At 32.4% G+C, this 70,212-nt stretch overlaps 8 protein-coding genes and 1 long non-coding RNA gene across 17 annotated transcripts in view; 5 read left to right on the plus strand and 4 right to left on the minus strand.

The window, feature by feature from the left end:
- Nucleotides 1-3,290: 3,290 nt before the first annotated feature.
- On the minus strand, nt 3,291-11,824 carry LOC105769254 (CLP protease regulatory subunit CLPX2, mitochondrial). Of its 2 annotated transcripts, XM_052631705.1 has the most exons (15): nt 11,181-11,824; nt 10,444-10,505; nt 10,165-10,259; nt 9,984-10,067; nt 8,562-8,608; nt 7,998-8,072; nt 7,838-7,915; nt 7,184-7,246; nt 6,340-6,410; nt 6,160-6,259; nt 5,898-6,002; nt 5,320-5,382; nt 5,036-5,158; nt 4,576-4,736; nt 3,291-3,570 (listed from the first exon to the last, which is right to left on the minus strand). In XM_052631705.1, exons 1-14 carry the CDS (start codon nt 11,670-11,672, stop codon nt 4,587-4,589), a joined length of 1,608 nt encoding a protein of 535 aa, XP_052487665.1. In that variant the 5' UTR covers nt 11,673-11,824; the 3' UTR covers nt 3,291-3,570; nt 4,576-4,586. The 2 variants fall into 2 exon arrangements, 1 of the variants encoding a protein (XP_052487665.1); XR_008196341.1 differs by lacking the exon at nt 3,291-3,570 and having other exon boundaries at nt 4,588-4,736; nt 5,036-5,166.
- A 162-nt stretch (nt 11,825-11,986) lies between these two features.
- LOC105769255 (uncharacterized) lies at nt 11,987-12,948 on the plus strand. The gene has a single exon (XM_012589765.2). It carries the CDS (start codon nt 12,246-12,248, stop codon nt 12,753-12,755), a length of 510 nt encoding a protein of 169 aa, XP_012445219.1. The 5' UTR covers nt 11,987-12,245; the 3' UTR covers nt 12,756-12,948.
- Nucleotides 12,949-14,823: 1,875 nt separating this feature from the next.
- LOC105769858 (uncharacterized) lies at nt 14,824-23,211 on the minus strand. Its single transcript, XM_012590794.2, has 11 exons — nt 22,964-23,211; nt 22,679-22,709; nt 22,564-22,577; nt 22,303-22,353; nt 21,934-22,003; nt 21,713-21,779; nt 21,513-21,580; nt 19,995-20,118; nt 18,529-18,568; nt 16,124-16,191; nt 14,824-15,081 (listed from the first exon to the last, which is right to left on the minus strand). Exons 1-11 carry the CDS (start codon nt 23,108-23,110, stop codon nt 15,072-15,074), a joined length of 690 nt encoding a protein of 229 aa, XP_012446248.1. The 5' UTR covers nt 23,111-23,211; the 3' UTR covers nt 14,824-15,071.
- A 2,911-nt stretch (nt 23,212-26,122) lies between these two features.
- LOC105767976 (uncharacterized) lies at nt 26,123-30,901 on the plus strand. Of its 7 annotated transcripts, none has more exons than XM_012587610.2 (5): nt 26,123-26,404; nt 27,142-27,246; nt 27,506-27,555; nt 28,105-28,490; nt 28,705-30,901. In XM_012587610.2, exons 3-5 carry the CDS (start codon nt 27,511-27,513, stop codon nt 30,593-30,595), a joined length of 2,322 nt encoding a protein of 773 aa, XP_012443064.1. In that variant the 5' UTR covers nt 26,123-26,404; nt 27,142-27,246; nt 27,506-27,510; the 3' UTR covers nt 30,596-30,901. The 7 variants fall into 7 exon arrangements, with proteins under 7 accessions (XP_012443064.1, XP_012443074.1, XP_012443077.1 ...); XM_012587620.2 differs by having other exon boundaries at nt 28,110-28,490; XM_012587613.2 differs by lacking the exon at nt 26,123-26,404 and adding an exon at nt 26,419-27,048.
- A 1,526-nt stretch (nt 30,902-32,427) lies between these two features.
- On the plus strand, nt 32,428-45,722 carry LOC105767977 (uncharacterized). 2 transcript variants are annotated; one of them, XM_012587625.2, is made up of 19 exons: nt 32,428-32,728; nt 33,533-33,636; nt 35,402-35,488; nt 35,579-35,654; nt 35,746-35,820; nt 35,967-36,020; nt 37,153-37,212; nt 37,466-37,582; nt 38,992-39,086; nt 39,198-39,397; nt 39,646-39,743; nt 39,952-40,055; nt 40,137-40,302; nt 40,467-40,589; nt 41,716-41,798; nt 43,439-43,580; nt 44,145-44,174; nt 44,510-44,580; nt 44,714-45,722. In XM_012587625.2, the coding sequence occupies exons 1-19, from the start codon at nt 32,690-32,692 to the stop codon at nt 45,306-45,308; spliced, it is 2,319 nt and encodes a 772-aa protein (XP_012443079.1). In that variant the 5' UTR covers nt 32,428-32,689; the 3' UTR covers nt 45,309-45,722. The 2 variants fall into 2 exon arrangements, with proteins under 2 accessions (XP_012443079.1, XP_012443080.1); XM_012587626.2 differs by lacking the exon at nt 32,428-32,728 and adding an exon at nt 35,254-35,326 and having other exon boundaries at nt 33,544-33,636.
- Nucleotides 45,723-46,032: 310 nt separating this feature from the next.
- Nucleotides 46,033-52,459, minus strand: LOC105767978 (nuclear transcription factor Y subunit A-7). The gene is given in 8 exon segments (XM_012587628.2): nt 46,033-46,499; nt 46,612-46,776; nt 46,866-46,967; nt 50,465-50,500; nt 50,503-50,594; nt 51,321-51,387; nt 51,830-51,892; nt 52,328-52,459. Coding segments are annotated over 6 exon segments (609 nt in total). The 5' UTR covers nt 51,349-51,387; nt 51,830-51,892; nt 52,328-52,459; the 3' UTR covers nt 46,033-46,313.
- Nucleotides 52,460-55,423: 2,964 nt separating this feature from the next.
- On the minus strand, nt 55,424-56,301 carry LOC105767508 (uncharacterized). Its single transcript, XR_001125493.2, has 2 exons — nt 56,024-56,301; nt 55,424-55,754 (listed from the first exon to the last, which is right to left on the minus strand). It is a non-coding gene; the product is annotated as an uncharacterized LOC105767508 (long non-coding RNA).
- Nucleotides 56,302-61,909: 5,608 nt separating this feature from the next.
- Nucleotides 61,910-65,418, plus strand: LOC105769473 (ferredoxin--NADP reductase, root-type isozyme, chloroplastic). Its single transcript, XM_012590129.2, has 5 exons — nt 61,910-62,163; nt 62,335-62,391; nt 63,493-63,825; nt 64,171-64,390; nt 64,708-65,418. The coding sequence occupies exons 1-5, from the start codon at nt 62,140-62,142 to the stop codon at nt 65,202-65,204; spliced, it is 1,131 nt and encodes a 376-aa protein (XP_012445583.1). The 5' UTR covers nt 61,910-62,139; the 3' UTR covers nt 65,205-65,418.
- A 693-nt stretch (nt 65,419-66,111) lies between these two features.
- The window catches only part of LOC105769657 (probable ADP-ribosylation factor GTPase-activating protein AGD13), a 7,623-nt gene continuing 3,522 nt past the window's right edge, over nt 66,112-70,212 (plus strand). Inside the window, exons 1-7 of the mRNA XM_012590427.2 lie at nt 66,112-66,301; nt 66,777-66,849; nt 67,661-67,742; nt 67,973-68,048; nt 68,748-68,911; nt 69,181-69,316; nt 69,722-69,838. Coding sequence (XP_012445881.1) covers nt 66,822-66,849; nt 67,661-67,742; nt 67,973-68,048; nt 68,748-68,911; nt 69,181-69,316; nt 69,722-69,838 — 603 coding nt within the window. The 5' untranslated portion in view covers nt 66,112-66,301; nt 66,777-66,821. The remainder of the gene's footprint in view (nt 66,302-66,776; nt 66,850-67,660; nt 67,743-67,972; nt 68,049-68,747; nt 68,912-69,180; nt 69,317-69,721; nt 69,839-70,212) is intronic.

A 70,212-nucleotide genomic window follows, 5' to 3' on the forward strand; every position in this document is an offset into this window, starting at 1 on the left:
AGATGATAAGTGGATCACTTTAAAACCAGATAAGGGATCATCTAAAGGGATAAATTTACTAAGACAAAGGTGTTTTCTAAGAAGATATTATTAGGTTTTATTTGCAGGATTCATTCAAAAGAAGCACGGTTAATTTTAAGGAATAGAGATTTATTTAGCCCTCCAATTTTATAAAAAATATTTTACTCTTCCATTTAATTTTTATTATCTTTTTAACTCTTGAATTTGTATTTTTATCAAATCATTTCAAAATAGATGGAAACGCTGTTAAATTTATTGATGTGACATTTGCGTGATAGTCTACATTATGCCACATTAGCAATTAATTAAATTTTGAAATTAAATTAAATAATTTTAATAATTTTATTTTTAAAATATTTTTATAGATTTTTAAAATTTTTAATTTTAAAAAATTAATTGCCAACTTGGCATCCACATGACAATTTACGATATATGTCATATCAACAAAGTTAACAAACGTTAACTTTTCTATCTATTTTGGGGTGATTTGAAAATAATGTAAATTTAAAGACTAAAAGAGAAAAAATAAAAGGCTAAAATAAAATTTTATAAAACTGGAGGCCAAATAAACCATTATACCTAATTTAAACTATTGGAAGACTGCAAATAAATAGACTTGGAAGAGGTTAATTTTGGTGGGATTCTTTTGGCTACAGATAAGTGAAAACCTTATTAGTGAGTCAACTATGTTATCTCATTAATGCTGGTTTGTAAACATGGATTTTAATTATTACATAAATGACAAGGAAAAATTGCATATATTATAAATAAATTAGTTTAAATATAATTTATAATATTTTAAAAATATTTTAAAATTTTCAAATTTATTACCAAGTATGTTTCTATCAAATCCATAGATTTGAGAAATGGTCATGAATGTTATATTTTAAATAATTTATTATTTAATTTACACTATTTTTATGAATTTAAAAATATCACGAATATTACATTTCTAAATAATTTACTACTTAATTTATACTGTTTTTGAAATCCAAATATAAATTCTAAAATCATACTTAAAAGTATTTAAAATAAATAGAAATAAGCTTAATTCAATTAAGTAGAATGTTTTTGTGGAAAAATAAGTAGCATTGAAAGTATACATACACTCTCAATATATCAAAATTTAAATATAAATGATAATGATAAGTTTGAAACTTGTTAAAAAATAACTTGAATGGATTATCACCAAGTCAATCCTTTAAAAAGAAAAGTAAAATAAAATTTAAAGAAGAAGAAGAGAGGTTTGAATGCAATATTGCAATGCTTAGTGCTTAGATTAGAGTGCACCCAATCGTAGCAAAAGTTTGAAACCAAAACTAATTGGGCTAAGCACTTTAGTATATATATTTTTATTATCATTATTTATTCATTGATAAGTAATAAGCAGTTTGTTTATTCTAATGTATACGGCCACTATACATTAAAAAAGAAAGAGCGGAGTGAAACAAGGAAGATAAGCATTGTTAATTACTCACCTTAAACCTTAAGGTGATGGCTTTTTTAAACAAATGTACTATCATGACTATGACAAAGTAATGACTCATTCGCTAACATGAGATATATTGATAAAACTCTTAAATAATACTTAAGTATATTTAGAGTTTGATTTCGCTACATTTATTGAATATTAAATTATTTTCGGACCGATGAATTTAATTAAATAAAATCATTTACCGCATGTTATATTTGTTTCGATGGTTGACCTCAGTAAACATGGAAGGAAGAGTTTGTTCAATCTGTTCGCTATTGGAATGTATGGTTCCTATCCCTCTCTTATAAAGTCTAATAATTGCTTCTGAAGTTGATGAACGGAATGGTGTGTCTATTTGGTTAAATATGCTTTATCATGTGGAATTGGTGAGGAAGTTGGAAGTTGACGCCCCTAACGTTCAGTTGCAATCGCCGTTGGTTCTTATTTTTTGGTTGATGAATGTTCAATAATTTACTTCCTTCCTACGCATACTCATATTTTTCATCGTGGTATTCAGAAATATGTTTTGTGTAGGTTGTCATTAAGATGTCAAAAAATGATTTTCTTTTCCTTTTTTTTTTGGCAGTGTCTCTGATATCTTTTGTAACAATGACTGATGTTTTGACAAACTTAATGCTAGCTTCTTACAGGAAGATTGCTGTGAATTTTGTTTCGCATAGTTACAGAACTCTTTTACAATTTATATTCTCAAGGGTAAATTACATCCAAGGTCATTAAATTATTAGTAAATTTATATTTTAATCACTCAACTTTAAAAAGTTACAAAATGGTTACTGGACTATTCAAAAATTTGTATTTAAGTTACTGAATTATTCAAAAGTTTTTATTGAAGTCACTAAACTATTAACTTTTTTTTAATATTAACTTTTTTTTAAGTCTGGCTAGCAAGGTCTAAGCAACGATTCAACGACCAATACGTTAGGTCAGTACGTATTGACAAGTAGAAAAACATACCTAAGATTCAAATCAATCTGACGGTTAGTGTCAAAAATCGGATAAGAAACTTGAATTTTGATTTGTAGATTCGTGAAGTTTAAAGTTATTTCATTACAAAAAATTAAATTATAGGATAGAAGGGAAAGGAAACTTTCGATTGGTGTAGGCGGTGTGAACGGATAAGGGCATACGACATCAATTTTAACAGTTCAGTAACTTAAATAAAAACTTTAAAATAATATAGTGACAATTTCGTAACTTTTTTGAAGTTAGAATGATGAAAATGTGAAATTTATTAATAGTTTTAACACCACCTGGAGTGTAGAAAGGTTTGGCACATAAGTTTTTTTATCATGCAAATAGAGATGTTTATCTTTCTTAGGTTATGATCTTGTGCAGGAATTTTCTTGAAGAGTTGACAGCTTCTTCCCAACTATATGTTAGCTGGCGCTGTTTCCACGGCAACAAGGCGGTACAAGCCTCAGTCGGGTATAGTGAAATTAAATTTTGATGTGGGCGTTGATTGGTTGACCAGGAAAAAGCTGGTTTTGGGGGCAATGGGGGGACAGCTCACTATTTAACTAGTGATAAGAATATTTCTACTTGGTGGCATCATCCACTGATTTGTAAAGGATGAGAATAATTTTACTTGGTGACGATCCACCGATTTGTATTGTCATTGGAATTGAAAGGGCAAATTGTTTAATGAATGATCTACAGAATCACTTCTTTTACCAAGGCATTCTTTTTACATAAAATTTTAACTGACAAGCGTGATTACAGAGTATATTCGTTTTCTAGATTCCTATTCAGTCAGTAGTGAAAGAATCTGCACACATAAAAAACAAGTACCAACAAATTTTATTATTATTGCGTACTAAAAGAGTTTGAGACCACTGGCTCAAGACCTAAAATTTCTAACTTGACATTCCAGCTTTAGCACTTCGATCTAAGCCTAGGTATATTTACACATTTTTTTACTACAAAAGTGTTCACAAATTCAGGACATCACTGTTGTGTTGAATGAACCCCCAACTTTTCCAACAACTTGGGTCTCTTCTTCTTCCTCTCTTTTCTCCCATAACATCACCTACCAACCGACCTCATCTTCAAGCAGTCTGTCACACCATTTCAAAATGTAAAAGCAAACATTAGATGTTTCATATCAAGAAATCTTCCTTGAAAGTAGGCTTTTATTATTATTAAATAAAACTACAGCATAGGCACAACTCTATTACTGCTTTAGAGCATACTATGATTTCTATTTCCTCCTCTTCCTTCCGTCTTTTTCAAGCATAACTGTTTCAGTTAATGCAGCTTAAAAACCTTCAGCTTAACAAATTGACTTACACAAGACAAACACAATTCTAACAGGCTTCACTGACACGCTGTTAAAGCATGCTAGAGTCCATAACCCATGCATGGTGTGTGTAATTCTTGGATACCCTGGACCTATCCAGTCTCTAAGGCTACTATTTAGGAGCAATTTTTTAAGATTTTTGCTGGAACTTTGAATTTTCACTCAGTTGGAAAGAAACTGAAAAAAGCAAATATGAGTTTCCATCCACAATAACAAAAACCGATCTTTCAAATTGAAAAGATTACCAGAGAGAAAATGAAAAAGATGAAAGATGTGAGTTCACTTAATGCAAATTTAGAAGATATGCCATCCTTCTCTTAATCGCTGTTTCTTTTCACTTACAAAATATATGCCAATAAACTAACGTTAATTTTATTGTCTTCTTTTCAATTGCGAATGTGTACTCAAGAAGTTCAAAGTGACCTAGGACCAGAGGTAGTGTCAACACCAGCATACTTTAAGTAGGATGCATGATTCCCACTAGTTTCAATACAAGATTCTCAACGCTCAAGGGACATCATATCATGCCTATACATACCCTGCACTTCTGTTAAATGAGAAATCCTAACAGGTTTTAATTTCTGAAATTTGCCTTTCTATTTCATATGCTCTATCTGTTCTTTTCTTGCTTGTGGTCTGCTTTTCTAATAGGAATTCTTCCAAATGTTTCAACACCATCATAGATTTTTAAGGACAAGGCAAACAATCATAAAAAGATGTTCTGAGGTTAGAATCAACCAGGAAGAGGTGCACCAGAACTTACCACTAAATCCTTCAATGTTTTTCTTTGGCAAGAAACCGATCCATTTCATCTTCAGCATAAAGAATTTTAGCCCCACATCCTCTTTCATCCACTGACCCAAGAGCTTCTTCATCGACCAAAACCGCATTCACCCTGTGAGATTCCATCTTGCTGTTTGGAATCTGTCCAAAATGCAAGAAATATACCAGGGTATAGAATAAATAGCTTTCTTCGAAAATGTCACTTCTAGAAAAGAAAAGGTAAATATCAATTATCTGCAACTAAAAACTATGTTTTTATGAGGAATATAATATTAAGCTCATGAGCAGATATCCTACTTTTCTGGTGAAAGAAAAGAGAGCCCATAATACTGTATACTGGCTTTAGGAAAAAACCAGCATAGAAAAAGCACCAACCAGAACTAGTTTGCAATCATGTTACAAAGACAAAGAAACTTCAAGAAACCATTTTCTGTATATACCTCAAACATAGCTTCTGTAAGAATGCTTTCCAGTATGGCTCTTAAACCTCGAGCACCAGTATTCTTAGCCATTGCCTTCTTTGAAATCAATCTCAATGCAGTTTCAGTAAAATATAATTTGACCTGAAAAGCTAAACCGAAACAAGTAGTATATGGTACAACAAATGAAATGCTTGAATCATTTCTTGGAAGACCTAAAAAACCAACAGAAAAGAGAGAAAAGGGTGGACAGAAAAGGGTAGAAGAGTTTCTTGACCAACAGTAGAAAAGGATAGAAAGCTTACGCCATTCATGTTAAACATTTTCTTGTACTGCTTACCAAGAGCATTCTTTGGTTTCATGAGGACCTGTTAATGAATTAACAGTTTACATTTTGTCAATTATCATAACAGGTATGACTGAAACTGAGAAATCCATCCATGATTCATACAAAGTTTTCTAGATGAGGGAGCCCAATGGAGGTGTCCATGTGGCACCCACTTTTGGCTCCCTCCTCCTTTACCACTTTTGCCCAAAACCCACCATTTTTTACTTTTACATCTAACAGAAAGGAATGAAAGAAGAAGGATAATAGAGGGGTTGGTGGGAAAAATGATGACAGTAAAACATCAGTTGCTGAGAAAGAATGACATAAAAAACAAGGATCAGGAGTAGGACCCTTTTTCCTTTTGGAAGTGTCTTTATAGAACTCTTCATCAAAACAACGAATATCCATCTAGTTTATTTTGAATTTCTAAACATCACTCAACCATTATATAATCTAACATCTCAGGAAATGACCCCTCACAGAACAATTTATGTCCAAGGCCCTAGAACAAAATACATGCAGAGAAAAAACAAAAAAAAGAAGGAAAGAACGAACCTCAACAAGTTGGTCCTCATCCAAAGCTGACAAGCCAACTAAAATAGGAAAGCGGCCAATAAATTCAGGAATCAATCCATATGCAATAAGATCATCACTTTCAACCTGCAGGTTCATAATTAAGCATGAGGCTTTCCAATATAGTGGACAACAATTTTTAAGAGAAATATAGAATGAAACCAGAATTACACTCCAAGCAAATATGAAAAGGCAATGAAAAATATTTAGTTGCCTTCTAGCCATATTGAGTTTTGATTCTCACAGATTCCAACAATGATGATGCAACTGCAGCAGTAATCAAGGGACTCGTCCTCATATTTTCACGGACAGGTGCTCCAAAGCCGATAGAAGAATCTTGCCGCCTGAAAAAAAAAACCACAGCTAGAAGAAAAGTTCAACAGACAATGGGCATGAGTGTTAAGACAGTAAATGATAGTGTTACCTTTCTGAAATGGTTTTCTCCAAATCATTAAATGCTCCACCACATATGAAAAGTATATCTTTTGTATCTATCTGCAGCATTATAAGGTTACCATACCAATAAACTCAAGGTGAACTAAAAGAATGAATAAGTCCAGACTCTTATTTATATGTTATTCTCTGTGTTCCTCCTAGCAAATAATTACTTTGAAGACGATCCAAGATCATTGCACTATAAATCAAATGATAGGTTATTTAAATAGATGAGATTAGTAGATTGAATGCAGAATACCTTTCTCCCAGAACATTTAGGGTGTGCTTGGGAATTTTAATTTGGATTACAACTTTTTTTTAAAATATTGTGTTTAGAAACTTACTAAACCGTACATCTTCATTTGGCAAAATCCAATACATGAACAGAAGCAGCAATGTTTACCAAACACTTCCGAAAATTAGGATGAATTTTGTAAAATTCAACCTATATGAAGATGTAATTTGAAATCAAAAGTTGAGCATTTTAAATTCCTAATTGATTTTACTGATTCAAATTTAACCATTTAAAACTATTTAACAATATATTGATTTTAAATCCAAAATAAAATTACAACCCACAGATACAAGTTTCATGATGAACCATTAAAAAATATGTTTTTGCAATTTTGTGCCTTGGTTTACAACAAAAGACAAGTCAGTGGAATACTACCGATCAATCAATGGATAAAACTTCCTAGCTTCTTGATACCAGTGTTAGGCGTTCAACCTAAAATCAATCCGTTGATGTATGATAGCTAGCTGATTAGAGTTTATGACAGTTTTCTTATTTAAGTTCAGAAAATGTTCCAAAATTTTGAGAGAGAAAAGTATACCTGAAAGCTATCACCATGAGAATTCCTTCGAGCTCCTTTATCAGGCATGGGAATGTTCACTATCTGCCAACAAAATATTCACCATCTCAGATGGTCAAACTAGGGGACTCTTTTTCTATATATTGGGGATGGAGGAGCATTGCTTGGGTTCGAACCTAAGCCTACATTTCTTACATACATTATTGTTGCCACTAGGCCAAGAAGTAGGGGGCAGAAAGATGTAGCAAAATTTCAACACATTATTTTTAACATAGATAGACGTAGCAAAAATTATTTGGTAGAGGAAATTAGGTGAATTGCGTCTTTTCAAGTGTTTTGACTTAGATTGAGATCATACTGAGGTAAGGTGAGAGAGAAGTGTAATGTTAGAAGAAAATTCCATAATCGAGAATGAAAGATCGGGGAATTATTATTTAATGCTTTCATTGATTAAAAAAACTATTGCATATTTGAAGTTTGAATATTAGACTTAAGATAACTTATCATAATTATTTTCAATCAACCTAATAATAAAATAAAATTATACAAAGTATCCATGCATCCATTTCCTTTTCTTTTAACCTTTGTAGTTGTATCCCCATGACTCAAATTGAGGTAAGCAATAATAAGCAACATGTTTAAGGACCATATCAATTAGAAAAACGATTCACTCACTGTTCCTTCCAGCATTTTTAACAATGCTTGTTGAACACCCTCTCCAGACACATCCCTCCCCATATTCGAACTCTCAGCCTGAAGAAAAAACAATCTGAGCTATCAAAATGGCATACTTAGCATCAATATGCTTGGCTCACATATTAACAATTCAAAATACCTTCTTAGTTATCTTATCAACTTCATCAATATATACAATTCCATGTTGAGCAGCTTCAACATCAAACTTTGCTTCCTATACACCAAGGAAAATAACAAAAAAAAATGGCACCACTTGATATAAGATGAGACAGGATATGCAAAGATATAGCAGAAATTCTCAGAAGCTTGAGAACAAAAATACAGTCTCATGCTTCAAGATTACAAAACAGGGGCAATAAAGATAAAGGGCAAGTACATTAATAAGGTAAAATAACTTTTGTTCCATCATAAATTCAATTTTTGAGCTGTAACAACAATTGCTTAACAACAGGGGTACAACATTTCTGTAAGTGATTAGAATATGGTTCCATAGCACACTTCTGTATTAGTTTGTAGGTCGTGCATTCCAGTTTTGTCTAATCTTTTTTTTTTTTTTTTGCTGCATGTACATCACCTTCAAATATTTATTATGAAAAATCAGAAATAACAGAAGAAAGCAAAATAGAAAGGAGATGGAAGATAGCAGAGTGCCAAATTTTCTGTGTGAGTATATGAAAACCAGGACATACTACTATAAACATACCACAAGTAGCTTATACAATATTGATTCTACGTCTTCTCCAACATAACCTGCCTGAAGAATAAAAGGCCAAATTGTTAGCATGCTCTAGCTCAGTGGCAGCAAAAACATGTTCCTATCCTTAAAGACATATTACTAAATCAGAAACAAAAACAGCACAGTTTCATTACACTTCAGAGCAGAGGTATAAGCAGTCCAAAAAGATCTATTATCATGCTACCTTTTATGTCAACTTTTATCTCATTGTTTTCCCTTTAGGGTACAAAAGAACAATAAGATAGGAAAACAGTATATTGCATCCCAGTCCTCATTACAATATAGAGAAGCAATTTCACAGCAAGAAAAATATTTTGACCAGTTGTTCGTTTTCAATACCTATATGCACAGTTTCATGTACAGTTTCAATACCTATATGTTCCTATCCTTAAAGACATATTACTAAATCAGAAACAAAAACAGCACAGTTTCATTACACTTCAGAGCAGAGGTATAAGCAGTCCAAAAAGATCTATTATCATGCTACCTTTTATGTCAACTTTTATCTCATTGTTTTCCCTTTAGGGTACAAAAGAACAATAAGATAGGAAAACAGTATATTGCATCCCAGTCCTCATTACAATATAGAGAAGCAATTTCACAGCAAGAAAAATATTTTGACCAGTTGTTCGTTTTCAATACCTATATGCACAGTTTCATGTACAGTTTCAATACCTATATGTTCCTATCCTTAAAGACATATTACTAAATCAGAAACAAAAACAGCACAGTTTCATTACACTTCAGAGCAGAGGTATAAGCAGTCCAAAAAGATCTATTATCATGCTACCTTTTATGTCAACTTTTATCTCATTGTTTTCCCTTTAGGGTACAAAAGAACAATAAGATAGGAAAACAGTATATTGCATCCCAGTCCTCATTACAATATAGAGAAGCAATTTCACAGCAAGAAAAATATTTTGACCAGTTGTTCGTTTTCAATACCTATATGCACACTTCAATAATGCAAGGCTGTCACTGTTGCCCACGTGACCAAGTTGTCTAAACAGTATTGTCAGTTATGCTCTTTGTTGAAGTTAAGAATGGCCTCCAGGACTAACTATTTTTGGAAAAAGTTACCAGGTCATTAACAATATATTTGAAGATGTCCTCTAGGACTATTTCTGGAAAAAGGTACCAGTCCTTAACATTTTTCTTTTTGAAACTGCATTAACAAAATATTTGAAACACAGATTGGCTAAATAAGGTATATATCTCTTTCCTAGTTCCTTTATCCAATGCGAACAATATGACCCTGAATATGATTTCTAATGTTATTCTTGGAAACACGAATTTGAAAACTTCACTTTAGATTTCAATTGCTGTATAATTTAGAAAGTGAAATGCATACATCATAATATAAGCTAGTGCCTTTCTCTGGGGGTCAACTTGCCTGTGTTAAACTTGTTGCATCAGCAATGACAACTGGTACATTCACAATGCGTGCTAGTGTCTTTGCAAGTAATGTTTTTCCTGTCCTCATAATTAAGGTTTTAAAATTTAAACGAAAAAAAAACACGAGAATAATCAATAGAAGCAGCAAGAAGTTATTCAGCATATAAGACTGTACCTGAACCAGTGGGACCTATTAACAGTACATTGCTCTTATCCAGCTCAACAAAATCATTGGCAACATGTTCATCATTGTCACCCAATTCAGATGCCCTGGCATTGAGATGCAAGTATTCAGTCTAGGAAGGTAAACCAAATAGACAAGCAATCTGTTATAAAGCATTCATAATTAAGTTAACATAAATCACACATGAAACTGAAAGAAATTATATAAACCACTAATTGAGGACTCATTGGTTACTGAACTGATTAAACAAGAAGACCAGAAAGCACTAACTCGTTTTTCTCGGAGGAATGGTATATCCTTTTATAGTGGTTGTAAACTGCCACAGATAACACCTGTTAAGATGAGTAGACCTTCAATAAAACAATGAAACTGTGAATGAAAACTGCTGTTGAAAATTTTAACAATGCTAGGGCTTTTTTTTCCAAAAATTCTAAAAGTTCTCATAAAAAGGTTATAATAATAATTACAGGCCATAAAAGTTTAATAAATGAGTGCAGAAAGGATTTCAACTTGGGAGGAAGTTTAGGGGGACGGCAGGAGGGGAAAAGAAAAAGGTGCTATCTTTTTCCTTGTTAGTGCAGAAATTAGAAGTGTTTGGTTGTGCTGCTTCCATCTCCTTGGGAAATCAATCCTTCCGACAATATGAGGAAAGTGGATGCGAATCAAACATTCAACAAAAGAATAGTTATTTTATTTAGGATTTTAAGATAAGCTTTTCCTTTCCTTCCATTATCCATATCTTGTACCAAACATGTGTAGCTAAAAACAAAAATCCCCTTTCTTTCCTTCCCCCCATTGTCCTCCCTTCCATTCTAACAAATACAGAGAAGGAAACCTTGAAAAACCTTTCTAAGACGAATAGGCTTCCTTACCCGCATTCATTGAGTAATCTCTCTTGCGTTGAAGCAAAGTTAAGAAGTATTTGTTCAAAATTCAGAACATACTTAACCAGAAAAGTCAAGGAATTCAATTCAAAACAGGCATTGGAAGTAGAAGGAAGGGTTTACCTTCTTTGCCTTTTGTTGGCCGATGACAAATTCATCCAACCTCCCATAAATTTCCTTCGGGGTCGGTAATTCCCTCTCTAACCTCCCCGAAACGTCATCCTTGTCCCCATCACAATCATCATTCAGTTTCCGAATTCCCCCCGGGTCTTTCCTCGAGATCCCCTCCGCATCCCCTTTGATCCTCCCCAACTCCACGAAGCTCCCTTGCAAGGGAACCAGCTTAAAGGGCCGGAAATAGAAGGCCGTTTTACAGTTACGGCAGAGATTGAGAGCCTGGAAAAGGCCTGGCTCCCTAGCGGTGATGGAGAGTGGGCGGTTAGAGAAAAGGACGGGCATCTGATTAGAGCATCGAGGACAGTTCACTTCAGCCCTAATGTGGTCGTACTCCTCCGTGCCGTTCCATTTCTGACGAAAAATCGACCAGGATGAGGTAATCCCAACAGGGGTTTTACGGGAGCGGAGGGAGGTGAGTCTGAAGAGTGATGAAAGCATGGCGTAGGAGGTAGTTGGCTACGTGGAGAGGTAAAAATACAAGCAGCCGATTAGGAAAAGTACAGAGATAGAGCGATTTGTGCTGTTGTTTGTAGGAAATTTGTTAGGTTTCGGTTTAGGAAGTAGTCCGGTCCTGTCCTGTGAGAATATGAGGCAGCAGTTTAGTGTGGTTCATTTTCCATCTGCTTAAAACGGCACCGTCCCTTTTGGTTTCCAGTTTAGGATTTTTTTTCTTTTTTTTTTTTTTGTTTCTTATCAAATTGAAGGGCATTGATTGTTTCTTTCTTGGCGAGTAGTGATTGCTTGGAATTCATTCATGTCCTGCTAGTATTTTCTTCTTCGTTTTGTCCATTAGTCACGTCATACATGACCTTGTCTTCCATTACCATACAGTCATTTTTTTGGCTTTATTTTGAATGGTGAAATGCCGTTGCAGCAACGGTCAAAAAGTTTGAAAACCCAAACGGCATAGCATCTGCTTCTTCTTGACGCGCCTTTTTCTTGTGAATAAGCATTAAAAAGCAGTGCAATTATTTCAGCACCGGCAGATTCAGTCTAGAATAAACGGTGAAAATGTTTAAAGCTGTGAAGAAGCTCAAATTCTGGTCAAGAAAGAAGAGAAAGAGGAAGTCCCTTGCCCCTCAGCCCTCCCATTGCTTTTGCCATTGCTCTCACTCCACCTCCTCCCACTATTATCAATGCAATTACCCACTTCAGCCCTCAGCACCACCGTTACCGCCATGGTTCCAAGCAGAGTTGACCCAAGATGAGTTTCTAACATCAGAGCAGGCTGAGGCTGAGCCATTCCCTGAATTTTCACATCCAACAGATCTGGTTCAAGATATTGAATCAGACCCCATGATTCCAGCAGCAGCATTCCCATCCTATCAGCAGTACATGGTATCGAATCCCGTCTATGGGCCTGTAGTGCAACAGACAGGTAGAAGAGAGAGATCAGGTGGGTACTTTGGATGTATTATTGATATTGGCCTCCGTCTAATCCGATGTTTTTGTCCGTGCGTCCATATCAGAGAAGTTTCACAGAGAATTATGAAAAAGCCCTCAGTTTCCGTATTATCATAATATAGGACATCACAACGAGACCTCCATTTTCCTTTATAGACATATACGTTAGTTTAAGGGGTGTTTCTTCTTCTTCTTGTTATTATATTATTAGTATCAAGTGTTTGTAAGTAGAGATCGATGTTTTCTTCTTCTTTTTGTTTTTCACGAGTCATTTGTGATCCTGTCTATGCGACTTCTTTTCTTTTTTGGATATGCTTTATATTCATCCAAAGAAACAGCAAAGCTGCTGCAACAGTCATTGCTAGTGATTTAAGTCCGGTGGCAGTTGCTGTGGCCACTACTAATGTGCAAAGATATGGTCTACAGGTAACTCATTTCATTGTATCAGTACTGGTGACAGTCACAAAAAAAAATTTGGGTCGAAATTAAATTGTATATATATATATATTTATAATTTTTAAAAGATTAAATTAATTTGTAATTTTATCGTTACTAATTTAAAATTTTATAAATTATAAAAACTTTAAATTAAAAATTTTCCATTTTAGGAGTGATGTACTAAACTCCGCCACTTATTAGTACGAAATTAGTTTGCAGTTAGTATATAGACTGCCTAGACCCTAGTGAAAACTGCAAATGCTTTTTAAATTTGTATTATGCACAAAGCAATATTAATAGTTCGACGTATTACAAAGAGGAAATGGAAAAATCAAAAAGAAAGAATCAGTGCTATTATGGTGCCTGATCGATCACCATGGCAGTTTGGATAAAAGACTCTGCATGGGAATCTCCAATTCTTTGTTGCAGAACAAGATATAGGATGAGCATTTGTAGTGATTAGTCAAGATAAGTTAGATTTGAATGATTTCTGCAAGACTACATGACTTAAAACCGAAGAAAACATAATTTTGCTGTAAATAAACAAATTATACTGCCGTAATCTTTTATAATATATAAAAAATTATCAAATACAAAAAAATTTCGAACATTTTATAATATACATTTATAAATTTAATATCAACAAGTGATGGATGTAGTGGTAAAACATATTTTATATAAAATCTATAAAAATAAACCTAGAATAATGTGACACAATTCATATGATGTCTTCAAAATTCAAAAAACCCATGAAATTCCAAAACCTAAAAAAATTTGAGAACCTAAAACCTCAAAAAAAACTTGAGAAACTCAAAACTTGAGAAACTCAAAAATCTAAGTTTATGTTTTTACGTTTCAAGGTTATGTTTTATGGTTTTGAAAATTTTATATAGTTTTGTTCAAGGGTTTTTATGGTTTTTTTAGAATTTTGAGTTTATGATTTATATTTAGGGTTAATGTTTTAGTGTTTCAACTTTCAAGGTTTAGTGTTCATGTTTTAAGATTTTCTTTTAGGATTTATGGTCTAGGTACCCAGTGCTTTTATTTCACGTTCTATGATTTTTAGGGTTTAAAAGGTAAGGTTAAGGCTTATGAATTTTGTTTTATGGTTTAGGATTTAAGATTTTAAGGTTTATAATTTTATTGTTTATATTTGTGTTTGAAGGTTTTATTTTTCTTTTAAGGTTAATGTTTTAGTGTTTTAATTTTCAAGGTTTAGTGTTCATGTTTTAGGATTTTCTTTTAGGATTTATTGCCTTGGTACCCAGTGCTTTTATTTCTCGGTTTTAGGATTTATTGTCTTTCACAGTTTTATGATTTTTAGGGTTTAAGAGGTAATCAATTTTATGATTTTTAGGGTTTAAGAGGTAAGATTAGTGCTTATGAATTTTGTTTTATGGTTTAGGATTTAAGATTTTTAGGTTTATAATTTTATTGTTTATATTGGGGTTTTAAGGTTTTATTTTTTTCTTCTAGGGTTTCAAGGCTAGAGTCAGGGTCTTAGGTGCTGATTCAAGGTTTTCTTTCAGGGTTTTGGATTTTCCCTGTCTACTAGGATTTGTGGACCTTATTGGTTGCATACACTATGAAATCAAAACCCACAAAACCTCAATTTGATGGTCTAAACCGAAACCTTACTAGTTTCTTCAGTAATATTTTTATTATATAGCTTTTACATAATATCTTTTTCACGAGTTTGCTATAAAAATAATCCTACAAATAAAAATATTCTTCAAAAATATTTCGATTCACCACCCAAAAAGCCCCCAAGCAACTCCTCTTGAGTTTATTTAACTCTCATAAGTGATACAATTCTCCAAAGATAAAGCGTTTTGCACTCGCTACAACTTTATAGAGGCCAACCAACATATTTTTGGATCAAAATTAAAAAATTGGAACAAATATGGTTGATAGACTATAACACACCACTAATTTCAAAATCTTCCCTCTTTTTTTTTTCTCTAGATTATTTAACTCCTGTTAAATGTACTACTATTAGTTTGCCCTGAAAAAAGAAACCAAAAACAAAAGAACTGTTAAAAACAGGAAGCAAGCAGATGACTATAATAATATCATCATCCAAATTTAACAAATATTGCAAGAAGTAACTGGATATCGGTTCTTAAGAAATATCTACTATTCGATAGTTATCAATAATTTGCTACATAATAAGCTTTTTCTTAATATTCACTATAGAAAACAAAAGAAAATATAGGAATGGGAAACAAGTGAGGAGGAGAAAAAGGAGAGACCAAACGAATGCTATTTTTCTTTCATTGTGCTTTTGGCATGGAGGATTAAACCCATGAAAGGAGGCCCAAGGAAAAATTGTTAATTTAAGTTGGATGAGTTTCTTTTTTATTTTGGAAAATCAAAGAGGGGAAAGCCAAGGAGCAAATTCACCTATTTTCCTTCCCTCCTACCAAATGGAAGAAAGAATGAAAATGATGTAATTCTTCCATTCCTCTTTCCCTGATGCCAACAAGTGTATGTGTGGAGGCAAGAATATAACTAAACATGGCTGACACTTGTTCAAATTGGTTCAAAGAGTATCAACCATACCGAGTTAAAGCACAAATCATTGCTTCCAATGCAGATTTTCCTACCAGTAACATCTTACATATTTTTTTTGTTTACTCGGTTGAGAATGCTTTGCCCCTTGGCTCTCAATTTTTCCTTCTCTTAAAGGCAAATCAAGCACAAAGGAAAAGAGAAAGAGAGATGCACATAGAAAAACGGTATGTCGTATTCATTTCATCAAGTAAACTAAACTCTAGCATACCCCATTCTTTCAGCTTAAAAGCATTTTAAATCTTTAAAGGAAAAAGCAAGCAAGGGTGCAGCTATATATGGCGCTCAAATGATAAAGAGCCAAACTTTATACCATTCCTGATGCATAAAAACTTAACCATGTGTCACCCTTTCAATAAAAATAGCAAAAAATTCTCTGAAAGCAACCAAATGTCCACACAAGAGTCTAAATATGAAATACCAAAGAAATTACGTAATGTAATTTATTGCAAGACAAATAGAATAGTGAAATTCACCTGCCAAGGTATGAATCATCTTCAGTACTGATAATTATTTCTTCTCCTGTATCAAGATAGGGTGGTACCTGAGGAAGTTGAAATTAAGTCACAACATTCACATTAACTAAAAATATCAAAGGATATCAGAGCACCATAGAATCCATAAGCACAAGCATGAAGAAAGTTTCTAACTACATGCCCTACAACAATTATAATGAACAAATTCAACAAATAAGCAATAATATAGTCCATGGATGAAAGATGGAAATAAGTTAGTTGAGAGATTAAGATATCTAAGACCTTTTTTAGGTGGGATTTTAATCTTTGTATGTATCTTGGCTTTTTTAGATTGTTAGTGTTATTTTGTAGGATCTTAGGATCTTCTCTTTGAAGCCTTGAGAGTTTTAGGGTTATATTTGGTATTTTAAATTTTATTAAGGTTTGAGTCCTGTTATTATTAGTCTTGTACTAACTGCTATTCTTATATGACAAAAACTTCAAAGCTATGTAGGAAACTTAAATTTCAAAATTTTGATTTAGAGTTTATTTGTCATATAAATTGTGAGAAAGAAATCCATGCATCATGTATAAATTAGTTAGAGATTCAATATGATTATATATTTGAAAGACATAAAAACATGAACTTCAAATTCAAAAATATATCCACCTATTTCAAACTCACCAGAAAATAACTGTCCAAGAAACCAATGAATTTTTAAAATAATCGTAAATACCACATAGCATATGTTTTCTTATACAATTTATACTATTTCAGAAATATAAATCCATATTTAAAATTTAGTGCCCAAAAGCAACTTAAATGTGTTTTTCAAATAAAATTAATTAATATTTTTGTATATTTCTCAAACCAAAAGTTTGTCACAAATAGTATTTGTTTGAACTTAAATTTAAATGCCACTCCAACTGATAGTCAAAGAATATTTAATTCTCTTGGACTTTATATCAGTGTTTTTGCCTTTTTAATATCTTTTATTAAGAAATTTAACCATCAAAACCAATATTTCATGTGCATATGCTTTAAGAATAGAATGATAATCATACAACAATAGAAAATTAAGAATAGCATGATAAAGAACATTTCATTTAGATACATATAATATATGCTGAAGTATCAGCAATAGCAAATTTGAAATGGATGACTAAATTTATGAATTAATGAAATTATTACCTTGTATAGTATAATGATTAATCCACCCATCATAGGAGGGTTCAACTTAAAATAATATTATTTATTCAGGCATCTCAGAGCTAATATTGAAGAGTGTGTTGTCAAGGAATGCCAGATAACAAAAGTGCCTCAAACCTTTTCGGATGAGGCGCATTTAATCAGGTGCACACCTGAAGCACCTAGGCATGATACAATATTCCTTTAAAAGACACCCCGATTGAATTCTCTTTAATTTCTTTAAATTGTTATTTATTTTTTCATTAGTTGTACCTCACTGGTAAGAAAGGAGATAATACCAAACTCCACCCTTCAATATTTGAGCATTTAACAACTAACATGAAACCATAAGGAAAACATGCATATTGGCCTTAAAAAAAAGGAGAAAATTTTGAATATCTTGTAAGATAAATCGGATTACATTTTAGAGTTTATTATAATTATATAACTTAAGCTTATTTTATTTTTATATATAGGCACATTCAAAACACGCATATATACATAATATGTCTCACTTTACTCAGGTAAGCAAATTTTTAGTTGCTAGCACCTGGGGTTCAGTGCCTAATGTCACCCTATGCCCTTGACAACACTAAGGAAGACAATGATATATTTGGGTGTATGGTGTTGCAAGGATTTGAGCCCAAGCTCTCATGCATCACAAGCATCTTGCCACTAGGCCAAGAGATTGTTGGCAAAAGACTGAAATATTAGTTTGGAAACTAACGTTCAAGTTCAATTTAACCAAGTCTGTTTGCACTATATTGGTGTACAGGGGTCAGTTGCACATTGTTTAAACTGTAGGTTTGTAAGGTTCAAGTTAGGAACACTCCTTGAGCCCCTATTTTGGGTTTTAGAATTAGGAATAGCTTACCTTGGAAATTGCTTGATGGAGGTTGTTAACTTTACTAGTTTAGTGAAGTTAGGATTAGAAATCTTTGACAAGGATTGTCAAGGTAAAGGATGTAGGTTTAGGAGGGCCGAACCACTATAAATAGCTAGTGATGTCCACTTCTCAACCATTTATTATTTGGTGAACTCTTTCCTTTTTCTTTTTAATTCTTCACAGTTTCATTGTGTTTAAGGTTCAAAGGTTAATGTTTTCTAACTGCCGTTCATCCTCCATTCATCCTCCTCAAGCAATTTTACTATACTGCAGAATGAAGTGAAATGCCTATGGGTATAATCTTTTAAAAGATTCAAATACACAAAGAAAACAACTCCATGTTTGACTTACTTGAACAGTAACACCATTGTCCAGCAAAGCTTTTTTATACCTGCACCAACGAGAAGGATAAAGACAAAATCTTGAAGTCCAAAAGTCTACAATAGATCTAGCAAGCGGAATTCTTTGACTGAGATTGTTGCCATTTTAACAAAAATTAATATGATGTCAAAATGCAGGGGATTTTCAATTATCACAAACAATCATTTACTAATTTCTTAATGAAGTAAAATGAGGGGAAATACAAATTGGAAAAGAAAAAGATAATTAACAATATTATCATACTCAACCATGAACGAGTCTATGGTTGCAATTTTCAAATGCAAATGCTGTTTGGGTTGAGGAAAAAAATCTTATCTAAATGCCTTTAAGAAAGAGATAAAAAGACTGTTAGTGCTGCTGTTGAAAAGAAATTGCATAAATCTACAGTGACAACAGCCAATTTAAAGAAAGAATTCACATCAACAGGAAGAAAGTGGATGTGTTTCAATAAGGGAAACTTCGTTGGATACTAAAATCTTTTAAGTGCAAATGAATTTGAAGCTTCCAAGTCCTAAAAGAATTTTGCTCAAAATCAAATTGATTTAAAATTATTCCTAAACTATGAATTCAGTTTTGTCTTAATTCAACTAAACATATATGGTTATCCTAAAAGCAATGCTGCCTAATGGCTAAAATAGTTTTCTTCAGTGAGTCCTGAAACAATGAACAGGCAGAAAGAGGACATCACACCTAGAAAGGAACATAAAGAAAAGTAAACATTTTACTCAAACTTTAACCCAACACATATCAATATCCCCAAGCCCAAACCAACAGTTCGGCAATCTCTATCCATTACCAACTTCTTTAGTTCCATTGTGGCAGCTAGTTGTGTAAAACACGCCCATCATAAGCAACCACATTCATCACACACATTTACATTTTTATATATACGGATATCCAGTATCCACAGGAATCTAAGCCTACACAAAGATAGACAATTACATGGAGTCTGAGGTTCTAAGCACTGGGGTGTCCTGAAGGGGATACATCCTTTAAAATGGTACTCCATTTTTCACCATATAAAAAACAGAACTTATTTGTCCAAAGTTCAAAACTAAAATTGACTTCCCAACTAATAGAAGAGTAATAGGGACCAACAAACAACTTAAGCCAAATTAATTTAAGTTGAAGGAAAAATAAGGCTCGTATATATGTATTTTCGCATAAGATGTAAGTAAAATATACTTCCACTGGTCCTTTATAATACATGCAGACAAGATAATTCATGTAAATATAGCTAGCGCTATTGATTGGATATTTAGTGTAACATTTTCAGCAGCATGCCAAGTAGATGTCTATAATAACTGAAACAAGTTGACGCAATAATAACAAAGCATTGCTTGTCAGAGGATGTAGGAATAAGCAGGTTAACAAAATGACAGATATTATTGTATTAATATTGCTAAAAACAAATGAGAATTAATTGGAAAACATACCTAGGGGTGGCTGAAACCCCTTTCATTGGGGCTTGTGTTTCCTTAATAGTACATGTCACACGCTTTGGAACTGATGCAGTCAAAGGCCTTCCATCATATAACTGTAGTGTAACTTTCATTTCCTCTGTCATGAATGAAACAACATTCAGTGAGGCAAATACGAGTTCAATCCTGAAATCCACAACCATGCTTAAAGGAAAGAAGCAAAGAAAAATAATAAGGCACTAGCACTTAATGCTTTAAAAAACTGGAGTACACTGGCAACAGCCTCCAAAGGTGTTTAGGATGTATACTAAAACTGGCCCTATTGCCAAAGCCATAATTTGCCCATAGGACCAATACCTATTGGCGAGAATCTAAGCTGTGGGAGTTTGTGTAACATTCTGGTTTCTTCTCCGTTTTCTTTTTTTCTTTTTACTTGTTGTTTTTCAGTACATAGACTTATTGTTTCTTTAATTCGTCATTTTTTTCCTTTCGTTTTCTTGTCAATCATACTTTTATAATTTTTTGGTTTGATGGAAACTTCAGTTTTTACTATGCTCTTGGTTTGTGATTCCCTTATTTTGTTGCATTTGGTTTTTTTTTTTTTTTCGTTATCAATTTGCCAATAGAGTATTTGTTAAAATCCTAAGAGACCAAGATTTTTTTTTTCTTTTAGCACTTGCACCAGGAATCATTATAAATCAGTTATCTCTGTATTCTTCCAATCAAGATATAGCTTAATATCAGAAATTTTCAAGTACTATCTCTCTGTGATTGTGTGATGTAATAAATCTCAGCCATGACTCCATAAGGAATTCTTTTTTTGTTCTTTTTAATATGGACTCTATAAGGATATCTATGTCTGAAACTTAAGGATCCTTTTTTTTTTACCCTTTCTCTTATTTAGTTTTTCCTTTCTTCCTTGAGTATTCATATCTGAAAGCAGCCATGAACTTAACCTCCTAGTCCTAAATGTCCTACATTAGAAACATAGTAGAAAACATGTATGATATGCATAGAGGTAAGAAGGAAGGCAAAGATAGTGATACATCAACAATAAAGATATGATGAAACTAATAGATTAATAGTTCATTACTATTTTTTAATAAAACCATATAAATACATACAAGCACAATAAGACTACTGCAATATCCATTTATTACAACTAATTGCAGGATCATTCTCTCCAAATGATTGCCTTTCCTAAGAAGAGAAGACAGGCTTTAGTCTGGGGATGTAATTTGATAAAAGCTACTTGCAATAAAAATAACTGCTACATGGCTCTGAACTAGAACTGACATTCACTAGTAGATTACAATTGGGAAAAGAAGTTAAAATGGTGGTAGATCACATTCAAGTTTTAATGGCATAGCAAGATCTTAATGATGACGAAGATGAGTGCAAGGATAATTAGTGACTGTAGTAATGGAAGTGTCAACTCCATAACAGAAAACAAAGGTATTAGTTATAAAAGGAGAACTAAAATTACTTCCAGCAGACCAAGTACACAACAAGTCCAGTCTTAATTTTATCAACCTTTTAGGTAAGCAGCAGACTTGCCGAATAAGTCCAATGGTACTTGCAGTTGGTCAAATGTCTCAGGCCTGCAAAACAATATAAAAGGAATATAACTCATTGATCTCGTAGCAGAATCTTTCCATCACTTTAAATTCTTTAAATGCAAAATATTTTATGCAAGTCTTAAGAAGATGACGGTGAAAACAAATCAAACTCACTCAATCAGAAATGCAGTGTTTTTCTCTGTATACAAACACGTGAAAGACTTCTCCTCAACAAATACTCCTGCAAAAAATAATGAGAAATTAATCTAATACAGACAAATAATGACCTTAAGTCATATCTGATGTTCAAGCTCAATGCAATACCATAACCATAGCCACCAAATACTTAAACTTAAGCAAACTGGGTAAAGAAGTCAACAAGTTAAGATGCATACTTTCAACAGGCTCCTCAGGGCCGAAGCGTAAACTTACTTTGTTTCCATTGTCAACATCACGAAGCTCTACCTGTAGTTTTTTTTTTTTTTGGGGGGGGGAACAAAAAACAAAACAAAAAGGAGAAATTAACAGTATGAATCTATAGAAAATAATCAAACAGAAGTTTTATATATGTTTTGTCAATTTCTTCCACTTTCTCCCTTCATTATATATGTTTTGTCACTATTACAGGGTAACTGCGATTTCTGAAGATAGTTGGAAAAACCTAATATTCTGACAAGTACCCAATGACTGAAAAAATCATATGACTAAACAAACTAACCTGCACTTTTGGCATTAAAAAAAAAAAAAAAACACCTCAAGCTAACCTGCATCAATGCACCTCCTCTACCTCGCTGCTTATGCTCTGATTCTACAATCTACAAACAAGTTATGTAAGAAATGTTAAACTACAGCACTATGGGTAACCTAAAAGCGAATATTTAAGCAACAACCAAGAAATAGCCATTATTACGCCTCTAGACAATAGAGTAGGTCCGAGTTTCAAATCCCCTTTCCCCCTTGGACTTCCTCTAATGGAATAAAACATAGAAAACCTATCTTTAAGGGCACAGAATGCAAACAAGTACCTGGTAGACTCGTCCTGAGGAATTCGTAGAATGAAAACAGCATCAGTTAGTATATTAATTCAAGGGGAAAAATAAGATAATAACTAAATTTTGGTCTATGATGTTAAAAGCTAACCTGATTTTTCAATTACATTCCCAGGCCTTAGCTGCAGTACAATTAGGAGTGATCACCATCCACAAAGAAAAAGCTTTTTAATTAACAAAATCAATAGACAAATTTGAAAAGAAAAATAAAAGCAACAAATTCCACTTCTTCCAAATAAAAGAATCGTGAAGCGAAAGTGAATATAACATGTTAAGCAGCAGTGGAGAAAGCGAAAAAGAGAAGTCCGAAGAGTGGAGCGTAAAGATGAAAATGGAGATCTAATTGAAGTTCACGAAAAGGGTAAAAGTAGTTTACATGAATGGCATTGACTTTGACGCCGCGATGTTGAGAGGCGGACCACCAGGGAGAGCTGCTAAGCAGAGAATGAGTAGAAGCATTCAAATTTAAGATGGTGGATAGAGATGGAGAAAGTCGCTTAGCAAGTTGAACTCCCTTCTTCATCGTAACCGCCTGTTCCACCTGCTTGGGTTCTATGATTTTGCATAGCAACAGGTTTCTTATACTTTTATTTATTCAGGGTTTCGCAGTTTCACTTGCTGTCGTCCAACTAGTGACTGCACTACTATGTATGCAGGGGCATTTAGTCGGGTTAAATTCGAGTGGGCTTATGTACGACATTAACCCAATCCTTGTTTTGGGCTTAAAATTTTGACTAAGGCCTATCAAATGGTCAATTTAAGTTTATTTTAAATGTGTTGGTGTTATTTTTTAGATTTTAAAATATTTATATATTTTATTTAATATTTAATAACTTTATATAGTTTTTAATTTATTAAGATTTTATATATAAGTATCTTGATCTTTGTTTGATAGTTATTATATAACATAAAAAAGAAATTAATTTTAACATAAAATAAATATTTAAAAATATATCATACTATAGATTTTTATACATAATGTGGTCATAAATATTTTCATCTATGAAACAATTTTGTTTATATCAATATCAATAACAATATTAACAAAAAATATAGTGTAATATACAATTATTAATTTAGAAACATTTAAATTGAATTAATGAAAAATTTAATCGTTATGTATAAAAAAAAGAAAGAAAAGAAAAGCAACTATTGACATTCACGTTATAATTAGTTTGTAATGTATGTGGTGAAAAACAAATATAAGTAAGTTGGTTCGAAGTATTAAAATGAAATCATTTGTAAGTAAATAAAAGTCTTGATTTGTATTTTATCTTAAGCGATGAAAATGGAGTAATTTATAATTAAATAAAACGTTTTGGGTAAAAATGTAAAAGTTTTATTTGTATTAAAATGAAGTCGTAGCTGCTTTTTATATATTTAATAAAATTTTGAAAAGCTTTAAACATGCAAAAGGTTTTTTTTTTTACTCTTTTGGAATTTAAATTTTAGTCTCTACATTTTTTTGAGATATTATGTCTTTGTACTTTTTTATTTAAACATATTGGTCCCTTTATTATTTAAGTTGACTGAATAGGCAAGTTAGACCAATTAAACCAATAACTGGTTGGAGTAGCAATATAGCGAGAGGTAAAAAATCAGTTAACTTACGAATTGACTAGTTGAACAGAGCAAAAAAATCAATTAAATTGATTTCTGAGCTGGTCTGATCAATTGTTTTATGAACCATTTTGGTCCCACAAGTTCGAAGTAAAAAAAATTATTAAAAAATTTAAAAAAACAATTTATAAAATTCTATTCAACTACTAATTCAATTGACTTTTTAGCCTGGTCATTTGCGACTAACCAATTTTTAAAATTTTTCAACTCTCAAACATTTATAGTTTTCAATCAATTTGATTGGTAGGCTTTAAAAAGTATTGCAATTTTATAAAATATTTTTTCATATTTTAAACAAAACACTTAAAAATTACAAAATGATAAAATAAAAATATTTAAAATTCAAAATTTAAAATACTTAAAAAATATAAAAAATTCAAAATACAATTTTATCTAAACTAGATTGAATTTGTTAAATTAGGAACTAACTAAGGTATCTGTCTAGTAAGAGGTAAAGAACTTGTTGACTCAGGGACCGATACAAGTTGGTTAAACCGGGCTAAAAAAACTAGTTGAATTGGTAGTTGAACCAAATTTTATACTTTTTATTTTTTTAATATTTTTTTGCTTTGAATATGTTGGATTGATTGTTCTGAGAATTAAAAGGTCAAACCAGTTCAAAATCGATTTAACTGCCCGTTTAACCGATTTTTAGCTCGATTCAACCAGTTGATACTACTTTGCAAGTCAAACATATGATTAGTTGGTACGATCTAATTTAGATAACATTGAAATTTAGATTTATATATATATATTTGAATTATAAAGATTTTTTATTTTTTAAAATTTTTAAATATATTTTAAATATTTATGTTCTATTCATAGCATAAAAATATAATTTTAATTTTATCTACTTTTAAAGGATAAGGATTAAATTAGCAAAAATTATAAATATTGAGAATTAAAATGTTATTTTACTTTTGTGGCCATTAACTTTGGGTTTATTTGGTGGTGTGAAAAGAAAAATGAGGGTAGAAAATTAAAAGGATAATTTTTTTCTTTACACAGCTTGGTAGATGGAAAAATAAAAATAATAAATTTTTTCATAAACTGTTTAGTAGAGTAAAAGAATAAAAAGAAAAGAAAAAGAAAATATTTGAATCTACATAATTTTAAACTAACATACAAATTTTTTATATTTTCTCTCCTCTTGAAATGATTCACTTTTATACATTATATAAAATAATTATCTTTCTTATTTTCTTTTCTCTCTTTTTTTAACCCAACCAAACTCACATTTTAAGGGCAGGCCAAGATTTTTAAATAAAAATATATAGGAACTTAATGACTCAAAATTAAAATATAGAGATTAATTTTTGATTTTCAAAAGAGTACAGTGATCTTGATATATTTAAACCATTTATTTTTGGTTTCGCCAAACAATCCCACGATTACGGGGTAGAGGTGCTTATGGGCCGGGCGGCCCGGCCCGGCCCGACGGCCCACCCGAAATATGGGAGGGTTTGGGTAAAAATATAGTCCCGAAATATGGGCTTGGGTAAAAAAACGATGCCCGATTAAAAAAGGGCCGGGCCTCGGGCACAACTTTTTTGGCCTGGGCTCGGCCCGACCCGGCCCGAATATAATAAATATTTTTATTTTTTTAATTTTAAAATACTTTTAAAATACTTTTTTTAAATTTTTTAAATTTTAAATTTTTTTAAAAATACTTTTTTAATTTTTTTAATTTTAAAATATTTTTAAAATACTTTTTTAATTTTTGTTTTAATTTTTAAAATAAATTTTTGGTATTTATTTAAAAAACGGGCCGGGCCCGGGCTTATGATTTTTTCCCGGGTCGGGCCTGGGCAAAATTCTAGGCCCATATTTCGGGCCCGGGCCTAAGACCCGGGCCGAATTTTTTATGGGCCCGGCCCGAACCCGGCCCGGCCCATGAGCACCTCTATTACGGGGTGTGCTTTTGGTTTCCTTCTCTTGCCCGCACGCACATCCATCGACTTGATCGAATCCCAGAAACATCCACTTTTAGTTTCTTTTTTCATTGCGTATCCACACGGTTCAGATTGCTAGGGTTTCCTCTGCTGCACATCTTTTCCTTTCTTTTAATTAAAATTGCTGAATCCTAGGGTTTCCTTTTCTCTGGTTCATATCTGAGTTTTTTTAAGGCGATTTCGCTGTTAAATTTTGGCGAAGATGCTTCGGCGTATGGCATGCGGGAATGTCCACTGCGTCTCCCGTGAGTTTCGCCTTTTTTTTTTTTACCTGCGCCGACGTGTGTGCAATTTCTTGTGAATTTAATTGAATTCGGGGGCTTCTTGCTGGTGAAGTTTCTGTTTGGATGCTGGTAAAATTGCAAAAAAGAAAAAGAAATATTAAGGGATTGAAATAATGTGTTTCAATGTACGGTATTGGGTAAAAACGTTTGTACTTGGAACTCCTCATTGTTAGAGTAGTGGTACAATATAGAGTGTGGGCCGTTTTGTCTGGCGAATTTTCAACTTCGTTGATTGTTCCAATCAAATGAAGTTTATAAAAAGTCAGGCGGCATTTGCTACGGCATAAAATGAGTGCCCCTTTTTATTTATTTATTTTGAATCAGTGGCCGGTATTCAAATGTGAAGTTCAGCGTTTGTTCTTGTGCATCAATGTGTTCTTCTGACTGCCTTTATTAGAGGGAAATCTTGTGTTTTTGTTTGCTCTAGTTATGCACTGGTATGTTTTAGATTTGCAAACAGACAGAAATAGTTGTTTTTCTTCCAGGTAGGTTAGATTTGGAGTCACAATCTTGTGCTACCCTTATTTTATTCCCTTATAAGCCTTGTGGAAGGAAATGATACTTAAGGGTTGGGGCCATGGTTGCTGTTAGTTTACAGTTGACTTGTATGTGTACCATTTTCTGTCCATGTATTCTTCAGACAGTGTAGCTTTTATTGCTTCGTCTATTGACAATTTTATTTTTTATAATCAATGCAGGTTGAGACAATTTTAAATAAAAGAAAATTTTACCCTGGAGGAGCTTCTTGATGAGGGTGAAATTATTCAGGAATGCAAAGCCCTTAATGGGCGACCTATAATCTCGTACTGTTTCTAGCCTTCAGTTGTGCTTTCTTCTTTCATCTCATAGCATGTTAAATTGCTCTATACCATAATGTTTCAACGAGACAATATATGGGTTCTAATGTGTTTAAATAATGTTTTTTTTTTTTTTACTTTAATCATCATGCAGGGTTCTCTTGTAAGTGAGAAATTGTGTTAATGTTTGATCATAGGTGATAGATTTAAATGTTAAAGGCTTAGGCAAAGACTTCTGAACCTTGATAGAATTTTCGTTTTACAGTGCATATGAAGAATCTAAAATGGGGCAAGGAAATGATTAGACACATGAAGGTACATAGATCGGCATTCACCTTTTGGGATTATCATTGATTCTTGTCTTATTAACTTGACAAGTAAATATTATTAATTAAAGTTGTTATGATACTTACTATTACCGACCCATAACCCGAATGGGTCTGGGTCGGATTCTACACAGTTTACACGCTGAGCTTGCATATCGAGCTCGCACATTGAGCTCGCATGATACTAAGTGTTCGCAGGAGGGGAAATTACTCCCTCCCATGAAATCACACTGAGATCGCACATAGGACCATGCGATGTGGCTTCGCATGTTACTACATAGGCGAACCCCCATCGTATAAACACATGTTAAGTCTAGGGTAGGGTACGTGTTGGCATGAATGAAACCTACCTAGGATATCACATCAATGAGCAGTAACCATATCATATAAATATACAACCTTGCCATCTAAAGAAGATAGAGAAAACACTCAACAAAAGTCAATCTATTGAGTTCATTAAATATGTGGATATAACCTGTTGACTAAAAGACTAGTTTCTTGTAGAGTTTGCTACTTTGCTTATTACATCTTGTTTTAGCGCAGGGGAAGGATATATCCTAAGAGTTTGTGCAAAGGCATGGCTAAGGGAAAGCTTATTTTGGTTTCTCGGTCGAGGGGGAAATTTACACTACATAATGATGGTTCTTTGTCATATATTGGTGAAGAAGCTCATGCTCTTAGTATTAACACTGAAAGCAAATTTGAAGACCTAAAAGCAGAAGTGGCAGAGATGTGGAATCATGATCCTGATTCCTTGACCATTAAATACTTTCTTCCACACAACAATAAGACACTTATCACAGTTTCTAATGACAAAGACCTGCAACACTTGCTGGATTTTCATGGAAATTCGACAACTGTGGATGTTTATGTCTTAACAAACGAGAATCAAACAAGCGACCAGTTGACCATGTACCACTGTAGGTACAATTCATTTCACAATGCTTAGATAATGAAGGAATTATATTGTTTCCTACCTAGAATAAATAAGATGCCCTGCGGACTTGTGGTTGTGATTATAACCAAATTTGTCTTCAAGCTAACATTCTTAAGCCTCTAGGTTCAAACCTAAGATTAATCAATGTTGTTATCTTTATCACCTTTTTAATATTATATGGTTTTGATGTATACATTGCAGGTCTGGTATGGTTGATGAGCCTGTGACTCCTGCTGCATCTGTTTCTGGAGATACTGAGCAGCTTGATTCGTCGGCTTCTCTTACTACAGATGTGGACAATCAAAATAACTTTACTCCTGAAGCTCCTAATGCTAATGCACTGCAGAAACTTGTTAAATCATGGGAGAATTGCTTAACTGGTCTGGAGCAACGGTTTAATAATGCTCACGATTTTCGAGTTGCTCTTAATAAGTTCTCCATAGCTCATGGATTCGAATATACCTTTAAAACCAATAGGTCTAGGTATATAATTGCAAATTGCAAAGCTGAAGGTTGTCCTTGGACAATTCAAGCTGCAAGGTTGTCTACTACAAAGTTGTTTCTGATTAAAAAGATGAGTGAAACTCATACATGTGGAGCAGGAAATAGTTCATCTCGGCATCCTAAGGTCTCTAGTAAATTGGTCAAGTTTCTTGTAAAGGAAAAATTACGAGATTCCCCAAATGCTAAACCGAGAGAAATTATTAATGAAATCCTTCAGGATTATGGATTCAAAGCAAGATACGCACATGTGTGGCGTGGAGTGGAGTCTGCCAAAGAGAAGCCTCAAGTTTCTTATGACGAAGGTTACAATCAGGTACCTAGTCTATTTAAGCAGATCATTGAGAACAACCCTGGTAGCATGGCAACTCTAGTCACCGGGGAGGACTTAAGCTTCCATCTTCTATTTGTTTCCTTGCAAGCTTCGTTACATGGCTTTAAGAATGGATGTCGCCCCCTCCTTTTCCTTGACACTATGACCATAAAATCCAAGTATCAGTCCGAGCTGTTGACCGCTACAGCTTTGGATGGAAATGAGGGCATTTTCCCTGTTGCTTTTGCTGTAGTTGATGTTGTCAATGATGATAATTGGCATTGGTTTTTGGTGCAACTGAAATCTGCACTTTCAATATTCCAACCAGTAACGTTTGTGGCAGATAGAAGGGTTGGGTTTAAAAAGCCTATTTCCATGATCTTTAAGAATTCACATCATGGTTATTGTCTCCATCGGCTAATAGAGGGATTAAAGGGGGATTTCAACGGCTCATGTAGTGAAGAAGTTCTTCAAGTGATTATCACACATTTCTATGATGCTGCTCGTGCAACTGCACTTGATGGATTCAGACAATCAATTGAGAACATCAGAAATATTTCACCAGAGGCTTGTGAATGGATCTTGCAAAGTGGACCTGAACACTGGTCAAATGCACTTTTTCAAGGTTCACGATATGGATATTTTTCATCAAATGTTGCAGAGACATTTTATAGTTGGGTAACTGAACTTCCTATTACATCTATTGCTAAGTTGATTGAGACCATCTGCTGTAAGATGATGGAGTTGATGAATACTCAGAAGTCAGATTCATGTCTGTGGTTGACAAAATTAACTCCCGCTGTGGAGTTCAAATTAGAACAACATATTCTTAAAGCTAACATGCTTCAAGTGCCAGTGTCACTTGGTAGCACTTTTGAGGTATGTGACAGTTTGGGTGCAATAAATGTAGTGAACATTGATCTCTGGGACTGTAGCTGCAGGGAATGGCAACTGAAAGGTTTTCCATGTTGCCATGCTGTTGCTGTCCTTCAGCAATTAGAAAGGAGTTTATATGATTATTGCTCTGAGTACTTCACGGTTGATGCTTTCCGGTCAACATATTCAAACTCTATAAACCCGATTGCAACTGCAGATATGGTAGTGCTAAAGAAATCCTCTACAATTGAAGTACGCCCTCCTGCTCTCCGTCTTGTCCTGGACCCTCCAAAGAGGAGAAAGAAAAAATATATACATAAAGGACCCTTTAAGCGGCCATTGCATTGCAGCAAGTGCCAAGGAGCTGGACACAATAGACAAACATGCCATCTATTCTCGTAGTGCACCAAAGTTAATTAATGTAAAATAGCTGTTGATAAATCAAGTTAGGTAATTTTGGTATCGTCTAGGGAGCTAGCTAAGCCCCCGTTTTTGGTTGGGACACGCGGGTATTGTTTGTTTAACTTTTGCATTGTCGATCATCATGTACCATTATAGGGTTTAATGGTAATCCCATTCTCATGAATGCTGGTTCTCTGTTTCTTCTTTTTTCCCCCCTCGAAGTGTACTGAGGTTTAGAACATAAATTTAGGTTAAACCCATCAGGCATTTGGTTTTCTATTAATCAATTGATTAATTAGTTGGGTCGATGGTTGGATAACTTTTTAACATTGGTTTTAATTGACAAATATTAATACGGTTCATGATTAAGAAAATGGTTCATAATTGATAAAATTATGCATTTGGCTTTATCGGTTAGTCTCATTCTTTATTGGTTAATGGCTTATCGCTTAGTTTTCCATTTCACCAATTTAACCAGCTGTATACAAAAGTAACATAAGTTGCATCTAAATTTTAATAAATTTAGGGCGAGTTTGAATGGGGTGTGTTAAAAATATTATAGCGTGAGATAAAAAGTAAACTAAATACAAGGTATCTAATCATTCATCTAACCTACCTCTAATCATTTCTAATTTTAAAATTTAACTGGAGATTTATTTTACTAAATGCCAAATTTCCTAAGATCAATTTATCATTTTAACTTAGAGCAAAAATAAAAGAACCCTGGCGGTACCTTAAGAAATCCCTCCCTCCAACTTTAAATGCGAAAAAAAAAAGAAAAAAAAAAGAAAGGAAGAAAGAGTTCACACTGAATGATCTCCTCAACCAAGTGGACACTGGACAGCAGTCTATATCTTTTAGCTTTATTTATCTGGCATCTAGTTTTTTTTGGCCTTACCCACAAAAAAATTATTTATATTATATATTGAATGCTACTACTGGTTTATTTAAAAAACTACCTTATAGTAGTAATATTCTTTTTATATAAAATAAAAAAATCTGTACATAATAATAGTAATTCATGATAATAGTAATTCTCTAGTAAATAGAGAATAGTTTATATCTTGGAATGTAAAAAAAAAAACAAACTGATGAAGTGGAAAATATGTTTTTTGACAAAAGAAAAAGAAAAATAAATCTTACAAACCTCTTGTTTAATAGATCATTGAAAAATATTTAAAATGGTTTAATTTTATACACATGTTTGATAATTTAAAATAAAATAATTTAATAGAATTTTCTATAAAATGTGTGAAAAATAGTAATTAGCTCAGAATTATTTGTCACTTAATAGAAAATATTTTCAATTAATTTTATTTTATTTTATTTTAAATATTATATTATTCTATAAAAAATTATATTTAAAATTTGATTTTATTTAAAATAAGGTGAAATGTTTAAAAATAAAGTTAAAATGTAAAATTTATATTTATAATTTAAAATCTATATTCATTAAATAATTTAATTATATTCCTAATTAATTTTAAGTAATATATCAAATAATTTATAACTTAAATTCAATATTTAATTTTTTAACTATTAAAATTTCAATTTATCAAACATTACTAACTAAAAAGCATGCAAATCATAATTTTTATTAAAGAAAAACAAATTATAGATTCAAACTTAGTGCATTTAACATAAAATTTTCAAAAATCTTAATCATATTATTTCAATAAAAATCATTTATTCGTCTCCATTTTCTCATTTAAATCAAAATTAAAATAAGTGACTAATAACAATTAAGACATAAAAAATGTAAAATATTTTTATATTAATAAAAAAGGGTAAAATATATTTATATTTTATATTTATTTTTAGTTTCTCCCAACAATCCCGCGATTACTGGGTGTGTTTTTTGGTTGCCCTCTCTCGCCCGCACGCACATCCATCGATTTGATCGAATCCCAGAAACATCCACTTTTGGGTTTTTTTTTTTTCATTTGGAATCCATACGGTTCAGATTGCTAGGGTTTCCTCTGCGGCGGATCTTTTCCTTTTCCTTAATTAAATTTGCTGAATCCTAGGGTTTTCTTTTATCTGGCTCAGATCTGAGTTTTTTTAAGGCGATTTCGCTGTTAAATTTTTGCAAAGATGTTTTGGCGTATGGCCGCATTGTCCACTGCGTCTCCTGTGAGTTTCGCCCTTTTTTTAATCTGTGCCAACGTGTATGCCATTTCTTGTGAATTTAATTGAATTCGGGGGGTTTCTTGCCCGTGAAATTTCTGTTTGGATGCTGGTAAATTGCAAAAAGGAAAAAATAAACATATTAAGGGCTTGAAATAATGTGTTTCGACGTACGGTATTGGGTAAAAACGTTTGTACTCGGTATTCCTCATTGTAAGAGTAGTGGTACAATATAGAGTATGGGCCGTTTTGTCTGGAGAATTTTCAACTTCGTTTATTGTTCCATTCATATCAAGTTTATAAAAAGTCAGGCAGCATTTGCTACGGGATAAAATGAGTGCCCCCTTTTTTTTTTTGAATCAATTGGCGGTTTTTCAAATGTGAAATTCAGCGTTTGTTCTTGTGCATCAATGTGGTCTTCTAACTGCCTTTATTAGAGGGAAATATTGTGCTGTTGTTTCCTCTAGTATGTTAGATTTGGGGGGGGGGGGAATCTTGTTAGGCTTGCATTACTATGGTAGCTGTGGTAGAAAATAATTTTGGCTATGATTATCTCTAGAAGGCTATGATGACATTCCTGTAATAATAATTTATCTTTTAGTTTTGAGTGGGGCTGATAGTTGTGTGTCATCCTAATTTTATTCCCTAATAAGCCTTGTGGAAGGAAATGATATTTAAGGGTCGAGGCCATTCTTGTTGTTAGTTTACAGTTGACTTGTATGTGTACCATTTTCTGTGCATGTATTCTTCAGACAGTGTAGCTTTTATTACTTCGTTTATTGACAATTTTATTTTTAATAATCATTGCAGGTTGAGACAATTTTAGATAAGGAAAATTTTACCCTGGAGGAGCTTCTTGATGAGGATGAAATTATTCAGGAATGCAAAGCCCTTAACGGGCGACTTATAAACTTGTACTGTTTCTAGCCTTCAGTTGTGCTTCCTTCTTTCACCTTATAGCATGTTAAATTGTTCTATACCATAATGTTTCAACGAGACTATTTATGGGTTCTAAATGTGCGTAAATAATGCTTTTTTTATTACTTTAATCATCATGCAGCGTTCTGTTCTATGTGAGAAATTGTGTTAATGTTTGATCATTCATAAGGTCATAGATTTAAATGTTAAAGCCTTAGGCAAAGCCTTCTGAAACCTCATAGAATTTTCATTTTACAGTGTATGTGACGAATCTAAAATGGTGCAAGGAAATGATTAGACTCTTATAAACATGAAGGTACATAGATTGGCATTCACCATTGGGATCATTATTGATTCTTGCCTTCTTATCTTGACAAGTAAATATTATTAATAAAAGTCAATCTATTAAGTTCATTAAATATGTGGATATCAATGCAAACCTCGTTAATAAGATCCACAAGATTATTCCTTTTACTTAAGATTAAAGCAGTTGAAAATGTTTGGTAAAGAACAAATGTTGAAGTATGGTGAAGCATAATGTACAATGCTGTTAATTTAGTAGAAAGCCAAACAAAGTATGTTGGAAAAGAATCAGTTCAAGATTTGTAGAGGTCTTTTGCTAAACTGTATGAAATTTTCAGTGGAGGTGGCCAGTTGTGTTTCATACTGTGTATAGAAAGTTATGCAAGATCACTTTTGAAAAAAAATGAATAAGAAACACGTTATAGATAAATTGTAAGCCGGAATGTAACTAATGTATGTACCATAGTTTCTAGCAATACTGCTATCTAGGGTGCCATATATATGAAATAAATGCTTTGAATAAATTGTCTAGTTTGGAAGAGTCTTTTTTTGCTTTGCTACTGTACTGAAGGTGTTCATAGATAGATCTATCTTTTGCTTAAGGTTAATTTCAAAGATTAAGTAAACAAATTAAATGCCAAGGGGAAGAGACTGATAACATCCAGAGCATGCCTTGCTTCTCACAATTATTGATTATGAAACCAACCATAAGTAAAAGTGCAAAACCAAGTTTCCAACACTTGGTCCTTTTTTTTTTAACTTGGAACATGGATCAAAGCTATGGCTTCACCGCCTATACAAGAATTGAACACTTCCAAGCCTGTAACTTCTTTTCAATTAACTGGAGCCTAGGTGGGCTTTTTTGTAAGGCAATAGGCATAAAAAAAATGCGTAATTGAGGTTCTTTTTAATTTCTACCTTTTTTTCATGAGATGTACCTTTACTAGTTTGGAAAGGAGATGTTATCAAACTCTTTACTTATCAATATTTGAGTATCCAACAATCGACATGGAATCTTAAGGAAGCCATTCATATTGGCCAACAAAAAACTGCACGTTCTTTTATAAATATGGTAGACAACTCTCTAGAGTTTGTTATCATAATTATATATCTTATGCTTATATGCACATGCACAGACCACGTATAAAAATGCACACATACATTACTTCACTCAGGCTAGTGCTCATTTTGCGCTGTGTATCTGAGGCAATATAATGGTTCTAGCACCTAAAGTGCGTCATACACCCTCAACAACACTGCTCATGCCTCTTCTTATGAAAAGAAAGTAACCTTATTTGGGATCTCTTTAGGGAATGTTGATGGCTTGAGATGTGGGAGGCTTGAATATTAACTCCTTTTGGAGATGCACTTTGCAAATTGTTTGTATGTCAATGACTAATCTTTTTTTTTACTTCATTGGTTCTTTTTTTTGCTGACATATTTTATTCTCTTTTGCAGCTTGCGGGAGAAGGCTCAAGTTGAACAACTTCTTCGATATATTGTGGTAGAACCTCCAGAGGATGCGGAGAATAGGAGAACATTTAAGTAGGTTTTAATAGTTTAGCAAATGGGTTTGCCCTGACTCCCTTGATTTTACTGTATGCTAATTGTAATGCTTGATTTGTGTGATTGTAGGTTTCCTTTTATTGCGTGTGAGCTTTTTACATGTGAGGTTGATATTATACTAAAAACATTGGTAGAAGATGAGGAAGTAAGAAGTTGACCCCATTATTCTCCCTGTATTTGCATTTGTACTTTTCCTTTGTTAATGTAAGTTTCTGTTGGTGATTGTTTGTTTGCAGTTAATGAATTTGTTATTTTCCTTTTTGGATACCAATCACTCCCATAGCACACCATTGGCTGGGTACTTCAGCAAGGTATCTTATTTTAAACTTTAGAGAGTTCACATGTTTAAATTTGTATCGTGTGTGCATTTCCTTTCATTTATTATATTTAAATAGCAAGGGACTTCAAATATCTTGTTATCTATGTTAGTATGTTTTATATTTGGTTTTCTTGCTAGGTTGTCATATGTTTGCTGTTGCGGAAGACATTGCCATTCCTGCAGTATGTTAAGGTATGTCTAAGATTTTATTCAACTTGATTGAGGATTTTTTTTTTTCAATTTATTATGCTGTTAAATCAGGAATGGTGGTTTTTCTGGTAGTATGGCATGCATGTATGAGGATATTGTTTTACTTTACTATTATACATTGTCAATGTAGCATTCTAAGGAAGAAATTGAAATTTTTTATTGCCCTGCAAATTATGTTTTAATTTTAAACAATTGACCATGCGATATTTGGACTTTGTTGTATGATTTGCCATTTGGTCCATGGGTAGTTTCATCTCTCTTCTGGGTTTTTTCTTTCTTCTTTGGTCAGTTAAAGATATGTAAAATCTGCCGTTTTTTCCCTTGTCATCTTTGCCTGTTTTGCTTTAAGGATGTCTTAGAAGACACCTTTTTAACCAATAGTGGCCATTACTCTCTCCTTAGACCACCAATTTGTTGAGTTGCGGGTTTAACTTTATGAGAGTTCTGGGACTACAGTAGTACAGTAGTAACTGTATGCAGATTGAATCTTTCCATTAGCAGGTCTCTGAATTTAAGTTACTTAGAATGTAGATTGATAGGGTTCATGTGACGGGAAGTGGGATTAGAACACCACCTATCTCAAGAGGGGTTATTATTGGGGTATTCTCTCCCTTTATTTTTATCCGATTCTTTTGGAGTTCTAAATTAGTTAGGCAGTAGAAAATAGTGGATCATTTTATTTGATAGCTGGCAAGCACAAGCTTATTCCGACAAGAGTTTTATTTCTAGGTGCAATTTCCTCTTTCTTTATAGTCATTTAAAATGTTGATTGCATAATCTTTTTTGTCTTTTTTGGAAGATACAAACTCCAGATTGTGTTGCATTGCACCTAGAAATATGACAAGGACTATGATGCCAATGCTTGTCAATATAACACAGACTTGGTGTTCTTTACATGGCTGAGTTCATTGGATTCTGGACAAATCTGTTGTGTCTCTTGAATTGAACTGCCTATTATACTTTTCTTTCTAGAATTGCCCTTGAACTGTGCTGAATTTGTGGATGCTTATCGTTGATCTGATACTATGTATGGGGAATAAAGATGTCTTTGAATTGGCCTTGAAGGTGCTTCTGTATTTTTTATCTGATTTGTTGCCTTTATGATGCTGTCCAGGGCCATCAGGAAATTGTGAAGCATCTGGTTGATCTGATTGGCGTAACTTCCGTAATGGAGGTTGGCGTTTATCTGTTTTGCTTTTACATTGAATAATGAGCCTCTCAAAAGCTTGTCAAGTTTTAAATCTTTCTATAGTTTCTGCTCATTTAATGTTATTACTTGTGCATTTGGTTGTTTACTAGAGTTCCATGTTATCAAAATATTTGAAGTAGTTTGTGATGAAGAAAATATACTTTTGATCCTAGATTGCCACTCACTACCCTGCTGAGAGGTTTTTGTTAGCTTATGCAAGTCACTCCTTGTTAAACAGGTTTTAATACGTTTGATTGGTGCTGATGAGCATATGTACACAAACTACAAGGAGTCAATGCAATGGATAGAGGATACAGATATATTGGAGATGATTGTGGATAAATTCAGCTCTTCAGTAAGTGTTTTTTTTCTACTTTGTTAAAATGTAGTTGCTACTTGAGGCTTCTTCTCTTTTATGGGTGGATGGTTGGAGCTTTTTCTTTTACTTGTTTTACTGCTTATCATCTTGCCATCATTTTCCTATATTGTTTTGGGGTTATATCCTTTTGATCTTGTCAAAGGATTGACACTTTCTATCCCTTCCGCGGACTTCTTTAGGTAGAGAATATGTTCATCTCAATGGCTCTTTTTGTAATCATTTGATGTGACCTAATGCAATCATTAGTGTGTCCTGTACTTTAGATTGTTCATGGCACCACTGTGTCTACACAATTTTTTTTGTGTTGAATGCTCATCCAGATGCACGCACACATGCAAGGAGGAAGTGATTTATCTCCACACCTGTATTTGTATTTTAGTAATCCAACTAATGAATTTTATTCATTATTTACATAGGCTTTGTACAGTGTATTTCAATTTAATATAAAACTTATAACTATTTTTTGGATTACAGAAAAAAAATACACTAAAAAATAAAAAATATAATGAAAAAAAAAACTATATTCTTGCAATCTAATATGATCCCTTTACTTCTGCCCCCCCCCCCTTCCTTACTGTTTATTTAGATAAGCTTTTCCCCTTGTCCTCCAAACCGTCCTTGCACCCTCAATTCCCTTGAAGTATGCCCGAAAGTGACTCAAATTCTACATCTTTCTTTCAAACCCTGAACAAGATCAACCATTTAGTACCTCATCTAATATTTTTTTTTTTCATTCTTTCAAGCAGCTGTTTAAATATATATTTATATATTCATTTATTTGTGTGTATATATATTCCTTGGGTTTTTGGCATAGAGTGCCTGGACGAGTGAAAGATTAGCAGTAGATGGAAATATTTGTTTTTCTATTTTTTCTTTTTGTTGGGAGTATTTATGGGTGAGAATTGGTATTGTTGATGGTGGAAAGCCTCCCTTTGGCAGAGTTTGAGCCACTCTTTTTGATTTTATAGTTCACAGAGGGGAATCCGTTGTAGGTCAGCCCAAGAATAAGTTAAAGGGAAGACAGAAGAAATTACCCTAGACAGAGTGTGCTGCTCACATACCTCCTTTGCATTGCCTTTTACTCCTGATTGTGCTTGTTATCTATACCCAATTCATATGTTATTCACTTGTGCCTTGATTAGAACAAAAGTGCTAGCCTTGCATCATTCCTTCAAATTCTCTTCGACTACTGGAATTATTGTCTGCCAATATAGTAATGATAGAGATGATGTGCTGATTCTTTGTTAGATATCTTGGAGGACATTCCTGATCTATGGAATATCACTGATTTAAGATCATTAAGGTCTTAAGATGAAGGTGTCATTTCATTTTTGGTGTTCAAATTTGGATAAGTATTTGTAAAATGTCCAATTGTTTTTTTACAGGATTCTGCTGAGGTGCATGCCAATGCAGCTGAAACCTTATGTGCAATAACAAGATTTGCTCCTCCTGGTCTTGCTGCCAAAATTACAAGCCCAAAGTAGGTGTCATTATTTTCCTCTTATGTTACTTATAGATGTGTGCTAACAGTGTGCTCTGAATCTTCAATCATTTAATTTGGGTGTTTTTTCTTCTTGGTGCTGTCATGAAGTTTCACTGGAAGATTATTTCGTCATGCTTTGGAAGACTCTAGACCAAAATCTGTTCTGGTCAATTCCTTGACCGTCTGCATATCTTTGTTAGATCCCAAGAGGCTAACATTCGGCATATATCAAACATACCGCCAAGTTTCTCAAGGACCAATGATAGCTGCTAACCCTGAGACAGTTGAAGGAATGCTGGAGAGTTTAGGTGAAAGTTATCCTTTTTTACCGTTATCTTTGTTAGAATCAGAAAATGAATTAACTAAAGATGTTATGGTAGGGGTGCTCTTTTGGCATGCCCCTCTATGTCAGATATGTATCCTATTGTGTTGAATGCTTGTGTGTTTGATACTGCTTTATAGCTCATGGCAGATGCTTAAGCAATTCTTTTCAACTAAACTTTAAGGTCAATGTTATCCTACAGGAGAAATTATAAATCAGGTTTCCATTCTGCAGGTGATTTGCTGAAGCTTTTAGATGTTTCCTCTTCAGAATTAACCTTGTTAACCACATATGGAAAATTACAGCCACCTCTTGGAAAACATCGGTTGAAGGTATTTTTCTTTTAATTTGCATTTTGTCAATTTTGAGGATTGTCTTTTTTGTTGTCTGTTGTCTTGCATGAATCAGCTATAGCTGATAGTTGAACTAATTAATATGTATACCAGAACACTATTTCAATGGTCCTTTTCTATGGATCAGAAATTTGCTCAACCAGAAAAGGCTGATTGGTTATTTATAAATTGGCATGGGATTTTACAGATTGTAGAGTTTATTTCTGTCTTACTGATGGTTGGTAGTGAAGCTGCTGAAAAGGAATTAATTCGTCTGGGTGCTGTGCAGAGGATTTTGAACTTGTTCTTTGAGTAAGTTTATAATCCGCTTTGCAATGATTTCATTGCTGGGTGAATCTTCTTTCTCATTCCCTTAGTTAATTATGCATGCAGGTACCCGTACAACAATTTTTTGCATCACCATGTGGAGAACATAATACTGTCATGTTTAGAGAGCAAAAATGTTCCGCTTGTTGAGCATCTTCTTCGTGAATGTAACCTTTTGGGGAAAATTCTTGAAGCTGAAAAGAATTGCACATTAACTTCTGATCCGAATATGGTAGCTACTGTGTCATGCTTTACTTTGCTCTCATACCATTTCTTTAGCATGCTTTTTGGTTACAAATATTTTTAATGTTTGAACTCGTTAACCTTTTTATCCCCCACTCCCTCTATTTTAGCTGAATTGGTTCTTGTTTTTTCCTTTACTCGAATATTCTGCAGCCAACAATTAGTGCTGAAGGTAGACCGCCTCCAAAGATAGGAAATCTTGGACACTTGACACGCATATCTAACAAACTTGTTCAGCTTGGAAATAGCAATGCTGAAATTCAGGCACATCTGCAGGTTTTAAATCTCTCAAAGATATTTCATTTTGTTTTCTCAAATACTTAACAACGTAATTGCAAGTTGCAACATTTTATCGAACTTGAATTTTTTTTTCATTTTTTTTTCTTCTCGGATTTCTGGTTAGAGAGTCAGAAGTAGAACTTAATTCCTACAGTTTAATGATATCTAACATTCAATCTATCCAATAGTGAATCTGCAGGTTTTAAATCTCTCAAAGATATTTCATTTTGTTTTCTCAAATACTTAACAACGTAATTGCAAGTTGCAACATTTTATCGAACTTGAATTTTTTTTCGTTGCAACATTTTATCGAACTTGAATTTTTTTTTAATTTTTTTTTCTTCTCGGATTTCTGGTTAGAGAGTCAGAAGTAGAACTTAATTCCTACAGTTTAATGATATCTAACATTCAATCTATCCAATAGTGAATCTGCAGGTTTTAAATCTCTCAAAGATATTTCATTTCGTTTTCTCAAATACTTAACAACGTAATTGCAAGTTGCAACATTTTATCGAACTTGAATTTTTTTTCATTTTTTTTCTTCTCAAATTTCTGGTTAGAGAGTCAGAAGTAGAACTTAATTCCTACAGTTTAATGATATCTAACATTCAATCTATCCAATAGTGAGTCTACATTTCTATTTGGGATGTCTGATAAATATTATCCGCAATCAAAAGTTACAGTAGTGTGATTTCTGAAAAAAACAAACAGACAGTTGCAGTTGTGTGACATTGTGAACAACATTTAGTTTTAAGTACTTCTGATCAACAAAGAAAAAAGAAATTGGAATCTTAAATCAGATAATGATTAGATCTTTTGAGTGCAGTCAATTATCAGGAATATGTTAAAATACACATCTGATTCCTTTTTTTTTCTGCATCCAATTAATTTAACTCTGACATCATTGTTTTAACACATTCCAAATTATGTCATGGTCAATTTTTCTTTCTTTGCATGCCTGCATACTGGTCTTTAAACCTTGAATTTTCAAGTTCTAACCATCAGATGTTCCCGGGTGGAAAGTTTCTGCCAATTGCTCCTTGATGCAATACCTTGTAGGTTCAAAAATTTTCAACAACTCGAGAGTTGTGTTCTTAATTTTTGTTTTTTTTTCTTTTGACAGGAAAACAGTGAATGGGTTGATTGGCACACTAATGTCTTATTAAAGCGTAATGCTACAGAAAATATCTATCAGTGGGCTTGTGGGTATGTCAGCTTCCTCAAATGTTGCTTTTTTTCTTTTCATTTACCCTGATGCTATCTATAATTTTTGCATTTCTGATTGGAGATTTTTGGTATGTGGCTAAAATTAGTATTCTTTAGGGTTGAACCTTGTTGAAACTGCCCTTGTTGTTGCATTCTTCATGAAAACTTTAACCCATAACTAGTTTCACTTGGTATTGTTGAACAAGGATATTATAAGATGGTAGTATAATGTTTATAGGATATAATCAATAAATGCTAAAGGACTTGACTGAATGTGATTTTCTGTTGAACCTGTTTGTAAATTTGCTATAAATTACTGTTGAACAAACCTGAACGAAACTGCTGGGGATTAGTAAAATAAAATAAACTAGAATTAATTTCTACATAAGGCTTAATTTTCTAGCCAGTGTCTCTATACAAGTAAATTTATCCAGCTTATTTGTTTGAAATGTTGGGATTTTTTAAATTGGTTGGTTGTACCATTAGCAGATGTGTAAAGTGTACTGTATCTTACAATTCTTGATCTGATAGTAAGATTTTCCTGGCAGTATAAGATGGGAGTCCTGGCCTATCTCAAGTCAGTGTAAAGACATTTATAGACAAAAGTATAAACATGAACGGAAATTGGGAAGTTGCGATGGGGAGAAATAAGCATGGGTGGGGGAGGGGTGAATCTATGGAGATGGATATATTCTTTTTACCCTTTAAGCTGATACTCTTAGAAGCTTTTTGAAATGTTAAAATGTTTTATATTATTTGGATTTTCAACATTCTGGTCATCCCATAATCTCTCTCACATTCCCAAATAGTGTCAAGATGTTGTAATATTGGATGTAATCTCATTTCCACCTATTCATTAAATTTTAGACTAATTTACCTTTTTTTTTTAATCACTTTAGTCCTTTTTTCCCAAATAAAATTTAAGTCTATCTTTTTCTTAACATTAAAACTTTAGATGTCATATTTTAAAATTAAAATTATTATATTTACTCTAATGATTTTTTTTACTATATTAACTATAATTATAATTATGGTTGGTGATGCAATCACTTTTCATTAATTACTTTATCCATCATAATTTTACAGAAATTGGGACTAAAAATATTAAGGAACTAAACTTGTTTAAAGAGAAAGAATTCTATAACAACAATTTAGTAAAATATGCATCTGGTTAATCTTACATTCCAATAACCAAGCACCTGAATCTTACATGCTAGCCACATAAACCAAACAAGGTAATGTAACATACCATTTGAATGTAGTCACCTGTTGTGTATTAATTTTCTATACTATTAGTGGAAGCATTGTTATGTCAATTGAATCTTTGTGGTAGTTTGATCCTTGATTTAACATTTTTGGGTTTGGTATTTTAGGATAGTCCATGCGAATTGATTTGTCATTGTTACATGAATGACTTCAGTCACCAGGCTGGAGAGCATGAAAGATTTTGAATGTTAGGCCAGAAAAGGAAAGATTTTGAATGAGCTTTAGCAACTTCAATCTTTTAGTAGCAGAAACACAGACAAGAAAAATGCTTAGAAGTTTCATCAAGTTTCTGCTGCCAGAAGACCTTTTTTGTTTGATGTAATATTTATTACTTTTTCGAAGTTAATTTAATGTGATTTCATCTATTTTAACAGGAGGCCAACAGCTCTACACGACCGAACCAGAGACAGTGATGATGATGATTACCATGATAGGGATTATGATGTTGCAGCCTTGGCAAATAACTTAAGCCAGGCATTTCGATATGGCATTTACAGTAATGATGATATGGATCAGGTTCTTTCCAGAACTTTTGTACTAATCCAGCTATGTTTGATTTTTTTTTTAATACCACTACCTAGATAAAGAACATAAATATATATTTCTGAATTAAGCAATTATTTTCACATTTTTAAGTGGCTATATATTGTACTGCAATTGATGAACCTTATTTGCTATAATTTTGTAGCTATGCAAGAAATGGTTGTCATATTAAAACTACATTCGATATTATTTGATATGCTTCATCGACTTGCTCTTCATTCTTCCTTTACTTTTGGCCTTAAAGGAGTGTCTTTATGTTTTTGCAAAGCTGTTTGTGCAATTGTTGTGGCTTTCCCTACTATTCTTTGTTAGTTTCTGTATTAGCTGCATATCTGTAGTCTCTTTTCCCATATAAAATTTATTAGGTCTTATCTTTAATATCTTTAATTCCCTCTTTGTTCTCATCTTAAATATTACTGGTTTTGGTATGTTTTTATTTCAGTATTTGTTACGTATTCATTCTTGTGTTAAATTAGCACACTCCTGTTTATAGTGTAGACTCTTTTTTCTTTTGCTGATATCTTTTTCATGTGTCAGGTACATGGCTCACTCGAAAGAGATGATGAGGTATATGTTATGTGTTATGATCTGAAATCTAAAGACAATAGTTGGATTCTGGTCTGTCGAATAATTATGGAAAAAACTTGCTGAACTTACTCTTGAAGACTCTTCCTATTTGTGCATTTATACCGTGAAGTTATTAATTTTTGCTAATAAGTTTGCACTTTTTTCTGGTATTTTAAAAGGGGATTTCCATCTTTTATGGTCCAGAACTTCCCCTCTCCCTGCCCCTTTTTTTGCTCTTCCTTTTAGCTTTTGGAATTGTATTTTGCCTACCCTGTCTTTGGGTAAAGAGAATTTTTTGTGCATAACTGAACATCTATTGCTGTAATATTTTTCAGGATGTTTACTTTGATGATGAATCTGCTGAGGTTGTAATATCTTCCCTGCGCCTAGGAGACGACCAAGAAAGGTAAGGTTAAAAGAAGCTTTTGACTAACTGGTGGAAATTGGAATTTAGTCACTTTATCAGCCATTATGAAACTTTTATCCTGTTAATCAAATTTCTTGAAGTAATTGGTGAAAAATTTCCATTTTGCCTGCAGTGGTTCTCTTTTTACGAATTCCAACTGGTTTGCATTTGAAGATGATAGAGTTTCCAATGAGTGCTCGTCTGGGGCTTTGGCTTCTGCATCGCCCAACACTGAGAGAGCTGCTGTTGTCAATGGTGAAGGCGAAGATGACGAGGTTGTTGGTGGTGAAGATGATGACGACTTAGATGATACTGCTACATCTTCTGAGGTTTCTGAAGGAAATAAAATAGATCACTCCAGTGACGAGTCTAAAGACTCTAAAGAAGCTGGACCCAGTGCAAATGACAAACCGCCTGCATGGGTTGAATGGAGAGAGACCCCGGGCTCCAATGAAGCATCTGGTTCTGGTGAATCTGCTGCTGTCCCAAATGGTGAAGTGCAAGTGAAGCTGGAGGAAAAAGGCAGGGATGATAACCCACCCTCTTCATCATCTTCTGTTAATACAAGTGAAATTGTTTTGGGGACAAACGAAAGCCTCAGCTCAACCCCCCCTGAGTCATCTGCAAGTCCACTTGTTACTAAGGATGATGATACAACTTCAGGAACAGAGTCTGCCCCTGAGATTACCGAAGATGTTGGAGATCCAACCAAGGAAACAAAGAACTAATGTACTTCCTGAAGAAATGGTTTGATTCAGCTATTATTACTCATTCTGTGGCATGATATTGATCTGATGGGGGGTGGGCAGGCACTTCTTGGTTTGATCAAGCTGTCGGTTCTCAAACAGCCTTTGTGTACACAGTGGTGGTTGTTGATTGGAGTCGATGATTCTTTACCTCATCCACCCACCCACCCAGCAATGCATGGAAAGTTTCTGTTATTTGAGAGCAGGTAGGTTCTAAACCACGGGACGCTACCCAAGTAAACCAAAATTTAATCAAATATGTTGTCTAGCTTCTTATAGTGTTGTGACTAAGTAAGAAAATGGCAGACACGATGCTATTCCAACCTTACTTGTTAATATCACATTATTCTCCTTTCCCCTTCAAATTTTTAATCGTAGAAATGATTTTTTGTGAAATGCTGAACTTTCTTTAACCAGCCTCCTGAGCTTCCTTCCTCTCTTCATCTTTCACTCTTTGCTCTGTTTTATAATCGTATCATATGAGAAGAGGAAGAGGGGCAAGGCTGGGAGATACCCCCACGTAACTTGCGGGATAATATTTTTAGCAATGCTATATCCATATAAGCATGCACCCAAGGCATTGCGCAGCTGTAGGTATATCCTCTGTTGATATGATTTGATGGGAAAAGAGACGTGTTGAAGAACCGTTTTGCATAATTTAACTCCAACACATTCAATTAATCTCGAAACATGAACACGAAATAAGTTAGCAAATCAGTTAAACCATTTCTAATTATTATCCAAGTCTGAAGGAAAAGAATGTGCAGTAACTACTAATCCACTTCAACAATACTCATCCTATGCTCCCCTGCCTAATGCCTCTCACCTGAAAATCTGTACATGAATCTTAGTTGTACGTACAGAACTAGACAGGATGAAGCATTACCAACTACTGAGACTATGTTGCTCTTGTCGATCCTATTTTCACTGCCTGTTGCTAGCAATAAAGCCATTCTACGTATATGAAACGGAGTTGCTTCTAACTTCTCAACAATTGCCCTCTGTAGAAGCTAGCTCGTTTTTGTCAGAGTTCAGATTGATATTGGACTGTGATTTATCACTTGGTGCAGCCTCGTTCTGTTTGTTTTCATTTTTCTTTGAATTGAGAAACCGACCGCCAGATCCCCTGGCTCTTCTTAATGCATGCAAATGACGGGATTCATGCAAGTATGGCTGCAAAATCAGGGAAGCATTGCAGTGGCAACTAGAGTTAATATCCCAAAACTAAATGCAAACATTTGAATTGACCAGAAAAAGAAATTCATAAAACCAAAACTTAACATACTTTCCTAGACTTGGCAAGTTTATTCTCTGATTCAGCTTTCGCACGAGATTGTCGACGTCGCAAGATGCCATGATATTGTTTTGCATTAACAAAGACAGGCTCTTCAACTGCATCTGATGGCAAAGGAACTCCAGCTTGCTGAATACCCATCAACTGAAGGTGGACCTAAAACAGAAGCACAAGACAAGCCAACTTTAGCCCGGAAGTATAATTGAAATACATCAAACATACAGCACAAAAGAAGAGTATTATACCATAGGTTGACCGCCATAGGGCTGTGGGGGATATGATTGAGCATCATAGGGTGCAAAGATGCTTCTATAATATGGGTCTGGATAAGGGTAAGCAGCCGGCGCCTTCAGTTTCACAAGCCAAGGAAACAAAGAAATATATCAAAGACCCATAACAAATTTTGATACCTCCCTATTCTAAATGTTAACAACGGGTTTTAGCTATACAACTTTCAGCAAGAAAAACAATTTGGACAATCAAAGATGACCATGAGAAGCATAAAACAATTCCTCAAGCTTCAAAATGCCCGAAGGACAGCAAGTTCGATTTTAGAGAAGAGTCAACTCCATTTTGAAGGCAAAATAAGCAAACGTGCCAATACGTGTTCTCACCAGAGATGTTTTCTATCAACCCTGAAGTTACATTAGCTGGGAAAGAAATAAAAAACATTCTAAAAAGTAATTTCTTAGCCAATGAAGAGCCAGTCCAGTGGACAGGCTGACGCCCTTGGTAGTCCCAATCTAATCTACCTACTACCAAGTGTGACTGTTTTCTTAAACAAAATGAGGAAGGGGGTATTTTATCATTATTCAGCCAATTTTCTGCTAATAATTCTATCAATTACATAGCTGAAGGTTCCCCCTGCACCATAGACATTTCATCCTTCAAAAGAAAAAGAGAAACAATCACTACCATTCAGACAACTAACTCTGTTTAACAGAAAGGTTCCTTTCTTTTACAAACAAAATTCATGAGTTATAAGGTCTCAGTAAAAGCAAGAAAGATGCTACTATGTATATGCAGCATATAATGGAACTACATAAAACCTTATGTACTAAGAAAGCTAGGGATGAATGTGCCATCATTAAGCACTAACAGAACAATACAAGGAAGACAGTACCGAATTAAATAGTTGGTTAAGAACAAAGAAATTATAATCAGAATTGTTACTAAAAGTCTTTTTTAAGGAAAACCCAAAAAATACTTGCTCTCCAAAAACTAAGGCTATTTTTTATTGACGAAACCAAACCAATTTTCTGTTTTCATTTTCAAAAGAACTTTTAAAAAATAAATGAATAATAAAGAGCAAAAGGATGTTTGGCAACAAAAAATGAAAATAATTCCTTGGAAACAAAGAAGAAAACGATTCAAATATGAACTTGATTAGAAAAATAAACCATTTTCAATAACCAAAACATGAAGGTCTGCTACTTATTTTCTTGCATTATGCAAATCAAGCATTTGGCTATTTTCAATTTCATTCAAAATGCATTATTGTAAAGTATTCAATATGACGCTGGCTACCTTGTCTTTATTTAGTACCTTGGAACTCTTGATTGATAAATGTCAGTTTCACATTCAAATCTCTTGTATACTTGTGCAGTTTACGAAATTAATAATAAATTGAAAATTTTGAAACCATATGTAGGAGAAATAGGTATTTTATTTGATGATATTGGGACTTGAATACTGTTGATATACACCATTGTATTGAGAAATTTAAATAATATTTAAAGGGGAAAGGCTACCTAATAATATCAATTCATAACAAATTCATAACTTAAATCTTATTTATTTTGTGCTTACAGATATAAAACACATTTCCCTACTTTGCATTTACAAAATAACTTTTTGCTTTTGATTGACCTAGTGACCAAACACATTTTTCTAGAAAACAAAAACTATTCATTAAAAATTATAAAACGGAAAGTGCTTTTAAAACCAAACTCTGTCTAGATATCCTAATTAACAATCCTCAAGTGCAAAACTGGTAATACCATCACCTCTCAACAGACAGAAAACAGTAGCATCTGAAAAGCATTCCTGAACTCCAAAATTTTCAATAGACTGCAAATAAAATTTTATTCAGCACACAGATACTTGCTTTGTCTATCACAAAAACCTTCCATTGCTAATAAACTCAAGGCCTAGGAAGTAAACAGAACTCATCAAACCAACAAGGTAAATGCTGCTCCCACTGATGCCTCAAAGAACCAGAGAATTCTGATATATATTGCAAAAAAAAATTTATACAAGAAAATCCATCTGACCCCACCTTTAAACAAGAGATGAGAGTCGCAACTAATTTAGCAGAGCAGAATGACAGGCATTTCAATGTCCTAATTCCTGGAAAAGAAATGATATATTGAAGCCATTGAACATTTGAACTAACTAAAGTACACCACTGAAAATTTTTAACAAATGCAATAAGGCTCAATAAAACCAAAGAACTCCCAAATGCCCCTCTCTCCGTCTTTTCACTTTAAATTGTTTGATTGCAGGAGGGATCATTAGAATGCTACTACACCCTTATACCCACATTGCTACCATTGCAAAATGATGATTCCAAGCTTCACTAAGTCTTAGATACATAATCTCGACAATCAGGATGATATACACATCGCCTTCTCACCATCAACTTCCATAAGCAGCACATGAACCCCAAGGACCTTACAAAATCTAACTTACCCTTTCCAATTAAATATCCCAACAGCAGACAGCACTTGCCATTCTCTAAATCTACCAGTATCATTTCTACAATTAACTAAGATTCTCCACTATCCCTTTTTCACCTGCCTATTCTTTTTCTTTTTTATCCCATAGGAAAAGTCTAGTTGCTTAACCAGAAGAGGAGACTTGTAACCATCTTAACAACTTTATCAATCCAATGGTTATTTAATTTTACTTGGTAAACATTTCTTTTTGAAATGTCTTCTCACAAGCATAACATGTTAAAAGATTTTGTAAGCATAACATTTAATGCTATTGGAGTAGTCAGACAACTTAGATAAAAATAAAAATAATAAACAATTTTCATATGATATTTTTTGTATTGGTCTAATCACATATACATATATGGCCAGGTCAGACATTAATGTATTGTAAGCAATTCATCCTGGATCCAATGTGCCCTGGATGTAAAGGCAACTATGAATCATGGAGTAAACAAGAGCGAGGAATTACATTTCCAATGGTTATTTAATTTTACTTGGTAAACATTTCTTTTTGAAATGTTTTCTCACAAGCATAACATGTTAAAAGATTTTGTAAGCATAACATTTAATGCTATTGGAGTAGTCAGACAACTTAGATAAAAATAAAAATAATAAACAATTTTCATATGATATTTTTTGTATTGGTCTAATCACATATACATATATGCCCAGGTCAGACATTAATGTATTGTAAGCAATTCATCCTGGATCCAATGTGCCCTGGATGTAAAGGCAACTATGAATCATGGAGTAAACAAGAGCGAGGAATTACATTTCCAGGCAAAATATTGTAGGCTTTCTGTACAAAACAACTAGCAATACAAATATCTAGGTAAAGGCAGTGTGATGAAGGGGGAAAGGCATAAGGGATGAGAGAAGGCTTTGGGTAGTTATCTTGAATTAAAGGATTGGCTAAATTAAACACTGTGAAACAATTTTCAGAAAAGATTATTGAAGTGGTTGGGCAATTGCAAAATGTATCCAGAACCAAGAAACTTAGATTAAATTTTGATGATAGTTAATTTTAGATCACAACTAGTTTACGACAATATTAGCAGCTCAAACAAGAAAGTAAACATGAAAAATAAATGTTAACACTGAAAAAGATTTAACTCTAAAGATGGTACCACAGCATGTTGAGGTGTCGTGTAAGGCATGTTTGGGGTGGTGATAGAAGAGGAGAAAGTCCCGTTACAGGAGATGATGAGTGATCACTGAACTCTGAGTGTTTTTTCTGTTCATCAACTTCATTATTGTCTGGAAAAAATAAATTAGTTAAGATCAACACCATAATAAGAGAGAACTCCAAATGAGAGCAGCCACAAAGAAAGTTAATAAAATGCAAGCACTCAGACAACTAACATATAAAGCAGTGCAGGGAGAAATAGTGACAAGTAAAACTGTAAAGTAAAACAATGCTGCTTACAGTACCCACCAAATGGTCCCATATTGCATGCATATGGTGCAGAGGCACAAAGAGCCATCATTCTAATAAATGTAATAAATATTTGAAAATGTCTAATAGAATGCAGTTAACTTAAATTTCAAAAACAGCAACCAAAGAACAAGGTCATAAAATGAAAGCATAGGGACAAAGAAGATGGCAAGCATCCAGGCACAAAGGGTGATAATCGAGTTACATCATGGAGCCTAGAAAAATACCAAACTAAAGTATCCAGTATGTTTCCTTACCACACAAGGAAAACCCTCACAAGATGATACCACAATATATGAAATAGCATGGAGGTAATAAGCAGGAATTCAACAGGGTGGAATTGAAAGGGTCCTTCCAATCTCGTTATTTAAATACCAAACCTCAGTTAAACACCAGAAAAGTAATTTAAAAAAAACAGAAGAAAATGAAAGAATGAAAAATGCCACAAATGTATTCAATATTTTTTCCATTCACAGAATTCATAAAAACGTAACTATAGTGGTACTATAAAACAAGAAGTTGACGAAGCACTTGAAAAGAATAAATACCAGAAAGATCATGCGCAGAGGAAGTCATGAGGTAGTTGTGAAGAGAGGATAATCTGCAAACTCAAATCTGGCAGCACAACCAGCAGAATCCAGGTCAGGGCAGCAAAAAGAATCAGAGGAATTTAATCAAACCAGGAGAGCTAGAATTAATGTGAAATTTAGATATGAAGCAAAGCCTATATTAGTATATACCGAACAGCTACATTCTAAGATTCTAAATACAAGAAAGTGTTTACTTAGGCTTTGTTTGGTTGTTACTTCTACTACTTTTCCTTTTCTTCATAAAAAAATATTGAAATGAAGAAATTTCATAAATGATTAAAAAGAAGAAAAACTAGACTACAACACGAATTCAAAGACACGCGTTTTCTATTAAAGTAAAACCATGTTTTCATTCTCTAAAAATTTATATTCTTAAGTTCAAATCCTTCAAAAATATCTATTTGCTTCCGCATCCGACCACTTTTGGAGGGGAAAAAAGAGTAGCAAAAGTAACAACTAAATAGTACCTCAGTGATTTGCTAATTCTTGCAAACCATCACAGGAAAGAGCGTAATTCGAGAAAACTATATCTACAAGTCAAAACAAAAGTCAATTTAGTAGAATAAGCAACTATTCAAACGTAGATTTGAGTTAATGTTTTGTTGTAATTATGAATTAGGCAACCATACAAGCAGATTGTATCTTGGATAATAACAAAGTGACATCCATGCAAAATGAGTAAACAATTTCAAAAAGAGTAATAAAATTATGAAAAAGTTTGTAAATGAGCCCAATTACAGACCTTTTTTTTCTACCTCAAACTTTCTTAATATCCAAACGGAATAGGAAATTGAGGTGCGGAAGAAGAAAAACATTTCTGAGCAATTCGAATTTTAGAAGATTTAAAAAAAAAACAATAATGGAAAATTTGTGTTTCTTTGAAAAGGAGAGAATAAAAAGAGTTAATAATAATTTGAAAAGAAAGAAATGCACAGCTAGGGTTTAGCGCGAGAATCGAAACTTACCTCAAATAGAATCGAGAAATATTTGATTATCGTTTGTTAGTTTTTGTGTTGGGCGGAACTGAAACTGAAACTGAAATACCAATCGAGAAATATATGTTTGGGAAATAGAATTGTTATGGTTAAGGAATTGTTGATTTATTTATTTAGTAATTTTTTGGCATGTGGGAGGAAAGTTACGCTACATTGGGGTGCACATGGGGTCTAATTTGAATTTCCATTTTTGCCATTCTTTTCTTTCATTCTATCAAATACTTTCCATGATTTGTATTTCTAAACTATTTTTTTCATTAATTAAAATATATTATAATACATTACATTATTAAAATTTGTTACAAAATTTTAAACATTTCATAAATGATCTTATTAAAAAAGTAAAATAATATAAATATTTAATTTTAATAATAATAATAGTTCAAATTATAATTAATATAAATTAATAACAAAATTCAATAATTAAAAAATAAATGTATACAATTTAAATTTTAGAGATTTAAAGTATATATAATTATTTTTCCAATATTGGAGATTAAAATAATATATAATGATTTAATATTAAGAAAAAATTAAAACTAGACTAAATGTGTACATATTTATATTTTTTTAAGTAATCTCGACTAAATCAATTATATCGATAATTATTGACATATATGATCCTTATTATATGGATGGGTATTCAATATAGATATAATTTTATAAAGAAGTTAGATTGAATTATTTTTATTTTAAACTTTAGTTAATAAAGACATATCACAAATAATTAGCGTGCCAAATGGTAGTTTCTTAATTGTGCCACATTAGAAAGCTTTTTTTAATTGTATTTTTAAATTGTTGTATATTTTAGATTGGTTTAGAAATGTATATTTGATTTTTTTTCTCTTTCAGATAAATCTCAAATTTAAACACTTATTTCAATTTAATGTGTAATTTAATACATGAATTTTGATTCGATGTAAATTTGCACATGAGACTTTAATTGCGACTTTAATATACACTTGAAACTTTAATTTTAATTTAATTATATGAATTTAGATGAACAAATACATCGATTTAATTTTATATAAAATTAATATATTTTGTAAATATAAAATGATGCTACGTTGATAATGATGTTAATGGTTTTTATGAAAATTAAATCAAATCAAAATTTAATTTATAAAATTACATAAATCAAAATTCATACATCATGTTAATATTTGTTTTAGAAGAGGAGGTGAATGTTGTTTCTGCTCTAAAAAGATAATTAAGTTTATAAAAAACAATAATGTAAGAGGATGAGACTTATACTTCGAGAAGCTTTCCAATACTGCAATCAAATGGGATATAAATGCTCAATAAAATGTTTTACTAGAGTAATGGTATGTTGAAAAAAGGATACGATAAAAGTAAGCATACTCGAATATTTATATCGATGTCTCTCTTGTTCTTTGAGGTTGAAACTATTTCAATTATATAGGATCGATTGGGACATATGCCATAATCTAATAATATTGTCTCCAACCCTTCTTTTGATATTATTGCTTGGCTTACATCGATTATTGTTAGTGAAGTTGACTATTTGCTTTCTAATTGTTATACTCCGACAAGATATTTATGAGGTTTAGGCTTTTTGAACTACAAATTCCTTTAGGTATAGGACTCATTTTGTAGATTAATATATCATATTACACTGCGCCAAAATTCACATATATTTTTTTAAAAATTATATGCATGTTTATCATTAATATTTAAGAAAAATAAATGTTAAAAGGATTAATTGAATTTTCAAATTAGAATATTTAAATATTAGTTAATGCTTGTTGAAATGTAGATTTAGAATGAAATTAAAGTTTGATGTATATAAATATATAGAGGATTGTTATATTACATTATATATGATTTTAAGTTTTGTCTTAAATTTTTAATGAAAGTTTAAATCTAATTTTTATGGGACAAATCTTAAAATTATACATGATTTTTAGTCTAATATGTAACATTGTTATATATGAATTTTAATTTTGTATAATTTAATACATAAGAAATTAAAAGTTTGATTTTATTCAATTTTTATAGGCTACGAACATAATTATCAATATAGCATCATTTTATATTTATGTTTTATGTACACAAATAATCACGTTTACCTAATATAAAAATAAATTGACATATTTATTTAAATGTCTATAATTGAAATAAAATTAAAATTTTATGTATATATTTAAACTAAAATCAAAGTATTATATATATAATTACACAAAATTAAAATTCATATATCAAAATACACATTAAATCAATTTCAATATCCTGTAATATTTGGGTCAATATTATTTAATAGGCTGCTCTATATACAACAACACTTGATTATCATGGACGTGGATACACAGGATAGAAAAAGTAGTGTTAAATATTTTTAAATAGAAAAAAGCTTCGGGCAGTGAGGTGCTGACCGTTCGACAACTGGAATGAATCAGGGCCACGAAGTAAGTGGGCCCCACGGGGGTGAGAGGATGCGGTTACAGCTGACCGTCGATGCTTGACTAAAAGTTGGTGTCAGTATCTTTTAAATTCACAAAGTACCCTTTAGACCTCATTCTTTTCCGTACTCTCTCGATCATTATTGACGAAAATTGAAAGTTTGTAATTTGAATGAACATTATTTCGGTAAATTTACCACTATAGTTAAAAGTTTAAAGTTTGTCGCCAATTAAGTATTGATATGGACTAACAATTGCTCCATGTAAATTTATTTTAATTGAGATTTCATTGAATTCTGCTATGAACTCTTTATTTTATCATTCAATTTTAAATTTTAATAATTTAAAACAAAATTTAATAAAACGGTATTAAAAATTGTAGAAAATTTTTAATTTTTTATTGGTTACGTAAATTTCTCTCCGCTAACTACAAGTAAATAAATATAAAATTAGGCCTAATAACTTATTTAACTTTCTAATTTTTAATAATAAAAGACATTTTAACTTTCATTTAATTTTTATTTTCTTAGCCTTTAAACTTGTATTTTTATCGAATCATCTCAAAATAAATAAAAATATTAATTTTTTAACTTTGCTAGCCGTCAACATTCAATTAATTTTTAAAATTTAAAATTATAAAAACTCATTTTTAAATTTAAAATCATTAAAATTATTTAAAAATATAAAATTATTTTTAAATTAAAAAATAATTAAATACTAACATATCATGTACGTGAAAATCCACGTGTATGATATGTGATACCCAATTGTTGCCCGAGCCCAAAACCATTTGCACAGCCCAATAAACCAAATACATTTGGCCCAAATGGCCCAAAGTTAACCCTAGGCCACAACATGTTTTCAGCAGCAATGGAAGCAGAAACTGCAGATCGCGCCGCTCGCACGTTCTCCATCTGCAGCAACGGCCCCATCACCCCACGTTCAGCGATTCCTCGCTTCCACCATGCATGTTCATCCTACAAATGAACCAAGAACAGTATTATAGAGGATATACAGCAAAAAAGGGGGGAGGGTTATAAAAAGCTAAGAGGATTTCTGTAACAAGGGTTAGAAAAATTTTGTATTGAAAACCATTTAAGAAAATAAAAAAGGAAAAAACAGAAAAGCAAGGATTTTGAAGGTGATTTTCTGGGTCTATTTTTCTTCTTGCTCATTGATTTCTTTTCTTCTTTTTTTTTTCCTTTGTACACCAAACAAAAATAAAAGAAAGAGGAGAAATCCTTACCAAAAGAGGCGCGCCGTCGACATCTTTAATTCTCTTCGTCTAAATCGAAGTTGGAAGGGGGGAGTTCGGCTTGAAAAACAGAGGAGAGGATGGAGCAGAGTTTGAAATGGATTTGAACTTTTAAACATTGATGGGTTATTTGTGTTTTTAATCCTTCCATTTTATCCTATCATTTCAAAACCTTTTTTTTTTTTTCAAATTTTTCCATGAAATATCGAATCGGTTTTATTTTAGTCCAGTGCTGTGCAGTGTTTTTGGGTAATTTTCTCCTTCGGCCCTCCCCCTGTTACACGTGTTTTAAAATACTCCCTTTCTTGTTTTGATTTTCAAATTCAGCTCTCAAATTCTGTTTGTTTTTTTAACTTAATCCTTAATTTGTTATTTTTAGTTTTTTTTATTATATTGTTAATACTGTTTATTTAAATTATTATTACTGTATTATTATTAGTTTATTATTATTATATTATATATTATTATTATTATTATACTTACTTATATATGCGTATATGCATATTAATACATATATATATTTTTAACGTTTTAAATATATATACTATATACATATTTTATTATTATTTTGTTTTCACAGTTTTATATATATATATACATTTATATTTCATAATCTTTATATGTTTTCCCAATTTTATAATTTATATGTTTATACAATTTTTATAACATGTACATATATATTTTATACTCTATTCAAAGCTATTATAAATATTTTTCACGTTTTTATATTTACTAATATATTATACTTAATACTTTTTTTAAGAAATGTATGAATATATTTTATATGTATTTTATTATTGTTTTATTTTTATGACTTATGTATTCATATAGATATATGCATTAACATTTTATAATACTTATGCATTTTTCTCTTATATCCATATATATATTTGCAAAATTCGTTTATATATCATACTTATGTATACATATAATTAAAATTAAAATTTTTGTTTCATATTGCATTCACATTTTTTAACATATCTTTTAAAAATATATTTTGATTTTGTCAAAACATTAAAATCATTTTTTTATGTTTTTTCAAAGGCTTTTAAAATAAAAATGATATTCAAAGTTAGGGATTTTCGAGGAAATTGAGTCCTAACGTATTGGGTTCCGATTTTCTTTGTTAATTCCCAAATAACCGAGAATAGTCGTTATTCAAAATGTATAAGTGAAAATCATTTCTAGGAACTTAATTTGTTGTGTCCTAATGTATTGGGTCTCAGTTTCTTCGTCTGACTTGAATAATTGATTATCCTTTTTCAGATTTCAACATTTGAGTTTTTTAAAAAAAAAACTTTTTAACCCTCGACACCAAGACATTAAACAATAAAATTGGTACCGATTTTGGGCGTTACGAGGGTGTTAACCCTTCCTCGTACGTAACTAACTTCCGAACCTGTTTTCTCAAATTTCGTAGACCAAATTTGTTTTAAGGTGAGCTGATCACACCTAAATCACGGATCGGTGGTGACTCCAATTTTTGTTTTAAAGTCGACAACTAAATTTTTGTTTTCAAAAAAATGGTTTCGACATGATACATCAATAAAGTTAAAAAAATGTTTAATTTTTTTATTCATTTTAGGGTGTTTTGACAAAAAATACAAATTCAAAAATTAAAAAAACAAAAATAAATAAATAAACAACTAAAATAATTTTTTTATAAATTTAAAAGACCAAAAAAATCATTACACTTATAAAATTATGTGTCCTACGAAAATTGCATTGGATGTCTTTCTGTCTGTCAAACGTATATATACTCTCTTTTTTTTTTTAATTTTTAAGGAAATTAAGATTATATGTATATGTTCGTATTAGACTTAGGAATCTAAATTACGAATGTAATAGCAAAAAAAGTTGAAATCATTCAAGAGTTCTTATTTACAAGAAAATAAATATTTCTCCTAACAATAATTCGTTAAAATAATATTTTGTTTGATTTAAAAATGATTATGATAATGAAGTTTTATTTAATTTAAAATTATTAAGAAAACTAACAACGCCAGCATATTAACATATATTGACTTGAATTATGCTTGTATGTGGAAATAAAAGTAACATATATGGATAGACTTCAACAACGAAAATCATGATGGGTCACATTATAACATTTCTAGACTTAAAATGGAGAGTGTTGTTTCAACATTTATAAAAGAAATCAAATAATTAGACCTCAATAATCATGATTATTGCAGTCACTATTATTGTTTTTAATCATAATAAATTTAATACCAAATTTTTTAGATTTATCGTAGATTTGATTTTGACGCCTTGCAATGAATAAATCATCTTGTGTGGAAGTTTGTTTATATCAAGTATCATAAATTAACCATTTTTCTTATGTGTTGGAATTTTTATCATTTTAACTGAATGATAAAGGCTTGAGACACATTTTTTTCAATTTTTCGTGTGACATATCAAACATAATGTTGGAAAATTGTAGCTCTACTAGTGGGTTTTACCGTTAACATAAGTGTGGTATTGAAAGATATTTCATTCGATTTGTTTGTATTTATTGCGCACATTCTTCTTGAATAAGATTAAATTCATTACATGTTGGAATGATATTTATGACTGAGAAGCTCAATATATTTTTTTTCCATTTGATGCAAATGAAACTAATATCCATCAACATACCAATACTTGCATCTACATGATTTATTGCATCTATCTCCATTTATTAAGCCACTTCGATATGGATGATAACGTTTTGTGCTATAATGTTTCGTTACATGGCGCTTTGCAGGGCAGCTTATATGCTTCCCATGTTATTACAAGGTAAAAATATATTTATATTTTTTATTTGTTTAATTAGATAGAAGTAAATTTAATTGTTTAATTCAATTAATTTTGTGTAATCTTTTAAATAAAGTGTGTAATTTATTTATCTAATTCAAATGATTTTTTTGGATGTGCTATATAAAAAATTAGAAATGTTTATTAACATAACACATATCGGATTACATTTTATAAATAACAAATCAGAATATCAACATTTCTAATCAATAAACTAACGTAATTTATCCACGTAGTAAGAGTATCTCCAGTTCATCAAGCAACGTAGCTTTGGGTCTTGTGTTGACTAATCACATTTTCTTCTACTACACGAAGCTTTCATTGAATGTGCAGCAAACATTAGCATTAATAAACTTGCCTTTATTGCCGTCACAATGCCTAAACCTAGCAAAAAAAAAGAAACCAACTTCTTTAAACCCTAACAAAAAAACCTCCAAACTATCAGTTTTAAATTTAAACTTTAACATCAATTGAAGTCCACCTCCACTCTCTTGATTTTGATAACGTTGAGAAAGGGTGTTGAGGTTAGGGTACACCATTTCATAATGTTTTAGTGATGATTCTTCAAAATTTTTTGTGAAAGAAACTTGACATCCACATTTATAAATATTGAGATTTGGGCAAAATTATTTAAATAAATATTGACACTCGTCGAACTTATTTAATTAAAAAATAATATTTTCTTAAAAATAATCTTCAAATGATATTTAAAACAACAATGTTGATTAAAAACCAACAACAACCATATTTATAGTAAAAAGAACCTATTGATAACTAAAAAACTCAATGATAATAGTTATAAGTTAACATATATATAGTTATTATTGTTGATGCATAATAACAAACATGGTGGTTGGTGAGTGCTCACACAATGGTGCCACTAGCCAATCAATGTGAGTTTAAAGGTTTAGGGTATGAGTAAATGGTTTGATGAGTTTTTAAAAATAAAAGCTGTTTTGAGAGAACATGGTTAATAAAATTTTTTTACATATATATCTTGAAGTAAATCTTTTGAAACAAGTGTCTGGAGAAAAGAAATAATCAGTTAAGTCATGATGGATTTTCATTACATAAACTTGAATGTAAATAGAATAGTTGCTATTTTGCTATGAAATTTGTAGGTAGAAACAATGTGACTTAACACCTCTATGAATTATACATATAAAAGATTATTGTTAATCAAGAAAACAGTAAACTCATAAGAGTAGCGTCCAACATATTTGGACAAAAAGCTCATTTGAATAAGGAACCCTGATTATAAATCAAGTAAATCTCTTATTATTATTATTTTATTTAATTGAGATATTTGATCTGAGTGAAATTCTCAAAGCTAACAAAATTTATTATATAATTATTATATTGTTGTTATTGAAATTTTGTAATCCTACAAATAGTATTAATAATTTAACATTTGTCTCTTTTGATGTTTTTCATTTTAAAAATATAAAATAAAGATATGTATCAAACCAAATAAAATATATGCAAGATATATATATATATATATATATATATATATATATATATATATGATGAGAGTGAAATTTATTCATCGTTCATATAGACAATTAAATTCAAACTCAAACTTTTAAAATTTAAATTTCATGACACATCGAATTTTAAAATTTATTTTAACATCTTGTCGATTAATTTCTTTTGTATTTTTTCTGTTGATTGAATGCAGTGCAACTTTTATTTATTTATGTAGGTTTTTAATTAGAGATGTATGATTCTGTCTCATGCCTACCTACAAAAAGTAACAAAATCACCCTTTAAAGGGTCTTCTTGGGACATCTTTTGTCTAATAATAATTAATTAAAGACGTTACTAATTGTTAGGCTAATTATACACCCACCGAGTTGAGGCTCTAAACACCGGGCAGTCCCTATTCTTCAATTTAGAGAAAATAACGAACATCCGTTGTATGCGTCGAAGGACAAGCTCCATCAACACAATAAAAGATTCAGTTCAACATCAATAGAATATTATGGTATATTGACAATTGTGTTTGTCACAACTCAAGCACAATATATTAGAAATGATTGCAAGCACTTAATACAACGAGGAAATCAGTCCCAAATGATCTAAAGCGATAAGAATAAATAGGCAAAAGAACTGAGTATCCACCAAATTAGGGAGAACGACAACAAAACCAATTCTAAAATCACTTGCAAAAGCAAAACTGCATGCATAAGTAAGACTAAAAAGCGTACTACAAGAGTAGACAAAAACTCTTAAAAGTGAAGACTTAATAACAATGGAGAAAAAAAAACATATAAAACTTAAGACAACATGAGTCCAACCAACACAATAAAATATTTATTATTCTGAAATACTCTTAAAACAAAAATAGATTAAGAAGTCAACGAAGATATACTCACTTTCTAAAAGAAATTGCCAATGGTTGGTGGTGTTTTAACGGTGATAGGCATCGTCATTTATTCATTACAACTTGTGAAGACAACAAAGATACCTACAAAGTAGATTTACAAACTGGAAATAAAAAAGACGCATAGAGTGAACGAGAAGACGAAAGAAAAAGAGGTTTGATGGGCAGTAGAAAAAGGCGGACGGTAACTAACTTGAAAGCTAACACCGCTACTAGACAAAAATAAAAAGATAAGAATTCGGTTCGGTAAACTTTTTCAATTAATGTGAGAATGAATTTACTTTAAAAATTAATTTTAAATTATGTAAAATTTTTTTATATTTTATTTAAATAATATAAAAACATCGGTGATAATGAAATTAAATAGTAGCAATTTTATCTGGAGCATGGATGGCTGTTGGATCTACTACTCCAATTCCTTCAAACTTATGTTTAACTTGAAAGGTTCAGTTATTCTTTTTGGCGTTTTAATCGGTTTTAATGAAAAAAATTCAGTATAAATATAACACCGAAAAATAAAAAGGATATAAATATAAAATTGTATTAGCTTTCATATTTAATTATTAATTTATGTAAATATAATTATTTTTGGTCTTCATAAATATAAAGTAGTTTAAACAATTATTTATTACGTAAGCATCTATGTAAACCAGTTGATTATTATTATTATTATTATTATTAAGTTAACTAGGCAGCCATTCGAATAGGCAAAGCAAAGAAAGAGGAAGAAAAGCGTCTTTTGGCAGTCGCCAAAGGATCATCGTTCGAATCATTTCATTGCTCACTCTCATCGATCAAAAATTTATTTTTAAAACCCCACTCCCATCCTTTAAATCCTAACTCTAGAGAAGACAACTGAAACGCAAAGCAGAGATCCCCCTAAATTTGCTCTCTTCTCAAAGCATTTTTCTTTCATCTCTACTTCATGGCCCAGTCTACTGTATCTCAGGTCTTCCCCCCTTTTTTTTATTTTTTTTATTTTGATTCACAGGAAAAAGGAATAAGAGATTACCCAAGAAATTATGAAGGGAAAAAAACTATTAGTATCGTTTCTTTAGCTATTATTGGATTTATCGAAATGGGTTTTCTGCTAGACTGACATTTTGGGTTTATTTTTCAGGTTTCTGTAGCTGTTCCCGTTGGAAACGACATTTCTCTGAGGAGATCTGTAACTAAGGTACGCATTAATTTATCATTCTGAATGTTGCAATAAGATCGGCGCTGCCGGGTGTAGTTTCAGTAATGGGTGTTTAGATCATTGAAAAGCCGAAAGTCCTGAGTGAGAACAGAGTATAGGTCCATAGGATCTGTTACATGTTTAAAATCTCATCCCAAAAGTTTATAAGCTTTTTTGGACATCGGATTTAGACTCTATGGCTGAAATTTTAGTCATATTAACTACTCCAATGGACTGTTGGAGTCAGAATTATGTATGATCATTGATCTTTATCACCAGCAACTATACTTTTGATCATCTTTTTAATGGGCTAAAATGTAGTAATTGTTTTAATATCCGGTATTCTCAGAGACTGAGAGTGGCTATGTTCGGCAACACAAGAATAGCATTCTCATCTTTCCTGTCTTATATTACTTATCAATTGTCAAAACCAACTATTCAATTGCACTGCCCAATTATTTCTTTCATGTTGAGCTTCAGTTCTTACTTCTATCATGCCTCGAGGCTGAAATGATAAAGTCAAATCATCATCTTTCTTTTCCTTGCTTCTTTGTTTTAAGAAGTCAAAGTTGCTGACAGCAAAATGATTGTATGACTTTTATTTCTTCATTTTTCTTTTAAAATAGATGCTACTGAACAAGTTTAAAATCTCCTAAAGTTGAAGTGTGCTGACAGTAAATGAATTAAACAGATTCAAACTTATTCAGATTGTTCTTCTAGTGAGTTTCTATCAGGTTTACGCCTTGGAATAGGTTATGGACACAAGGGTGCTCAACTTCGTTTGGCAGCTCAAATTTTCTACTGTTTCATTAATGTTATAACGTGCTTGTCTGTTATAAAGATGTGCACTTGATGTGTGTATGCATCTTTGAATGTTGACAATATGCTTTTCAAATGCAGCATTGCTTTTACTGATTTGTCCACATGGTAGATGACAGTATTCGGCAATTTTCTTATGAAGCTGTTTCTTTTATTAAATATTATTTGTGCAAGAACTGAACAAGAGTTGCAGTATTATCTAAGATGACAATTCAGGCTCACTTTTATTTATCCTGTAAGTGAATTAGTTCGTAATACAGAAGCACTTGGCTTTTATTGCAGAGGGACATTATAAGCTTTGGTAACAAGTCATGGGCTTCCACCTTGTCTTTTGATTTGAAATCACGAAATGCACAGAAGAACAAACCGTACATAGTATGCATGTCAGTGCAACAAGCCAGCAAATCCAAGATTGCAGTTTCACCTTTGGAGTTGGAGATTGCAAAAGAGCCCCCACTAAATACATTCAAGCCCAAGGAGCCTTACACAGCTACCATCGTTTCTGTTGAGAGACTTGTTGGTCCAAAAGCTCCAGGCGAGACTTGTCATATTGTCATTGATCATGGCGGTAATGTTCCATACTGGGAAGGGCAGAGCTATGGTGTTATCCCTCCTGTAAGTTTGTCACTTCTATATATTGCTTTTCTAAATTATTATTGTTTTCAGATGGTTTGGTGCAGTAGAATATTTTAACTTCAATGCATTCATGAAAGTTGCCATCATGTTTGGAACATAGGAATCAGATGATTTTTGACTTTCCAATATGAGGATTGCAATGTTTATTATTGCTAATTACAATTCAATATCCTTGTCCAGTTGTATGCATCAGCAGCTCTCAATCTAATAGAATGAAGTCATGTATTCTTAGAAATTCTTGTTTTATTCTATACTCCATTGATTTCTTCTCTAAAATTTCCCGTCTACGATCTGTTTCAATTCTGATTTATTCATGTATCATAGGGTGAAAATCCAAAGAAACCAGGTTCTCCCCACAATGTTCGTCTGTATTCCATAGCATCATCCAGGTATGGAGATTCTTTTGATGGCAAGACAACCAGTTTGTGTGTCCGTCGTGCTGTCTATTATAACCCTGAGACCGGAAAGGAGGATCCGTTGAAAAGTGGTGTTTGTAGCAATTTCCTATGCAATTGTAAGCCTGGAGATAAAGTTCAGATCACTGGTAAGATCCTTAAATATAGTAAAAAATCCATGCTAAAGCACAGGCTTTCTTCACATGTTAATCTTTACTTTAGGGCCCGGCTAGAATTTCCCACTGTACATTTGACACCTAGTACTCAGATTAATTAGAAAGAAATTGCATTACAGGGCTAGATTCTGGTGGTTCAGAAAATGAAAAGACCGTTTCTCCTCTGTTGCTAGTTTTTATTGTCCTGATAGCTTTGTAGGCTGTCGGCGATGGTTAAATTATAGATTTTACAGGTTGATTTGTGATCTAACTAAATATCATGCATTAACTCAAGTAGATTATTTTGGCAGGCCCTTCTGGCAAGATAATGCTTTTGCCTGAAGGTAACCCAAAAGCCAACCACATAATGATAGCCACTGGAACTGGTGTAGCTCCCTTCAGAAGCTACCTCCGCCGCATGTTCATGGAAGATGTTACTTTCAAGTTCAAAGGCCTTGCATGGCTTTTCCTCGGGGTGGCCAACAAGGACAGTCTCCTTTATGATGATGAGTTTACCAAATACCTCGAGGACTACCCTGATCAATTCCGGTATGATCTAGCTCTTAGCAGAGAGCAAAAGAACAAGAGTGGAGGCAAGATGTACGTTCAGGACAAGATTGAGGAATACAGTGACGAAATTTTCAAGCTCTTGGACGATGGAGCCCATATATATTTCTGTGGGCTCAGGGGAATGATGCCCGGGATCCAAGAAACACTGAAGAGGGTTGCGGAGCAGAGAGGAGAGAACTGGGATGAGAAGCTTTCACAGCTGAAGAAGAACAAACAATGGCATGTAGAAGTATATTAGTTTTGGTTTGCGTGATTTGACCCCACACTCCTCCATGCATGCCCTGTTTAAAGCAGCGTACCGTAGCCATGTTAAGTCAAGCTGGTATTTTTCAATTTGTTTAGGGGGTTCACATGTAAACCTGATTTATCTTAGTTGTCATCTTACTTTTCTATGATTAAATAATTGAAGCTAGTTTCAGACTTTATGAAGAAAACTTGAGAACATTCCAACATTTATGATTGTTAGAATTAGATGTTTTAAATACCATCCATCCGGGATTATTTCCTTTCTTCAAGTTTTACTTTGGAAGATAGAAATAAAGTACAACCAGGCCTTGCATTAAAGATTCAAGTTTGAATGATAAAAAACTAAATTTGATATAATTTAAAACTTTTAAAGTCAAGATTCTTATTTATTATTGTTTTAAATTGAAAATGAACCAAATTATTTAACCTAAATCTAATCTCTATTTAAACATAATGTATAAGTTTTTTTTATGGAGTATTTTCAGAACTTGTAGTTGTATAGTTTCATTTGTAGCAACTATTTGCTTATTTCAATAATTAAAGAAACATCATTATAAAATATCGTGAAGTGTATTATTATCCTTATATATTGCGCAATGAAACAGATCACTATCGTGCTCGTCCAATTTATTTAATTATTATAAACTTATTTTTATTTTTACATAATTTTCAAATAAAATAATTAAAAATATTATTTTTGAATTAAACGTAAGACTAGTAAATTTATATAAAATTCCTTTATCACTGTAGCATTTGTTGAAATATTTTTAATATGTTTGATTACATAATTAATTCGTGAAAATTTAAAATAAAATTCATATTTTCGTAATCTTTATTTTATTTTACAACTTAAAATTCATGAAAAACTTGTTTTGGCCAGTCCCTTACTCCTTAGTCCTTAGCATCATTCGATCATTACCCCTGTTAAAAAAAAGAAAAAAAAGTTCGATCACACCCTAAAGAAAATTTTATACTTTTTTTGGCCAACAAGAAAATTTATTACTTTAAATCCCTAAAACTTGTCATTTTCTCCTTCTCTCTCTTACCCAAATCTGACACTGGTTTTGGATTTTCCATTTCAATTCAGTGGTAAGTTTGCAAACTCATCTTTCAGATCTTTCATTTCTTTATCGTTTCTTTGCTTCTGTCAATGATCGACAAACTTTTCAATTTCTTTTACCTTTTGCGCTTTCAAACGTTTTTCATCTTTTACCCCTTTTTTTTCCCCCAAAATTGATAAATTGGTTTTCTCTGTTTCTGGGAGAATGAAAATGTATTGAAATATTAAATAAAATATATATTGGGTTCTATATCATTCTCCCACTTGTAGTTTTAGTGTTCATTTAATTTTTCTATTTGTTTGACAATAACTGATTTTATAGGTAAAATGTTACTCTGGTATTTCCTTTCTCTTAAGAATGCACTAATTGATTTCGATGCCATGGCGGGAAAAGCGAGTTGGAGATTGTTTAAAACATAAAAGGAACAGAGAAAAGGCTTAACGTTTAGTGAATTACATAGTTTTCTTTTTTCCTACATTTATCTGATTGAATTTTCTTTTCAGTTTTCAAACCGCATTGTTGGATGATTGTGGGTTTGTAGCAGAGCAATGAGTGGAGTAAAAAAGTCTACCTCAGGTAGGCTAATATTACATCAATCAGTGATTCTCATATTCAGTCAGTTCAATCAAATGACTTGAATTAGATTATAATCGTGTTCTCCATGAAAAATAGTAAGAGTCTACGGGATCAGATAGCTTGGGATGTTTTGAGGAAATGTCAATAATTTTTGGTTAAGCGTTCCTTCAAAATGTTGCTAATGACGAGTTTGCTATCAACAATTGACAGAAGGAGACAATTTCGCTTATGTAAAAAAATTTTAATTAGTAGGTATGCATCATGCTTGGGACATTTGTGTACAGGCGCAAACATTTCTCAAGTATTGCTTGAGGTCTTAGAATATTTTGCGGTTGGCCTGTGGATCCAAAGTCAAATAAAATAAGGTGAAAATAATATAATGCTTGTCTTAAAGAGAAGCTAATCTTTTGGACTCGGCTTTGTAGAATTCAGTTGTCAACTTATTCTCTTCACTGTGAAGGGTAAAACTTGTTTCTATGAAGGAAATGGGATGATGCTTGAGAATGATGGGATAAATTCCTATCCGTAATGCCACTCATTTATTTTATTTTGTCCTCTCTACAATCCTTGAATAAATTGGATTTGACACAAAAGGCGAACACTTATAATCTGGTTTTGTGTTCTCAAACACAAAAAACTTAAGGGTTCACTTTTTGGATTTACATTGACTGTATGAGTTCAGATAATCTCCATTTTTGTGCATTGAACCTTAATAGGTATAATTGCATTTCTTTTTAAGGTCAATATGCCTGTCATCTTCCTTAATTTTACTGATATATATATTTTTTTGGAAAATGCGTTTCCTTTGCAGCAAAAATAAGATTGAGGGGCTTATTGAATCAACCTGATAATCGCACTTGTGCTGATTGTGGTGCTCCAGATCCAAAGTGGGCGTAAGTTTTACTGTTACGGCATATTTTGCTTATTCATCTCTATTCCTATGAATAAGAGATAAGATTACCCGATGAATACATGTCTCTGGCAATTTAAAGGATGAATTTTATGAAAAGCTTAGAATCTAACCACATAAATCACAGTTATGGACATAGTCAAGCATGTGTATGTAGGAATGTTTGTAGCATAAGGAACAATTAAGAAAATCACTTGGAAATTGTTTTTTCAGATCAGCAAATATTGGAGTCTTTTTATGCTTGAAATGTTGTGGTGTGCACAGAAGCCTCGGTACACACATATCCAAGGTACTACTATGTTGCATGTAATGCAATATTTTTCCTCATGGAATGATCCCTGATTGGGGAAACATATGAGGGGTTTTCTGTTTGCTATTTATCACATGAAATTTATTTATCTGATTAGCGTTGAAAGTTCAGTACAATTTGATAAATCAGTAACTGTAGATGATCCAAGTATGAGGTAATAGATGTTTACATTGATAATAGAACCAGCATCATACCTGTGAAATTTACACAGTTGATAGATGAAATGTTTTAGGATATAAATGAGAACAAAAAACAAATCTAATAAATCAATATGCTAGCTAATAGTATACTGCTGGCCTATTTTATATAGCCATTTTTTTATCCAGAACATGTGTTTTTGTTTGTTCACGTAGGTGTATTTCTTGAAAGCTTCCCTGGGCTTAATCTTTCTTACGTTTAACTGAAGTTTTTCACATGTTTACGTCACCTTTGTAGAATCTTTTAACTGTGATATTGTGTTGGATTTTCTCATTTAAGGACTTAACTTAGGGTATTATGGTTTTCTTTTTTACTTTCAATGTTACATTAACATTATGACCTCATTGATGCCTATATCATGCTTAGAACTCCTCTTACATTATCACATGCGATCCTTGTAAACTTTATATTAGTGTCTTGTGGTTTGCTTAGAGTTTCATTTTTATCATTGTAGCTTCTTTTACTTGCTGATGATTTCAGGTTTTATCTGTGGCATTGGATGAATGGTCTGATGAAGAAATTGATGCCATGATTGAAGTTGGAGGAAATTCCTCTGCTAATTCAATCTATGAGGCTTATATACCTGAAGGTTATACAAAGCCTGGCCCAAATGCTAGTAATGATGAGCGGAGGAAATTCATTAAGTAAGATTTCAGACAATTTGAGCAGTTCTCTCTCATGATAAAGTCACTTATATTGGGTGCCATATGTGTTCAAAAACTACTTTTCATGTCCTTATTTGCCTCTTTTTGGCACCTCTTTACCAGTGTCAAACTGCAGTAACCTTATTGTGACCTACTGTTTAACCTAGTCTATCATTGCTCCTTCTATGTTTGTCTTCTGGAAGCATATGGCAGCTTTGATGGATTACCATAGCTTAGATGTTATTTACTTATTTCAAATATTCCTGCAGGTCCAAGTATGAACTTCAAGAATTTTTGAAGGCCAGCTTGCGGATCACATCAGGGAAGGATTCCTCTTCTTCTTCTAGTCAATCGAACATTTCTGGAAAGATTTTGGATACTATCCTAACAAATTCAACACAGAAGGTAAATTCATTTGTTCTTTGTTTTTTTGAATCTGATTCACTGTCTTGGGAACAAGGAAGATCATGCTGCTGCTGATGTTAAGAGATAATATGGTCACTTGTTGAATAGCATGAGCTGAACATGTATAGATGGGATTGTTTTATATCATCCTGTTTGTAGGCAAATCTAGCATTCAATGTGCTGGTTGTCTACATGATGTGAATATTTGGTTGTGTGTACTATTCTGTAAAAGTAAGTGTACCAGTAAAACCTGGTAAAGGCCCATGTGAAGTGTTGTCTGTTGTGACAGTATTTTTGAGAAAAGTTAAGTCAGTATTAAGACTAACAATTTAAATACCACAATATGGGCTTAATATGGTGCTGCACTTCATAACTTCAATATGTTTGACCTGAAAGTGATAACAGGAAGGCATGGTTGAATTTATTGGGTTACTGAAGGTCAAAGTGGTAAAAGGCACAAATTTAGCTGTCCGGGATATGATGACGAGTGATCCTTATGTTGTCCTGACTCTTGGGAAGCAGGTTAGTTGCTTCAAGTGTTTTGTTTTATTCTCGCTACTGAAACTAAAAGGTTTTGTCAAGGCTATACGTTGTGTTGTTGCTATCTCTGATAAACTCCAGCTCCAGACCTCTTTATAAGTTATGTTATTCCTTTTGTCTGTCTTTCTGTGTGCATGTGCATTCTAGGATTTATGGGCATTTATGCTTGTAGATTAATCAATATTGCTTATGCATGTGGTTAAGCTGTTAGTAGTACCACTCCTTTTTTTGTTTTCTTTCTTTGGCACTCAAGTTTGCCAAGTTTTTACCCCTGGTCATTGGAACTAAGAGCTTAGCACCTTATCAATGATCACACAGCTATTGGCAAGCTGTTAGTACGATTCATTTGGTAGTAT

The sequence above is a fragment of the Gossypium raimondii genome, chromosome 5, assembly GCF_025698545.1.
Source record: "Gossypium raimondii isolate GPD5lz chromosome 5, ASM2569854v1, whole genome shotgun sequence".
In the NCBI taxonomy this organism is placed as follows: Eukaryota; Viridiplantae; Streptophyta; class Magnoliopsida; order Malvales; family Malvaceae; genus Gossypium; species Gossypium raimondii.

Coding starts and splice junctions, on each gene's coding strand:
- LOC105769254 (XM_052631705.1), bottom strand. CDS start 11,672: ATGCTTTCATCACTCTTCAGACTCACCTCCCTCCGCTCCCGTAAAACC. Junction 6,003..6,159: donor CATCATCATTGTTGGAATCT/GTGAGAATCAAA, acceptor ATGAACCTGCAG/GTTGAAAGTGATGATCTTAT. Junction 5,159..5,319: donor AAATGTTTAACATGAATGGC/GTAAGCTTTCTA, acceptor TTAGCTTTTCAG/GTCAAATTATATTTTACTGA.
- LOC105769858 (XM_012590794.2), bottom strand. CDS start 23,110: ATGAAGAAGGGAGTTCAACTTGCTAAGCGACTTTCTCCATCTCTATCC. Junction 20,119..21,512: donor GTCTGCTGCTTACCTAAAAG/GTTGATAAAATT, acceptor CATTCATGACAG/AGGAAATGAAAGTTACACTA. Junction 18,569..19,994: donor GGGGTTTCAGCCACCCCTAG/GTATGTTTTCCA, acceptor TCGTTGGTGCAG/GTATAAAAAAGCTTTGCTGG.
- LOC105769473 (XM_012590129.2), top strand. CDS start 62,140: ATGGCCCAGTCTACTGTATCTCAG. Junction 63,826..64,170: donor GCTATGGTGTTATCCCTCCT/GTAAGTTTGTCA, acceptor CATGTATCATAG/GGTGAAAATCCAAAGAAACC. Junction 64,391..64,707: donor AGATAAAGTTCAGATCACTG/GTAAGATCCTTA, acceptor TTATTTTGGCAG/GCCCTTCTGGCAAGATAATG.
- LOC105769255 (XM_012589765.2), top strand. CDS start 12,246: ATGTTTAAAGCTGTGAAGAAGCTCAAATTCTGGTCAAGAAAGAAGAGA.
- LOC105767976 (XM_012587610.2), top strand. CDS start 27,511: ATGAAGAATCTAAAATGGGGCAAGGAAATGATTAGACACATGAAG. Junction 27,556..28,104: donor AAATGATTAGACACATGAAG/GTACATAGATCG, acceptor ATCTTGTTTTAG/CGCAGGGGAAGGATATATCC. Junction 28,491..28,704: donor TTGACCATGTACCACTGTAG/GTACAATTCATT, acceptor TATACATTGCAG/GTCTGGTATGGTTGATGAGC.
- LOC105767977 (XM_012587625.2), top strand. CDS start 32,690: ATGTTTTGGCGTATGGCCGCATTGTCCACTGCGTCTCCT. Junction 39,398..39,645: donor AGGAATGCTGGAGAGTTTAG/GTGAAAGTTATC, acceptor TCCATTCTGCAG/GTGATTTGCTGAAGCTTTTA. Junction 40,056..40,136: donor ATTTTGAACTTGTTCTTTGA/GTAAGTTTATAA, acceptor TTATGCATGCAG/GTACCCGTACAACAATTTTT.